The sequence below is a fragment of the Rhododendron vialii genome, chromosome 13a (assembly GCF_030253575.1).
Source record: "Rhododendron vialii isolate Sample 1 chromosome 13a, ASM3025357v1".
Taxonomy (NCBI): Eukaryota; Viridiplantae; Streptophyta; class Magnoliopsida; order Ericales; family Ericaceae; genus Rhododendron; species Rhododendron vialii.
In genome coordinates, this window is record NC_080569.1 from 17610995 (window position 1) to 17683083 (window position 72089).

Consider the following 72089-nt stretch of genomic DNA (forward strand, 5'->3'; position numbering starts at 1 on the left):
TTGGCAATACTATACTTGATATTAGCCAAAAGACCGAGAATAGGTATTTTAGTTTTTTTTTTTTATCCCAAAATACTCCACTTGATCTTAGCCAAAAGATTAAACAAACACTACACTTTATCTCTTTTTTTTTTTAATATTCAATACTACACTTGATCGTAGGCAAAAGATCGAACACATTATTGATTTTTTTTTAAATCTTCGATACTACACTTGATCTTAGCCAAAAGCCGAGAACATATACTGCACTTGATCTTTTTTTGACATGCGTAACTACACTTGACAGTAGCCAAAAAGCCGAGATCAAATACTACACTTGTTCCTCTCTTTTTTTTTTGGTCGGTGGTACTATAATTGACATTAACCGAAAAGTTGAGAATAGATACTACACTAGATTTATTTTATTAGAGGTACTACACTTGATCTTTTTTTTATCGGTTATATTACACATGATGTTAGCCAAAAGGCTGAGAACAGATACTACACTTCATCTTTTTTTTATTAGCGATTTACACTTAATCTTATTCAAAAGATTGAGAACAGATACTATAGTTGATTTTTTTTTTTATCTTTGATACTATTCTTGAACTTAGCTAAAAGGCCAAGAACAGATACTGCAGTTGATTTTTTTTTCTTTATCAGCGATACTACTCTTAATCTTAGCAAAAAGGCCGAGAATAGATACGACACTTGATCTTTTTTTTATTGATTGGCGATACTACACTTGATCTTAACCAAGTGATCGAAAACAAATACTACACTTGATCGTTTTTATGATCAACAACACTACACTGGATCTTAGCCAAAAAGCCGATAATGGATGGGCTTTGTTCCAGGCCGGTCCTACCTGACTTCATTCTGCCCCGTCCAGTCCTGACGCACAAATACACACAAATAACTTTCCCACCAACTCCTCTCCCATGCGCACCTGACTTCTACGAACTCCTGCGAATACTCCAACAGTTGACAATGACTTCCCCACCCTCTCTCTCTCTCTCTCTCTCTCTCTCTCTCTCCATTTGTTTGAGAGTGCTGTTAATCAACCCCCCCCCCCCGTGTCAGGGGGGGTCTGACACCGGGCGTGGGGAATTCCCCATTTTACCCCATCCACTGGCACTCTCTTTTTCACCCATTTCTCTATCTCACTTATTTTATTTTTTATAAAATTGTAAATATTAATAACTTTTTTTTCACTTATTTTTTTAAAATAAATTTTATATTTTTGAAATATACTCAACGAAACCTATCAAACGAGCCTAATATTGATGGTGAAATAATGTAAAACGGAAAAAAATATTTTTATGATAGTTTAAACTGTCTAAAAAAGTTGAAAAATTAAGTGTTGTAAATTTCAATCCGTTTGAACCGGTGAAAAAATTTTAGTTTTCTGATCATTTTATATTAGATGGTCATAATTAAATTTTGACTATAGTGCTCTCGTTGATTAATTCTAAGAAAGTCGTAGAATTAAATATCTCTTAGGGTTAATCAACGAGAGTTCTAGAGTCAAAATTTAATTATGACTATTTAGGATAAAATGATCAGAAAAATAAAATCTTTCCACCAGTTCAAACGGATTGAAATTTGAAACACTTAATTTTTTAACTATACTTTTTAATATATAAACTGTTCGAAGATGTTGAAATCACGTATTTTTTTAAATAAATTTTATATATTTGAAATCTATTCAACGAAACCTATCAAACAAGTCTAATATTGAATATGAAATAATGTGTTTAAATTAAATGATTTTTTGGGCCCAGTATAATATCTCTTTATTTTTATTTTTTGTCTTTTGTTTTTTTTCGTCCCGGCGGTTCTATCCGAATTACTTCATACCACAATTGGAGGCGTGCTTCATAAGGATGAGTCCATCCGTGTGCTTCATTTGATGCATTTCGCCTCCATCATATGAAAATGGGTGGTACAGGAGGATAATAAGGATATAGGAAAACTTGCACGAAGTGATTTCCATTAACATGGCCAATAGCTATATGTTTGCGCGCTGCGAATGGAACTGGATGAGAGCTCAACGGCAAGTGAGTGAGACAACTCGAAGCCAATCATATTGAATGTATGTAGTACAACGTTGTACCTTGATGCGGACAAGTCCCAACGTTATAAAATCCATCCAATGATCCTCTGGTGCCGATGGTTAGAAGCAAATTTTTTATTTTATTTTAATGTCTTTATTCAAATTTTTTTCGCATTTGTTAGTTTTTGGTCAATTTTTTGGGGATTATTGCTTTTTCATAACAAGAAGAATCTAAAAAGTAAAAAACTACAATCAAAATCGATTTTTTTAAATAAAGACGAAAAAATTGGCTTATTGGCTTATTTTTGTCTTTATTCAAAAAAATTAGGTTTGGATCGTAATTTTTTACTTTTTAGATTCCTCTCATCATGATGAAGCAATAATTCTCAAAAAATTGACTATAAACTAACAAATGCAAAAAAAAATTGAATAAATACAAAAAAATAAGCCAAATGGCTTAATTAGCCGAACGCCCCCTTAATATTAAACTATCACAAAAATATACTCCCTCCGTCCCATTTTTATTGTCCATTTTCGTTTTTCGTGACGTTCTTTCAACGCTTATATCTTCCAATATGAATCTCAAAAAATATGCAATATGGATCTTGTTTGATCGTTCTTGATTAGATCTATAATACAAAGTTTTCAAAATTATAAAAAACATTATAGATTGGGAGATATAAGCGTTGAAAGAACGGCACGAAAAACGAAAATGGACAATAAAAATGGGACGGAGGGAGTAATTTTTTCGTTTTACATTATTACATTATCAATATTAGGCTCGTTTGATAGGTTTCGTTGAGTAGATTTCAAAAATATATAATTTATTAAAAAAATACGTGAAAAAAAATTATTAGTATTTAAAATTTTACAAAAAAAGAGAGAAAGAGAGAGAGGGGGTGCAGTGAGAGAGAGAGAGAAAGGGGTAGGGGTAAAATGGGAAAAGGGGAGCCGTGTCAGGAGGGGGGCCTGACACGGAGGGGGGCGATTAGTAATCTCCTTTGATTGTCTCTCTCCTCTCTCTCTCTCTCTCTCTCTCTCTCTCTCTCCATTTGTTTGACTGTCTCTCTCCTCTCTCCTCTCTCCTCTATCTTCCATTACTCACTTCTCTCTCTTCTCCCTCTTTCAACCTTTTCCTCCCTCCGTCCCAAATTGAAGGTCAATTTTTGATATTCGTGTCGATTTCAATTCCTTATATCTTTTAATATGGATCTCATAAAATATGCAATATAGATCTTATTTGACAGTTCTCGATTAATTCTATTATATAAAGTTTTCGAACTCATGAAAAACATTATAGATTGAGAGATATAAGCAATGAAAAATGACACGAGTTTCAAAAATTGTCATCATTTTTGGGACGAAGGGAGTATTTATTAAATATTAGTATAATGTTTCTACTCTTGCTAAACACATTCGTTTTTTAATAAAAATTATTTTTCTGAATTATACTTGTAGAGATTTACTAAATGAGATCAATATTAAACATAAAATTAGATAAAACTAAAATCTTAAACTTTCAATTTGACGAGAGTAAAAAATTCAAGTCAAAAAAATTATATTTTTGGGTGTACATTTTTATGTACCAATTAATTATTATCATTCTACTCATAATTGTTTATATTCTTGAAATCGACTCATAAAGATCTATCTAATGAGACCAATATTTAATATAGAATAATCAAAAATAAATTTCTGTTAATTAATAGTATTGGTATTAATTAACAATATTAATTACTGTTAATTAACAATGTTAAATTCTATCTAAATTTTCATAGTAAAAATTATAAAATTACTAACTAACATTGTTAAAATTCACAATTAACAGTTTAAATTCATAATTAATAATACTAATTTTTTTCCAAATAAAAAGGTATAAAGTTTATTGTAGAGAATGAAAAAAATAGAAACCTACACCCCAATCCAAATAAAAAAAAGTATAAGGTTTATTGTGGAAAATAAAAAAAATAGGAGCCTACGCCCCAAAAATATCCTTTTTTGAAACATAATTTCACATTTAATATGGAGCTTGTTTTGTAGATCTCGTTGAGTAAATTTCAAAAAAAAATATTTTTTCAAAATTGAATGTGTAAAATAAAAGTTATACTCATTTAAAGAAATTTAGATGTGAGAGAGAGGGACTTTTACTCATTTAAAGAAATTTAGATGTGTGAGAGGGGGGGGGGGGGGGGGGGGGGGGGGTGCAGGGGGGCAGTGTACTTTTTTTTTTTGACAAAGAGCATTGTACTTTTTTGTGTCACTTTTACTTCTCTGCTAGGCGCTAGCAACAAGTGAGAGAGGGAAGTGCTAGCAGTGTAAAAGCGACAGGTGAGGGATAGGAACGTGTGTGCAATATACGTGCATGGATTAAATATGTGCATGGATAGACGCACGTGGGATTTTTGGAAGAGGATCTAGTGGGACATGAAAATTTCATGCGGAGGATCCCTGAAGCCACAAACTGAAAAAACAGGACTGGCTCATCATTATTCCATAATGGGATACTAGCCAAAAGGCTGATAATACTACACTGGATCTTTTTTAATCGACAATTAATTGGGCTACAGGTTCTTCAAATAGTACATACTAAAAATAGTTTTCTTTTGTTTTGGTGAAATACTGTGGGACAATTTTATTCCAGTAATTTCCGAACAATATCTATGACAAAATAACTCTTTAAAAGAGGTTAAATTTATGAATTAAGTTTCAAAGCTATCACACTAATGCAAATATTGGAAAATTTTATAGAATTAAGTGGCTCCACTTGAACCTAACTCCCTCCCTCCCCTCATTGTTACTCTTTTTTTTAACAACAAAGAAATTTCCATTAATCATAAAGATGCCAATAGGGAAATAGTACAATAGGAAAAGCAAAATGCATCGAGAGAGCTTGGAAGAATATTGTACCCTCCCAGTGTTGCAACTCGCATCGCTTAACCCCTCATTAGTCATTACGGGGCAGATGAGTTTCTGGGTTGTGTTTTGTTGCATTTTTTTCATTTAAAAGAGGCCCAAAACGAATCTATAAGTTCTCAGTCCGAAAACAGGTCAGGTAATCGAGTTGGGAATTTTTTTTTATAGCTAGTGGTCCAATTCAAATAGGTTTGGTCAATGGCTAATTGGGTTTGGGGTAAGAAGACAATTTCACTCCTTTAGAAGTTATACAATCATTCGACCTTTGTCGTTTCTCCTTTAAAGGGGGTTTCGAAAGCATGCGTAGAAAAGGGACTAGAATGTAGGTAGGGTAGCCAAGTTGAGCTTTAGGTTGCTCGAGCTCGGCTCGCTAGAAAAGAGGTTGGCTTGAGCTCGAAATGTGTCACACCCCAAATCTGGGAGCATTATAGTGGACTCTATGGCGTTGTCAAGATCATTAGGGCATTTGCATTTTATTTCTTTTATCGTGTTAAACTGCTTCCGCACCTTTATTTATTGGCAATTCATGGTGAAATTTGAAGTATGGAAAATACGAGATATTATGCCATGTTGTTACAAGAAAATATTGGTTTAAGTTGCAGATTTTGCTTTAATAAAATATCAAGTTTTCTTTTATTGGTTTCGAGTTGTTAAAATATTTTTAATGAGGCTTTGTGATCTATGATTGTTACATGGGTTCATGGCCGGTCATGTTCCCAAATTTGGGGTGTGACAAAATGAGCCACTACAAGATGGCTTGAGCTTGGCTTGAGATTTTATATCTCAGCTTGAACTCTCAGTGAAATGGCTTAAAAAAGCAGAGGCCTGGTGCTGAACTTACAGAGGATTCTCTGTGTACCAGGTTAAAACTTCCGATGTATTACTAATTCGATTGAGGAACTTTCCATTTGCTTGTCCTACATCAAAAACCCATACCCACTAGCCACCAGACATTTTTTGTGCTATAAATACTCTCACTTCCCTTTCTTGTGCGTTGATTTGGCTTTCACCCGTATCTAACTTATGCTAGTTGCACTTGGCACATTAAATTAAATATAGTAGTCTGGCTTGGCTCACGAGCTCATTAGAGCCGAGCTCTTAGTGACTCGAGCTCGGCTCGTTTTCCAAACGAGCTGAGATATCTGGCCGAAGGTTGCTCATTTATAGTTTGAGACTCAAGTTTGCTCATTTATAGTTTGAGTCGAGTTTGAACGAGCCGAGATATCGTATTATACTCTCTACTAGGTGAGCGGCTCGTGCTAGCACGTGGTGTCTCATGCCTATTATTGGTAGGAGGTGTCTCATGCCTGCACAAATAGGAGCTAGTAAATATTCAGTGATTTGCGTATAAAATTCATACAATAGAATTCTATGTTACATCCAAAATTTTGGATACAAGTAGAATGATAGAGCTTGGTTAAGAAGTTGAACCCAATCCCAATCTGATAAGCAACAAGCCAACAAATGCCTAGAGAAAACATCATTTTGTTTCAGGATGGGAGAGAAGCTAGTAATAACGCAATAATTTTAAGGACTGACAACCAACCAATATTAACTAACCTAGCAATTAAATAATTCAGTGGTTACAAAGTTGAGCCAAATTGGATGAAGCAGCAAAATAACAACAATGCAGAATCGCAAAGGAACATTAATCCCCCGAAAACATAAACATATTGTGTGGACGTTTCTGAAGTCAATACCTCCCACTACTCCAAATTCAGAGTCCATCTTTTTCCTGGCATGCTTTCTCGATCTTTTCCTCTCTACACGGTTCTTTCCATCAGTTTGTCCCTTCTCCTTTAATTGGCTGTCATCTGCTGCTATCAAATAGTCAAAAAGGCCGGCATTGAATTCCTGACATAAGGAACAAAAGAATTAGCACAAAAGTACCTGACTTCCAGTGTAGAATCAGAATGTAAACCAAGAGTTGATAACACATCTTAATTATTTTGATCAAGATTCTGAAGGAATGGAAATTATTGCACCTTAAATGGCAAATCTCGAGGATAAGTAAACGAGAATTCTGTGGTAGCTCAGAATTTAAATAGCCAACTTGATTCCAAACTGCAATAAATAATAGTCCACACATGAAATGAAAATGGATAAGAAATCGTCATCAAATGAAAACGGATAAGAAATTGCCAACAAATGAAAATGGATAAGAAATTGCCAAAATTGTGTTACAGTTGCATAAATATTAGATTTATGAGGACAAAGGTTTACGCCAATATATATACATTATATATGTGTGCGTGCGTGCGCATACGTACGTAGAAAGAGAAGCATGGAAACAGAAGTTTATATAAACACTGTACTCACTCCGCAATGTAGAGAGAAACAAAAACTGAGAGAGAAAGGTGCAGGATTACCCCACTTCTGGAAAATAGCTTCAATCCAAGACTGCAAAACCCCAGTAAAAAAGACACAATCTACCAAATTAGCCTGAATAAAACCACACATGCACAAATACTAACCAAAAACACGCAAATCAAGAGTGACATAATGAACGGTTCTAATAATCAGGACGGGATCAATGGTTGATAAGGTGAATAATTTTCACCCACTTTTTAGGTGCATGGCCGAAGAAAATAACACTCGACTACGACTTGCCAAGGCTATTCATTGTCATCTTGGTCTAGTATTTGATTGGGCTTAGTCCTCTTAAATATACTACTCAATACAGGGGGATATGCTTTTCAATTATCTAATTGATCTTCAAGTTCTCATTATAACCATATATCTATTGCTTCAGTGAAATTCAAAAAAACTGCAAAAATTATATCTGCATTAGTCATCCCCCATTAAAATAGGTCTCTCCAAATTTGGCAATAATATATTCTTGAGGCCACCTCGATCACCCCAACTCATAAATCTTGAGGCTACCTCACCCTAATGCTTAAACGTGTGAAACGTAGAATGGGCTATATGGATTGGTCCAAGTTGCGCACAAACTTACCCGAAACACCCTGAATATATTACAAAAAACAAGAAATATTGCATCTCCAGCGATTATGTTATATATACGGAAGTTGAATACATAACGTATATAAGAACCAAACTGTTTTAGATTCAAACTTGGTGTGTGTGTGTGTGTCTATATATATATATTTTTAAGTGAGGGATCCCTCATTTTGTTAAAATGAGGGACTTTCATTTCCCGATCAAATTTTGAAAATCCGAACCGTTCAATGTGTGCAGAACGTAATTTTAAGGGTCCCCATGAGAAATCAACAAAAAAAATGACCGGGAAGGGCATCATCCGAGCAGTTTTTTTTGAACTGTTCAATGAAAACTGCTCGGATGAAGCCCTTCCCGGTCATTTTTTTTGCTGATTTCTCACGAGGACACTTAAAATCACGTTCTGATCACTTTGAGCGGCTCGGATCATCGAAATTCAATCGGGAAGGAAAGTCCCGCATTTTAATAAAATGAGAGATCCCTCATCGGAACCTAACTCTATATATATAGAGTAAGCTTCTAATGCGGACCTCCGCACTTTGCTTGGATGCGGAGGTCCGCATTAGAAGCTTACTCTATATATATATATATATATGGAGTTTAATATATACATAATGTATAGAAGAATAGTACGTTATTAGGTTATAAAACTATATGATGAAATCTCAAGCCAATATTTAGGTTTATAAAAATTTGATTGTTCATCGCCCAACCACACGAAGCACGATTTCACAAGCGCGTAGGTAGATCACAACACCACCCAAACCACAATGGACAACGCAAAGTTTTAAAAGCTTAAAAATCAAAACCAAACCTCGCGAATCGAAGAAGAAACCGGTAATACGAGCGCTGAATGCAGGAAGAAACTAAACCGATCAGCAGGCCAAAGATCTCAGGTCGAAGAAGCCAACATCTCCTACAATCGGAAAATCCACGGCGAAGAACCGAATGTATGGCAACTGATCGAAAAATCCACGGGAAGAACCCTTAATATCTCCTGACAATCGCCTGACTGGTCTTGGTCTGGAAACTTCCTCGCTCTCTCACCGTCTAGAAACATTCGTCCAAGATATAAAGGAAGAGAGAAAGACGACGACATCAGCAACCAATGAATGGGAAAAGATGAAATTACCCTCAACAACAAAAACACGTAGCTGTCCAATGGAGGGGCACAATTGGAAAAATCGGCCAAATTGTGGCAAGCGTTCCAATTACTTTTAGGCCCCGTTCTAGAAACCTTCTTAAAAAATAAGTAGCTTATTTCACATTTTCAAACTCAAAAATAATGTAAATGAAAAATAATTTTTAATTTTTTTTGCACCGTATAAAAGATCTTGATGGGATCTATCAAATAAGATCCATATTGGTAAAAAAATTATTTGCGTAAACACATTATTTTTTAGCTTGAAATTACCTTCTTAAAAAATAAGTATTTATTTTGAGTTGCGGAACGAAACTTTACTCCCTTAATTTTAAAGCTTTAGATATCATTTCACTTAAATCTAAAATCAACTTTGTACGGAGCCGATAAAAAAAAAAAAAAAACTTTTACAGACTCTACAGAGAGTTCCTCGTGCGTTATAACAGAAAGTACAAGGAGTGAAGTGCAAATTTCAAATTGCTCTTTAAATACAAACAGAATCGCCTCTGGATCCATCAAAAACCCACAACGGTCGGAAACCGCCCCCCCCCCGCGCCCTTTCTCCCTTTTCTTCTCTCTCAAGTCTCGACAGTCTCCTCAAACCCCTCAGGCGCCGCCAACGGAGCCTGTCTGTGAATCCGTCGACTCTAGACGGCATTGTTGTTTCCCAAGCACCGCACGCCACCACCGCCGAACCTAACGAGGAGTATTCGCTTCTACTACCGACGACGCCACCACCGCCGAACCTAACGAGGAGTATTCGCTTCTACTACCGACGACGAGTTCGGGTCAGACCAAGGTCCCCGAGGTTGAGGTGATCCTCCACCGGCGAGGAAAAGGCCCGATCGACATGTTCAAGTCGGGCCTCGGCGGGTGGTATCAGAACCAGATCGAAAAAGGAGGTATCCTCAGCAAGTACGGCTTTAATTTCGTCTTTGCCTCTGCTCTCTTACCTCATAATATGATCCGTTCATACCTTTATCGTCATCGTGCATCGAGTGGTGCGTTTAGATTCAAGTTCGTACAACTCATTATGTACCTACACAGATGTTCCATATTTAGATTTAGACCAAGAAGATTTCGATCTTAGTTATGGGCAAGAAGATTTTGATTCTGTTTTTTTTTACTCTAATCTAAATTTTTATTTTATTTTATTTTATTTTATACTATGAACTCCAATTTTAGCCTTTCCTCTCCTCCCTTTGAAAACCATAATCGATGCACGATGTCAATAGTTTATTTGAAATACTAATTCTAATTTTGATTTTGAACCCTAGTTGATAGTATTGGTCCGTATGATGCTAATTTTGCTTCATAATAGTAGAAAATTTCGTAGAACCTTGCTGACTGCTGTTAGGTCATAGTTAGAAGTTTGTTTTTGCTGGTTCTGTTTGTGTTGTTCATATCTTGACTCAATTTGGGGCTTATGTTGATAGTCTCTCCGGTCTTGAAGTTATTGCAAAGTTTGTCACTATGAAAATGGGTGGTTCATATCTACATTTGGCAGATCATGCAACCTTTAGGACTCTGAAATTATTGTTACAAAGTATCCATATCTCAACAAACTCCTTTACCTTCCCAAAAACTGATGCTAAGGTACAAAAGTCACGTTAGTAACTTAGTATACCAAGAAATATATATTCATCTCATCCAATTGGCTTTTGCTGCCTAACTGTTGGCTTGTCCAATGCTTCAATTTTTAGTTGTCTTCCTTGAGTATTATGTAAGTCATGCCTTTGTCCTTTCCATATTCTCCATATTGGTCTTTTTCTCTGTCGAAGGTGAAAGAAAAAAGACCGATTAAGTTAGCATGTACGAGTGAAGAGTAGTTGTAGATTTCAGGGAATCATGTATCTCTCTTGGAATAAAATATCAGGGAGCTGCTACATTTTGTGAGATCTTTCCTTCATTTGGCATTGAATTGAAGTTATACCACCAATTTGTGTGTATACATGCAGCTGAAGATTTGAGAAGAAAAAGAAGAATCAAGTGGGAGCTAAAGGTTCTTCACATTATTGGACTTCAGAAAATGTCGAATATGACGAGGTAATCCTTTGCCTTGCAATGTTTTTATTTTTCCCTTGAGATCAAGGGTTGCATAATTAGTTTAGTTTTTGAGGATGGTGGATTACCAAATGGAACTGAAGTAGTGTATTATTCTCGTGGGAAGGTCGTTCATATCAATGGTATGATGAGTGTATCTATTAGGAGTAATTTTGATCATGTGAATTAATTCTCTCTTTTGTAAAACAATAAAAATCGCGTGAGGGTTATTAAGAGGACCTGCAATATTTTTTCATTGTTGCAACTCCAATGTTTTTTTGTTATTGCACTCTAGGCTCTGAAAGTTCTTTTTTTGTTATCTACTATTTGTCCAATTCTTTTTTGGGTAGTTCTTCAAAAATTCATTGAGGCAGCCTTCTTTCTGCTAACAATTTTACGGGACCAATTCCAGAAGAATTCAGCAAACTGACAAACTTGACAGATTTGTAAGTGGTGGTTATGCTGAAATTTCTTGGTCTCGAACCTCAGTAATTCTGAAAATTCCATTCTCTAACTGCAGTAGGATAGATGAGAGTACTCTCTAACTGCAGTAGGATAGATGGGAGTACACTGTCTGGCAAAATACCAGATGATAGGGAGCTAGACAAAAATTAACCAGACTGTGAGTATCACCTCTTCTTTCTTATTCATAATCAATCTTTTCTCACCTGGGGAATTTTCAGAAATGAATGAAATTTAAACTTCAAATTTTGTGCAAGAAAATCTCAAATGAATAGTTGATTTAACTATGTTTCAGGGACATGCAAGGCACATCCATGAGTGGCCCTATTCCTTCTACCATATCCGCGCTGATAAATTTGGAAGAACTGTGAGGACTTATTTACATTTCCAGACTACATTATCCTATTTAGAAGGATATTTGAAGCAGTCTGATCTGATCCATCTTAATTTTTCAGGAGGATATCTGATTTGAATGGGTCAGCTATGACATTCCCTGATCTGCAGAACATGACAAAGTTGGAAACTTTGTACGTTGAATATGGATATACTCCATGGGACAATGAAACCTTATGTTGTCAATTTGCTGTTTAATTACCTTAATGGAGTACATTTTACTTCATTGTATAGGGTACTGAGAAATTGCTTAATTACTGGTCCAATCCCAGATTACATCAGTGACCTGCCTAAACTCAAATATTTGTAAGTTCATTTTGTTGATAGTCTTATCAAGCTACTTGTTTCGTGATTTATTAATTCCTTCTGATTTGATATCTCTACAAAAGCAAAATGCCATCTTCGTTATGCTCGTATTCTGGACTGAAGTGGTTTCATATGTTACTTCACTTGGCATGTTACACTATACAAGACCGTTGCTGTTAAGCTAGTCACAATGGCAAATAATCTGGTTAATGACTTGACATGTTGTAATTATATGTAACAAATTAAATTTGTTTGGTACAGTTGTTTTGTGCTATTTAATTTTCCTTCTAGAGTTGTTGTTTAGGGTACGTCCAGAGTTTTAGAACTACTTGGTGAACGACAAGCAGGAACATCATATGAGATTGAATTGATTGAAGGAATCTTTTTATATTTCCTCCTTTCTGCAGTGTAATTGTATATGATTTTGATATGCCATAGTTCTTGCTTGCAGAGATCTGAGCTTTAACAACTTGAGTGGTCAAATTCCGGGTTCACTTTAGAGTTCTGATCTAGATATCATGTAAGCCACTAGATTTAGATAGTTGTATATACAAAATTTTACATAGTGTGTATATTGTTCGCTTACTAATGTTTGAAGCTGCTTGTTAGCATCATGCTTGATTACTATTCAGCGTGCGACCTAATATTGGTTGATGATGCAGGTTACTGACTAGCAACTCACTGACTGGAGCTCTACCCGGTTGGATTCTAAGCAACAAAAATGATATGTTAGTATCTTTCCCACCTCTTGATTCATGCGGCATAAATGTTTACCACGTCCTGATTTGGGAAGGACGTTGATGTTGAGCTTGATCACCAACAAATTTGTCACAAATGTCATTCCTATTCCTATTGCAGTGAGGTGTCATACAACAACTTTATTGAGTCATCTGCATCTGGTTGCTAGGCATCTAGGGTGTAAGCTTTTTGCATTATTAGTTCTATTTGACTTCCAATATTACATGTCATCGAGAAGTCACCCTTTGTATATTGGTCAACAGGAACTTAGTTTCCAGCCATTCATCCATAGAGAGCAACTTGTAAGTTCGTAACATCGAAAGAAATTAAATTATCTAATCTTACTGTAATAGGTGAAAGAAACTAAATTCGTTTTGCAGAATTGAATGGTGCTTGAAGAAGGATCTCCCTTGCTCCACATCTCCCCAATGTATGCAATAATATGATCCCCAGCTCTTCTATTATGACATTGATGCATCGACATTTTAAGTTTGTCGTCTCTGTTTTTTTGTTTTTTTGTTTTTTGGTAAATTGGCTTGAATTAAAAAGAGGTTAGCCGAATGTACAGCCTACATGAGCATACCCCAGGAGGAAAAGAAAAGGAAGAAAAAAAAGATTGAAAAAAGTGCGATAACCCATGCAAAACCCGCGTGGAGAGTAGGGTAGAGTAAAGATAACAAAAGTGCCATGTGTATAGAGATCATACCCCCGTTGCACTATCCATCTAAGCGGAAGGATAGTGCAACAGGGTATGATATGAAGTGATACAAGTAGAGATAACATGAAATTGAACTACTACTTGGCACATCCCGCCAGGATAGGAAATAAAATAAATAGTCACGGCCAGAGATGACCAAAAGATAACAAAAACTGAGGACTAGCAACAACATAGCAAACGGCATCAAGGGAAGCTGAACAACTTCTACAGAGGAACAAGGCACCAAGAAGAGGCTCGAACCAGAGATGTCGGCATCCGATAGTGGGCCTCACCCTGCACACCACGCCCATTCCATCCGGCCTAATACTCCCTCATCCAAGCCTAAGGCTTGCCAAAAACAACCCGTTCTTAGCCAACTACCAATCACCACAGACTCCAGAGAAGGGATAAGCAAACCAAGATACTAATACTCCAACCAAGCCCAGTAAACAAGCATAATACCCACTTCTAAAAGATCCGCTACTACAGAGGGACTGGGAACCGAGAGGAGGCTCGAACTGGAGATGTCGGCATCCGACAAGGCTACCCTCCCAAGTACCCAGCACACCACGCCCATTCCATCCAGACTACTACACCCTCAACCTAATCCCCTAGGCTCGCTATTATCTAAAAGAGGAACAGAAAGAGGAGCCACAAAATGTGGCCACTTGAACTGCAGGCGAACCAAGCTGCCCCTTTCAATCAGTGAACTACCACCAATCTAATCAATGACAGCCCACAAAGCTATCCTTTCAATTAGTGCATGACCACCAATCTAATCAAAGACAACCTCGGAAGCTACCCTTTTCAATCAGAGACCAACCACCGATCTAGTCAATGGCAGCCGCAAAGCTACCCCTTTCAATCAGCGCAAGATCCCAATCTAATTAATGATAGCCACGGTCACAACCATACTACGCACGACCACCGGGCTAATGAAGCAAAGAACCTAGGAATTTAAAGAAGCTCAACAAAGAGCTTGGAAACATCTAGCTAATACAAGGATTAATGAAATAGATCCAACACGATTAACCCAATCTCAGTCCAACAGATGACTGCCCATTCGAGTTTCTAATGTTGGATTTACATGTTTGAGGCATTCCAAACACCAGGTTTGAAATCAATTGTATGGGTTTGGCTGAGCTACTACCAGCGTTTGCAAACAATTGTACTGCAATCTAGAGCTACCAACCGTGGCTGTACTCTGGATCTGGATTGAAAAAAATAATTAAACGAGTAGGTACCTCTGATGACTGAAGATTTTCAGCTCTATAACCTTGCACAGTGCAAAACCCTCACAGAACTAGCACCCACACGGTAGGACTCCCTTTGCCATTACCGAGCACTGGATCGCATCCAGCACCCACACGGGTAGGACTCCTGTCGCCGCTACTGAACACCGGTTCTGAATCAAAGAACTTCACTGCCGAGTACGCTATAAGAGGATTTCGGAGCACTCCCCTGTTTGCACCTCACTCCCACCGGCAGCCAGATCGTACTCAAGCCACCGGCAGACCAGCTCAAAGCATTCGCAATCCAGAACCAACACTCGGGCAGATCGAAAACCCACGCTCGAGAGAAAGGAATCTGGTGATGATGAGGTTTGGCCAGAAAACCCACGGCCACACCAGTGCATACCCCATATTTCGCATCATCTTCCACTCCTAACTCATCCGGCTGGACGTCGGTGCTTGAAGATCGCGATGGTGAGGTGGTGTTGGCCGATTGACCATGGAAGTCGATTGAGATGATGGCTGATTGACCATGGAAGTCGAAGATCGAAAATTATCCCTTTCGTGACTTTGGACCAGATTCAAGAGTGAATCAGACTTTGAACCAGATGCAGAGCTTGAGACCTCTGACCCAGTTGTATGGTGTGGATTGTAGAGGTTTAACCACCAGCAATTCGGTGGATTGATGCAAAAATATGATTTTTGGTAAAGGGGGAGTGCATTCTCTCTCTATTCCTACAAAGAAAAGCTCTCAACCCCACCTTGGGAATTAAGTTGAGGGTGTAGTAGTCTTGGTCTCTTTGTTATGTGCAGACCATTCATTATACATCAATTGCGGAGGCAGCCAAATAACCGCCGAGGGGAATGAATATGAAGAGGACTTGGCGGTCCATCATACTTTTTGCCTCTTCACAAAGATGGGCTTATAGTAGCACAAGGTTTTTCATGAGCAATGGGGATGTTAATTATTTAGCAAACAACTCATTCTCTTTGAATATGACTGGTGCAGAGTACTACACAACAGCCCGCCTTGCCCCAAATTCACTCAAGTATTATGGACTTTGCTTGTGTAATGGCAGTTATAAAGTGCGTCTTCACTTCACTGAAATAATGTACTCTAACGATCAGACACATAGCAGCCTTGGAAGACGCATTTTTGATGTATCAATCCAAGTGAGTTGGGAGGCCAATGTTCTGGTAGATTTCATGCATGTCTCATTTACCATTTACCATATTTTTATAAACAAATTGCTTTATGGGCTCTTTCTTTTTTGGACTATGGTTGTGCTAATGACCTCCCTTAAGGCAGTTGTTAATGGGCAGAAAATGTATTAATAGTCGTGAGGCGGTTGTAGAAATCTCTGAATATGTATTGAAGTTCTAACTTCTAGTACTCATATGGGTAGCAAGACCGTTCATTTTTTAGCCTTAGAAAGATAAATATTGCTAGCTTTTGGCTAATGGGTTAATTTTTCTCCTAACTTTGGGGAAAGAAGTTTTGAAGGATTTTAACATAAAGGAGGTAGCTAAAGGTGTTGGCATAGGTATCACTAGGGAATTTGATGACATTCTTGTTATTGGTAGCACTTTGGAGATACACCTATACTGGAGAGGAAAAGGGACTACTGACCTCTAATATCTGCTATCACAGTAACTCCAAGTGGGTAATATCTTCTATTTTGGGTTAGTCTTTTTTTCTTTTATGCTCCTACCTTGTCAGAGGCTGATTTTCCTCTTTCCGTAGATTTTGAAGTTAGTATTGGCCTATCTGCGGGAGCTATTGTTGGCACCGTGGCTGCTTCCTTTGTACTCCTTGTGTTGATCCTGGTTGTACTCTGGATGAAAGGATGCCTTGGGGGGTAAAGATCTTGAAAATAAAGGTAAGATTTGACACTCAATGAATTCTGCATATGAAATTCTATTGCCGCTGCTTGTAAAATCTGCTTGATAGGATGGATGCTTGAGCTTTCGATGGGCCTGGATTTGGTGCAGTTTGTTGTGAATTATGCAAATGCTACTCACGTGAGTAGAAGGCCAGCTGAAAATTTCACATGAAAACAAGCCCAATTGTGAAATCTGAAATCTTAAGCATATCTCTTCATGCACTTCTCATACATTTTTTTTTTTTTGAACAAACTCAGAAGATTTTGATTACTCAAAATCCGCCCAAAGGGCTACAAACCCCAAACCGGAGCCCATCGATGGGAACAAACCCACGATAAGGATAATCCATATGGTTTGGATAGGAATACTCTGAGTACAGAAAACACTACCCAAAAGTGGTAGAGAAAGTTCCACGTAGGGAGTGGACGTAGATGCAAACGGAGAAGAAGACGGCAGCTGTAATTTGACGCGCCTCACCGTCCTCTTCTCCGACCAACTCTCAACGGAAACAGAAACACCCACAAAGGGTAGCAAAAGCTCCACGCAGGGAACAACCCTCTCCGAAACCGGAGAGTAAAAAACAGAACAAAAGCTAAAAACAAGGAAAAAAAACCTCCGGTAGCCGGAAATGAAGCTGGAGCTGCCGCCACGGAACCTGCAACTTATTCGCCGGAGGAGAAGCCAAGCCACCCTAGCAACACCACAACGCCCGATCTAAACCCAACCTGAGCCACGGAGGAGAAGAAGGAAGCGGGAAAGGGGGATTGAGAGGGGGAAACGGAGGACGGGTGAGAGAGGTAGAAGCGGAGGGCAGGAAAGCGGCTGAGGAGAGGGTTTTGAGGGGGCGGTATGGTGGAGGAGGGTGGGTGGCCGGAGGAGGGAGGAGGGGGTGGAGGTGGGAGGCGGCAGCCCCACCCCCCCAAGCACAAACCCTATCTTCTGAAAAGTTTAGAGAGAAAGTTTAGAGAGAAGAAAGAGCGAGAGAAAGTTTTATGCACTTCTCATACATGGTTTGTCTGAGTGTTACCTAACTAGGCTACAACCTACAGCTGATAAGATTGATTTTTTTTTTTTTGTGTGGGTAAATCAACTTGAAATAGAAAAAAGGGCTAACTGAATGTACAGCCTACAAGAGGCATACCCTAGGAGGACAAAGAAAAACATAAAAAAAAAAAGGAAAATAGCAAAAGAAAATTGGAGTAGTTGGCCAAGTGGTTACATGAATGTCCTAACCACTTGTTTCCAATCGATCAAAAGAGGGAGAAAAACACATGGACAAAACAGGCAAATCATTAGCGAGATGGTGGCTACGTAGAGCTGCTACCAAAATGTTAAATGATAAATGAGCATTGGATTGGCCAACCAAGCTCTCAAAATGAACACCTGCATTGATGGCCTTCTAATTAGGAGGCCGAGCAAACTTGTTCTGCAAAAGTTCATACTAGAGGATATTGAGCCGAACAATGCTCTCACATACTATAATCTAGCAATCCAAGGACACATCGACTTCCAAAGATGCACAAAGATACTGAATCACTAGAACCGCACGGACCTATTGAGTAGACCAAAATCAATGACTTTTAGATTGACTATTAATCATCGTACATGTGGTTTGATGACGATTAGGAGTAAGATAAATGCTGCCTTGAGCAGGAATGTATTGTTCATACAGCACAACTAATGGGAAGTAGCGTGGGATGTTTGTACTGTTCCAAAAATAGTTATGTCAAGGTTCATGTAGCACAACCACCTTAGGATTGGTTTTAAAATCTTAATCATTCTTCTTTAGCTGTGTTTGCACTGTGCTTTTCTAACTTCTTCCATTTTCTCTTTGTTACAGAACTTCGAGTACTTGAGCTGCAAACAGGTTATTTCACCTTGAGATAGATCAAAGCAACAACCAATAACTTTGACCTTGCAAACAATATTCATGCTTGTCTTTCACCTTTGGTTTCAACCATTAAACAATCTTAGTACTCGAACAGTCTTTTTGAAATTGTCGAGTTCTAAATAGTTAGTTACCAGGATTTGATTATAGGATATCAAACAGTAAAAAGCTGTTCTTTCTAAAGGGCACAATGAATTCCAAATGGGGATTAGTGCATTTATTTGAATTGATTCTTTTATCACGTTGGACGATTTGTATAGTTTATGGTCTCGTATCCTATGGCTGTTCACTTGATAATTCTATCATATTTACATTGTTTACCCATGGTCTTGTATCCTATGGCTGTTCACGAATTTGAGGGTATCAAGTTTTGCCGCCCAAACACACGAGATATGGGAACTGCCATGAACCACGTTCACACACCGATAACCTCGCATCTCTCCCATTAATTCCACGTTCACACACCATCGATAACTTCTTATCTCTCCCATTGTCTCTCTCTCTCTCTCTTTCAAGTAACTCCATCGAACAGTCACCCATAACCTCTCATTTCTCCCACTTTGACGTAACTGATTAACCCATATCCCCATCCCTATTGGCCGATTTCAACCAAACACGGTGGAGTTTTATTTACACACGGTGGAAGATTGCCTTCACCTTCTTTCAGCCGTGTTCGCCCCTGATTTGAGATGCGGCGAGCCACCGTCCTCGGCATCGTCCCTTCAGGCGTCGGCAACACTCCTCCAAACTGAAGTGAAAGGATTTTGAAGGCACGTAGTTTGGGTTTTGTGTCGAGGGATCGACTCAGTCCTTGGGGCTTAGGGTTACATATTTGTTTTGGATTTGTCTGAGCTTTAATTTGGCATTTAAATTTTGATTTTTCAGGTCACACATTTGGTCAATTGAAAGACATGCATTTCCATTTTGCTTCAGCTCTCAAGGACGAAAGGACATTGGCACCCATTGAATTTTGTAGCAGGAGTTCTCAAGTAAGAAATCGGTTTCTGTCTCCTCTTCGTTGTTCTTGAGTTTTCAATTGAACAGTTCTTTAAATTTGCAAAAAGTTTAATCCTTTGCTTTTGAATTTCCTCTTCGTTGTTCTCGAGTTTTCAATTGAACGGTTCTTTAAATTTGCAAAAAAGTTTAATTCTTTGTTTTTTAATTGCTATGGGAAATCATACAGTAACAATATTTATATTCTGGATTGGGGAATTTTTCCTTTCTCACTATTTGCTTAGAATTTGAATGAAATACTGATGATTGAGTACTTGCCACCTATTTGTAAAAAGGCCACATTGAGACAATTGATGGAAAAAAAAAAGGGAGCAACAAACTCTGATCTCAAACTTTTCTCACTTTTATGATTGAACATGTGACTTTGATTGGTTTGAGGGTCCATGGTTAGTTGTTCACGAACTGTTTGATGTATTGTTTTTTTTTAAGGTGAAACCATATTTGGTGTTTGGTATGTTCGTTCCCATGTATTATACTCTCTCCGTGCCTTTTGTCGTCCCTTTTAGGTAACAACGTGTTGATGAACATAATGTGTACGATGGTTGGAATGGTAATGATTCTAATGAAAAATACTTCTCAACGAAAGATAGATTTTGATTGGGATGGGATAGATTTTGATCGGGGAGAGGAAGAACACTTAGCAATCTTCAATTTAAAATTCCTATAAGCACGGGGATTTTGTTGCCTAAATCCCACCACAATATAGTGGAACTAATGTGGTAACGACAAAAGTGGCTAGGATTTTGATTAGTTTTTGTGAGTTCACGACCTTTCTCTATTTACAATTGCGTTTTTAACTCTCTCTCTCTCCCTCCCCCCCCCCCCCCCCCCCGCTCTCTCTCTCTCTCTCTCACACACACACACACAAACAGACGCAATCACTGACTTCTTGAATGGCTCAATTTTCATGGCAAAAGGTTTGCAATCCCTTAGTTCAACCATTTGATTTTGTATCGTAATCCCTATTTATTTTATGCTTCTTTGTAATATCGTTTTTCTCCTATGATTCTTTACAGTAAGTTTGGCTTTTTATTGTATTCTTCATGTATTTGATTGCAGTTGAGGTGTACGCGGGGTGTAAGTGACTCTTTTTCCAAAGAAGTTGAGATTCATCAGGTTGCTCTCTTGGATGCTCAATTTATTATGTGAGCCAACAAAGCGGTATATTTCCCTAATTTTATTGCATTTTATTTCACAAGACTTATCGCTTAAGCTAAACAAGTGTAGCATGCCTTCCAATCTTTGGAACATGTTCTATTTGAAGTGGTGCCTTTTCATGATAACCGCTTTCTCGAATTTGTTTATGGTTGTAATCAACATTTATGAGAAAATTATTTTAAACATGGTTGTCTGCAAACTATGTTTTCCAACATTTATGCGAAAATTATGGTTGTAATCAACATTTATGAGAAAATTATTGAACAGCTTGGATCATCCATGCGGGACTTGGAGTGGGCCCCGCATGCTGGTCTGTGCACCGTCGATGCCCTTTGCATTTTCAAATAATTATTTGATTTTGTAACCTAGTTATTTTTGTCGAACAATTCTAGTCTATTGATTATTCAAGAAAGGCACGTGGAGCATGTGCTGGGATTTTCTATTTTGCTTTCTATAGTATAAGTTTATAATTTGCACAGGTTCGGTTACTTGGCCTGCTTCGCTTCAAATATTGAGGTGTTTTTTGAAGTTCTACCTCGTGATAAAGAGACATTCCTTTTGAAGAAGTTATTGGAAACCTTTGAACCCCCTGCAACAATGCTGACAAAAGCGCTTGGGTAGTTGTTAACCCTTTTGAAAATTCAAGATTCTGTTGCAACTTCTTCACTCTCTCAGCAAGTGGTATGCCTTTAGTTAATTGTGTGTACAATTTATGATATTCTTCACATCAATAATGGATTATGCATCAACTTCTTGTCCTATGGTAAAGTTATCATGCCCTTGATTTAGTGCTAATCCAATTAATCCTTAAGCCCAGGTGCTAGATTTAAGCAAGTTTGTTGCAACTTATTTTCTGCCCCCTCATTAACTTCTTGTCCTATTGCTTAGCCTTTGTTTGGTTTTGAGTGTCACGCCCTCAATTTTCAACATAAATATTGATAATTTTTCATATAAGATATCCTCACTTGATACACATAAATATTTCCCAAAAGGAGTTCTTACCAACCTTCTCGAATTGTAATTTCAAAATATTACAACTTGAGGCGCTATGGCCCAATACTCCATAGGCCCAATACTCCATAGATACATGAGTTAAAAAGATGATAAGAGTTTACATTACACCTTCAAAATGTGAATTTGAAGTAGACAAAATATCTTCACTTTCTCAGCTTTCAAAAGTATGCACTCGAATGCATGCATGTCACTCCATGCTACGGCTCCGGGCTCATACCCACGCACCAAGTAGGGAAATCTCTACAAACTTTATATGCTAATGGGGTGAGACATGCTAAGAAAACAATTTAATGAGAGCAAAAACGTTTTGACTAAAGGGAGAACTTATTATGTTATCCTTCCTTTAGAAAACATTGACTCTCTTTCACTCACATCAACACTCTCACCTGTTTACATACACACATGTGCGCATCTTCTTCTTAAAATTTCGGCTTGCCCTTACCCATATCAATTCATGTTACTACATTTTTTTTTTACTACTTAGAAACATTACGGGTTAACTCCCTAGCCCCCCTCATCCAAATTATACTCCACACATAAGAAGGAGAAAACATATACATCGAACAATACCACATTACAACATCAAAGGACTCACACTCATTCCCAAAACAACCTTTCAAAACTCATATTAGCATCCATCGTATCCTCTATCGTATCCCCTTTATCAAGTTCCCATTTTATCACCAACACATCATGATTCAACCCACTTGCATTCACACATGCCTTTAATTCCAGTCTCAAGTTCTCATTCCCTCAAAATTCGTTTTATTTGTTTTCCTTCATAAATCTAAGGCGCAAAGACCACTTTAAACCTCCCATCATGGATCACCACAAAGTATCCAACATGTCTCCATACCAAACAAATTACCACACCAATCGCAATACATCAAGTCACTATAATTGGAAGTCTATAAGAAAAGAAGAAAGCAAGTATCGACACTTCAAACCATCCAAGGCACCAACTCAAGTTAAAAGTTCATAGTTCCTCACATGAGTGCTCTGTTCTTTCTAAATTTCACTTCCCAAGTTCTCAATTACATCCATTTAATATCATTAATCAATCAGCCTCATCATCAAAACCCACACATTCTCATTTTAACATGATACTAAACAATAACAAGATTCTCCGTTTTCACTATGTCACATGTTTCGATTTCTTTTCCGGGCATTAAGGACCCCGTGCGTCCTATGTTTATTTCGGCATCACACCTTTTGGTAGATCCGTGGCATTTATTTTCTTTTTTTGGGTAAATCAGCTTGAAATTGAAAAAGAGACTAACCGAATATACAGCCTACAAGAGGCATATCCCAAGAGGAAAAGAAAAAAGAAGACAAAACAAAGTAAAAAAAAAATTGCTTATGCCAAATGGCTACATGGGGTAAAAGATATGCATTGTTTCCAATCCATCTAGAAGAGGGAAGGAAAACAACGATTACAAGTCACCAACCAAAAGGATAACTAAATAACAAGAGGCTTAATCTACTGAATGCCTTATCAGCAGTAAGTAAACTATCCAACAGCAGGAAGCAAACAACAACCAGTACAATTCAGTTGCAGTAAAACCCTTCAGGATGCAGAAGCAACAGAATAGAACAGTAGCTGCAGAACGGTTTTATAGCAAAAATCAAGTGCAATAAAACTCTACAGTGAAGTAACCACAGATTGCTGGTTAGAGGCAATAAAATTCTTCAGTTGCTGGTATGCAGAGAACAAACCAACCCAACATAAGCAGCAGAATGCAAACTATTTTCTGGTATGTACAGCAGCAGCTCGATACACTCATGTGGATTCAACCCCATCCACAACATGGTATAACTGGACAACAGCAACAACCTATCAATTAGCAGCAACAGCTAAAGGATGCAAAAGAAAGCTAGGGACAGCCCCCTAGAAAAGCTTAAAACTCCAAGGGACAGCCCCCTAGGATAGGCCAAACTAAATCAAAGCTGCTAAAAAGTAACAGCAAGCTCGACAACAACTGGGCAATGATACTACAGCTAACCACTGCTGGACAGAAATAATAGCTAATCAAATGAAAGCTATAGCCCAACAGCCCATTCAAAGCCAGACAGCATGAGAAAAGCTGAACATAACTGAACATAACAGATCGAACAGCAACGAAAATAGAATGCATCATCCTAGCTTGTAAATCTGGCCATAACAGACAGAACACAACTGAACCAAGGATTCATCAAACCATATCAGCTAACACATAATAAAAGCATACAAAGGACTGAATAATTGCAGTATTGTAAGTGCAACACACAGGTGAACTATAGTGTCAGAACGGGGTTTCCCAAGCTCAGTATGAGGTCTCACTGACTTATATCACCCTTGAAAACTGGCCTCCCACTCATCTTTTTTCACACAAGCATAGGGAAAGGGCTCCACCAACTCCTTCCACTAGATCTCACATGATTTTCCCACTAGATATTACCTCCACTCTCAAACTAAAAGGATGAGGCACAAGCACACAACTCACTAGGGTAACACACAATATGGTAGGACACACTTCAAAATTGTAACTCAGAGTCAGTCACCAAAGATTAAGGTATCTACCTGCTATGATAGAAGTAATAGCAGTAGCTAACACTTGAACAAACCTTTTATAGTAGTCAAGAATCGTTCCACCTTGCCAAGCTAGAGGACAACCTGCCCAATTGAATCACACAGCCAATTAGAACCAGCAACTAGCAAAGTAATTTAGCTCACAATATTGTTCCACTCATTTACAATCAATTCTGCTTGTGAATGAGGAAAATTAGAAAGTGATAAAAGCCTTGCTCTCACCATGTTGCAAATTTTTTGAACAACTATCTCCCAAGTACAGGATTGATTTTGGAATTTCCTCAAATTTCTCTCAATCCAAATATGATAAATAGTTAATGTAAGCCCAATCTATCTATTGATTACACTTTTGAGAGATTTGCCCTTAAAATTTGATAACAAAGTTACCAGAGTCTGCCCAAGGTCTAGCAGGCCATGTAACATGGAGTTTGGTCTGAATGGTATCCCACACCTGCTTGGTGAATGGGCAATTAAATAAGAGATGGTCGTAAACCACATTGTGGAGGAATATTCAGACCAAATGAAACGAGTCTATCAGCAGTGGCTAGCCTATTATGAATGGCAAGCCATGTGACAAAGCTGCATTTAGGTATGTGTGCATAGAACCACACTACCTTATGCCACAAGACCCTAGGAAAGAGAGTTCTCAATTCGTCCCTTAGGGAGGCAATTGTGAACTGCCCATTGGAAGTAAGAATCCACCTTGTTTGATTTGCCCCATTCAACCTAGACTGAACAAGAGAGGGCATAGTGTTTCTCACCTCATTTAGTTCAAATGTTTGGGTAATGGGGAACACCCAATTTGAACCATCAATGATGTGAGAGACAAAGGCATCTTGTGGGATACCAGAGTCATACGCAATTCTCGGACCAAATCTGTCCATTAAAGGGCCGAAAGGATGCCAATTGTCATGCCACAAGGATGTTGAATTTCCATTACCTAGTATACAAAGAACATATGATTTAACCAAAGGCCTGAGATTCAAAAGCTTCCTCCAAACCCATGTACAATCACCAGGTATTTTCAGGTTCCAGAAACTCCTACCTCGTATTAAGTACGATTTGACCCATTAACACCACATGGACTATTCTACCCTAGAGATTAGGAACCAAATATGCTTTGCAATGGTTGCCTTGTTCCAAATTTGCAAAGATTTAAAACCAAGACCCCCCCTCCTCTTTAGGGGAGCACAGGTGCTACCAGGAAACTATAGCACCCGTTTTCTTTAAATCAGGGCCAGACCAAAGAAAAGCCCTAAGTATTGACTCAATTTCCTTGATTACTTTTTTGGGAAGGATAAACAAGGCCGTGGCTTTCTTGTGCACTTCTGGGCATTAAGGACTCTGTGTGTCCTATGTCATTCCGGCATCACACCTTTCGGTGGATCCGTGGCTTTCTTGTGCACTTCCGGGCATTAGGGACCCCGTGCATCCTATGTTCATTCCAGCATCACACATTTCGGTGGATCCATGGCTTTCATTATCGTTAAATCATTCTATTAGTGTCACATATTCTCACTAAGCGTGCAATCTTTTTATCCACCTTTTCTCTAATCCCCACACATAGCAAAATATGTCTCTCATACCAATACTTAGATTCACTTACACGTAAATAATCTCATCTTTTAACCAATTCATCATTAGGTATATTCTATAATCTTAATACATAACAAAACACGCCAACCAACTAGATTCTTGGATCAAACACACGTAAAGAAACTTCCTTCACAATTTCAATGAGAAAGACACAAAATTCCACATCTTTAACATAGTAGATCAACCATTTGTTTCACATCAATCAATAACATACCCCGGTAAGTCAATTAATCCTTTCCAAACTCAAACCCATGGAAATATGTCAAATAATCTAATTCTAAGTGAAATATCCATATTACAACTCGTAGTCTCATTTCATCATTAACCTCATCATCAATCTAGTGATTGTACTACAAGTGTCAACTAATCCCTCAAGAGCTCAATACCATACAGATAGATATAAACGGACTCACATTCCAATTCCTTTTAAACATCATTCATTATACTATATGCATTCATAATTCATTCCTAAACTTACCCTTAAATCAACGTAACCATTCATCGGGTGTCAAAGATGTACTATGAGAACTCCACCACAGAATAACGGTATTAACATAACTTTGGATTTTGAAGACTTAAACTATCCCCATTGTTTTAATATATCGAGTAACCATTTCACATCACATCCCCTATAATTGTCATTACTTCATAATTAGGGTTCAAGTGTCCTATTTCGATTCTCAACGGCTTTTGACAAGTCTTTAAATTTCATTTCAACGATAATTAATTCCTTCATAACCCAAAACGCGTCCAACATCTAATAATGTTCATAAACTCTTAAATAAGCATAAACCAACCCCATAGAAGGAACCACAGCCTTGGAATATGAAAAATCAAAATTTTACGAAAAACTGTCTTGAGTTCCGGAACGAGCAAAAATAGGGGTTTTGGAACTCAACTCGAGAAACTTGAAGATTTACAACTAGACAAAGGGTTCCGAAACTAGGCAAAAGGGGAGTTCCGGAAATCTGAAATTTCAGCGCGAAGAACACAACCATGACAGATTTTACCCACGCCCAAAACAACGATCAACAACATAAACTACTCATAAACACATAATGTAAGTTAGAAATCCCTACCTCATGGATTTTGAGCAAAACCCAAAAAATCTAAGCAAACCCTATGTTGTTCCAACTTAATTTCAGCCAAACTCACCAAGAACAATCTCCTCCAACCTAGAACGCGCGATCTCCACCATGAATAACTCCCTCTAAGCTTGATCATACGATTTCTCAAGTTCTTGGTCGCTCAATCAAGCAACCCGAAAAAGTAAGGAGCTCCAAAATGATCCGATGATGATTTTTCTTGGACTGATAGGAAGCTCTTGCTCCGTAGAACAACTTTAATACTTGGAATTTTTCCAACATCTCACTCTAAGGAGATGAAATCGAAGAGAGAAGTAGAGAGGGGGAGAGAGATGAGAGAGAGTTCTAAGGCACCATTTCGTGGTTATGAAGTGTGAAATGAGTAAAGGTAGTGCTTATATAGTGGTCCAACACATAGTGGTCCAACACGCGACCCAATTTTTAGAAAATTCGAGGTGGGTTCCGGGACTAGGCAAAATGGGGGTTTCGGAACCAATCTGGAAATTTTCCAAACTCGTCCAAAGTTCAACGAATCAATCTCCGATCACCACCCACACACTCATAACACCCCCAAACACCCTCACAACAACGAAACACATCTTTCAACGACCAACTGAACTTCCGTTGCATAACGATGCACGTTAATTTGTAACACCACGTTAAGAAAACTGATATTCCATCTGAAATATGATTGTTCGCATTCAAATTAATTTTAGAAATGAAATTTAAAATTGCGGGTCCTTACATTGTGTCTCTAAGAATTCTAGATTTATCATTGTTCGTCACTCAACGGATGCACGGAAGGAGAACACAATTCTTATATGGTCTGATTTTTTTTTGAACAGCATTATATGTTCTGAATTTTCCTGAGGTTTTTCTCAATATGGTTTCTATTTTTGTAATAACTAAATTTAACTAAAAGTAAAGAGACAGGTGTACAGGATGTTTACCTTTTTCATTCCTTCGCGGCAAAAAAAGTGAAAACAGTGTATGGAAAGTAAGTGCCCATAAACTATAAACAGACTTAATGTACCAGAGGCTCTGGGCCCAATGGAAATTAACACATGCTTACTTCGACAACTGGAAATTTCTTTGCCCCTTTCAACATCCAGCCAAGAAAGGAGAAATTATCACTTAATGAATTTTATTGGATTGCCTTTTTTTTTTCTTTTTTTTTTGTCTCCCCTTCTGTTTTGTCTCCCATAATTTTGAATATACCTTTTCAAAAGAGGATTCCGAACTACTTCAGTCTACCTCCTGTCAAACTTCTTCAGTCGTTATATGGTGAATGGGATAAATCCTTTCCAATATCACACCCCTTCTGGCCTTGACATTGTTTTGCTTTTACATCCATCCTCAGAATTTTAGTGGATATTCCCAGTAGATCTGAAGTTTCAGATCACCTATTCCATGAAGTTGTGTTATGGAGTTTACTTCTTACCAGTTGCTCTGCTGCCTTATTTGCTTGTTATCATCTTCGAATTTTAGCTTCACTGTTGGTACAAAGGGGACAATTGCAATATCAAGGTTTTTTGCCCTTGTGTGCTTTGCCCGTAGAATATTGACTTCAGATCTTCTTCAGAAATGGCGGAAATGCACTGTAAGAACCTTCAACTTTCAAAGGACTTGGATGTGCAAGAGAGTATGCATGGTGAAGAACTTCTGCCTATGGTGGCTAACATTTTGGTTCAGGTATGCATCTTATGTCTGCCAATATTTGGAACTTATTTTGTTGCAATTTCCTGTTATCTTTTCTTTGTTATATAGGATTGCTAAAGTCCTATGGTCAGGTTGCTTGGAGTATTCCTTTACATCTAGTGTAATTATGTTCTCAGATTTCAGGCTAATATTAACATCTTTAAATCTGTTTTTTGGCCTTAGTTGTTCTAGCGAACTAAGGACCTTGGCTATTTGGTGGAGTTAGTTATGGTTATGGAGTTCGGGTTAACTATACGAAGGTCAGAAGTTATTTTCTTATTTCCCGGCTTTGCTGTCATTTTAACCATTAAAATCGGAGTATTGGGATGTGTTTTTTTATTTAATTTTGTAATCGTGATCTAGATTCCATTGAAAACTTTGAGTTTTCAAGACCCATTAACTTATATGTTTGCTATAGTTCTGGTAAAGATGAGTCCATTGGCAAATAGATATAATGGTATAATGATTTAGCAGATTGCACACATTGTATGTATAATATACATTAACTCATATACGAGCTTAGATACCACCATAACTACTGTGTTTGTTTCATGACCATGGAGAAAATATCCATTATCCTATCTATTTGCATGATGTTGTGCGGGCTCCTTGAAAGCAATTTGTTGATAGGTGAATGATGCATTAGAACTTATCATCACTTGGTTGGAGAGGACATAACTGCACTAGGACATATTATGAGACTTAAGTGACCAGAGCTTGAGCAGTTTGTCTACAGTGCGGTTCATTTGCAGCCCTACTCTTGCGTAGTCGTCTAGGGAAGACTGGTTGATACGATGCCTGGTTGAGGAGTGTCTTGTAGGCTGATGTCGACTGTGGAAGTGTCCTATTTTGCCAAATTAGCTTTTTGTGGGATATTATGTTGTGTGCACTGCAAACTAGCAGCACTATCATGTATTTTGAAGTGCGTCAGTGTGAGTCGCTTTTCTTAAAGGTGTTTTGGTTTCTTTCAGTATCCAGGAAATTTTTGCAAAAATCTTACTGAAATAGACTCAGAGTTTAAGTTTTTGGCGTTTGTGCTAAGGCTTAAGCCTTAGTACAAGCGTTAAGCGATAATAATATCTTTTGCTTCTTCTTGCGCATTTTCTTTGATATATACTGGTTCTCTACGTCTGCTTGATTTGCATGATTTGGAGCATCTGAACATTGCATTCTGACTGACATAAGCACTTCGAAACATACTCCCATCATGATTGTCTATACACAGTGTTCCTATTATTAACTGTTGAGATCTTCATTGTCCAATACATTTTTTTTAGAGGAAATAAATGATGCTTAAATTTGTTTACCAATCTACCATTTAGGTGGCTTGCCACGATAGCCTGTTCAAGAGATTATCTTGATGAATTTATCTCCAAATTGCATATCATATCAGCAATGTTGTATTGTGGCGAATAAAACAGGGTTGATGTTGGACCCATAGATTGACATTTCTCTTTTGTTTGTGCTATAGTATATGAATACTAGATGATTTATAAGCCAGGAGTTATACCTTCACTAATTTCATCATTTATAATGTTGCAAATTTGTTTGTGGAACAACTTTTATAATGATCATTTTTGCAGATATGTATGGCAGTACAAGATTTTATTGATTCTTGAATATGTCTAAGAAGGGAGCTCATGTTTTTGAAATTTTATCTCTCTATAAATCCTAATCATTGATTTGCCCTTTAAATCCTACGGCTCTCCATCTCTCTCTCAAACCAAAATAATTAGTGCCCCAAAATCCTACGTCGTGCCCTTCTCTCTCCCCCTCTCTTTCTCTCTCTCTGAGCTTAATTCAAATTTCAAACGTCTCTCTCAGACCTCTCAGTCTCCTCTCCAGGGTCTGGCCGCTAGCAATTTCTCTCTCTCTCTCCCTTGCGTCGGATGTTAGAAAGGCATTTGGAGGTTGAGCCACAATCGCCGACACCGACGCCGACCACATACTGCAGCAGATCCTCCGAAAACGACACCACATCTCCAAGTTCACCGACGCATTCTCACTCTCGAGGATTACCACCAGTGCTCAACCTCCAATCGGCTCTCAGGTATACAAATAGGTTTTCCTTAATTTTCATAATGGGAGAAAGTAGTTTAGATTTGTTTTTGCCTAGGAAACCCTAACCTATGCTTTTCCTCCATTTGCCTGATATTTTTGCAGATCTGTTTTCTGAAACAAAAGTACAAAACCCTAACCTAAAGGTGAGAAACTTTCTTTAAAGTCTATTTTGGATCTTTTATTTTTTTGGCTTGGATTTTGTATACGAAATCCAAACCTATTTCGTAATTAAAACTGAATGAGTCGATGGGCTCATTTTCATGTTTCTTGATAGGCATTAATTGAGAGGCCAGCAACCATGACCATCTTTACATAATTTCTGCTTTAGGGATAAAAGTGTTGAACCGGCTGTTTGACTCCTTAAAAGAGTAATGCAAAATTGATTCTTGCTTAGAAGTTTAATCTGCTTGGGTAAAGTCAGTGTTATTGTGCAGGGAGTTGGTGTTGGACTAAAGACGAAAACAATTTTGGGTTAAAGCAAAGGTATTGTGGTTACTACAATCATCATATGTTCTGCGAAATACAACAACTATTTTGATTTCAATATTGAGTTAGGAGCAAGTAACATGTTGCGTACTCTCAATATTTATCAGTATCTTCTCTAGGTAATGTTTTCCTTTTCCTTTCCCTTTCTCCTTGTGATTTTTAAGTCACTTTTTGAACATTGAAAACATGATTTGAGCCATTGAGGTGGGTGGCATTTTGGGATTTTCTCCTTGACCATTGCTGATATTAAGTGTAGAAGGAAGAAACCTTTATTATGTTTCAGTTTCTTCTAAGAGTTGAATGGCTAATCAGTTATATTTGTTTTCACCTTAATGGTGGTGGCTACTCTGCTATCCTCCTACTCTCTTTTTTGGGCTTTTGAATTAACATGTTTCCTTCTTTGAATTCTTTTGAATTAACATAGCTTTTATCCTATGGTTGTGATTAAAATTGAAGAGGTGAGTCTATTCTCGCCTTTGCACCTTTCTTGCCTAGGCGCGCCATGGCTGCGCTTCATTGAAGGCGCCTTGCCTGGCTCAGTCAAGGCGAATATGTTTATTTATTTTTACTAATTCTATCTTTCTTGGAACTTCCTATAAGTAGCAAAAGCAAATACAAGGGAAATGAATGGCTATGGCTCTTCGGACATTTTCAATGTTTGACTATGAATAATGACTATTGCCAAAAAGGTTAAAGGCTTTGGGTGTATTAGTTTTATTTGTTCTTTTGAACCATCCTTAAATTGCATTATGTAGGACATTTACCAAATTTGGTACCATTTTGTGCTTCGTTAGTCATTCCCATTTGATTAGAGCTTTGATTATTTTTTGATTGCTAATTTACTTTTATGCTAGCCTTCCATTGTGACACATTTGGAGATCACTCTATCACTACGAGAACACTTGGACACGCCCAGTGGCATGCACTTAGGTTACATCTATTAGAATGTTTCGAAACACACTAGATTCCCCTTTTGCTAATTTTTTAATGATTTGAGGCTACATCTAGGAGTATGATTGATCAGACTGACAGTAGGAATGATAAAATGAAAATTTTCATTTGTTTGTGATTTTGCAGTTGTAATTTCCCTGGTTCGGTGAGTTGAAGATGAGAGCCTCGTTGGAGCTATTTATATGGTCAGTTAATTGGATTTTTATTTTGGATTCAGGTTGTTGTAAGGAAAATAGTTATTTCGGCTTTAGTGTTTGGTTCTAATTTGAAACTAAGATACTATGAACTAAGAAGTTGTGTAAAACATTGAAGTTTTATCACATTTTAGTGTTTGGTTGTGTAAAATAGTTATTTCGGCTTTAGTGTTTGGTTCCATCATCTTCATTGAAGACTCTGGGTATCCTTTTCTTTGTGGTTGTCATGAACCAAGCAAAACTATAGGATTGCTGGCCGAAGGGTTGCTTGGGTAAGCAAATTCAAATGGAATATGTTTTACTTTTTTCTATATAACAATGCAGCTCAGCCTTTTCATAATTTTGATGGACTGAGAGCAAATCCAATGGTAGCCATTGCATCAACTATCCCTTTCTCACTCCTTTCCTTTTGCCATTTCGCCTCTCTTCTCCCAACGTCGTCCTTCAGATCTTCTTTCAAATTTCAAACCCTCTTAACATCTCTCTCTTTCTCTCTCTCTCTCAACCCACTGCCCAACACAATAGAGTACCCATGAAGGTAAAAATCAAATTTGTTTTTCCCTGGGTGTCGCTTATATTTTAGTGTTCTACAAATCCGTATGGTTCTTCTTTCTCATGGTTTATTTTCTGTCAAAATATGTGTTGATTTTCCCTTGGTCATAGCTTCGCTATTTTGCGATTTGACAGCATATGGATATCAATGATTTTAGTTGAAATGGTGTGTTTCTTTCCTGTTTTTACCTCTTTATTGGCAACAAAGTTACAAAGCTAGCTACGAATGTGTTTCTACTAGTTAAGGTTTGATTTCTATGGTTCTAGGCGTCCAAAAACCATGGCTCTGGTGATTTTCTACCTTTTTAGTTGTAACAATCTCTCTCTTTCTCTCTTTCCTTTTTTTCTCTTTTCCATTATGTTGTTTTAGATTTCTATTGACCATATTCCCTTTTTCACTAGGTAATCTTTCTGCCATCAAATAAAGTTGTGGTCATCCAAGAACAAGTTATAATAGGTAACTAAATTATCTTGGTGTCAACCATCTTTGATTGGTTAATTGGAATCAATTAGGTTCATTTATTTATTATTGAAAGGGGTATGCTAATTTTAGTGGTGGTGTTCTTGATTTGGAATGGGTATCCTAATCTATCTTCTACATTGATTTTCTAGAGGTTTTCAAATCTTTAAAACGCTGCTTTAACAATTGAACTGGGTTTGGAATTGGTATCCTCTGGCTCTCTGTTTCCATGGACTATAAGTATCTTTTTCCATTAAGTGGGTGTGCGCGCTTTTTGAAGTTCGAACAAAACCTTTTGTCTGTTTGGCAGCTCCTCTCTCTAATGAGGAATGACGGGAAAAGAGATAAACTAGATCTTGGGTTTTCCATGGATTCTACCTTAGCTTTGATGGGTCCAATCTCGAGTAATGATCAATTCCATAGTGTTGTTTACCTAGGCCTAATTGCAACTGGGTATTGATTTCAATATTCCAGCTCATATCACATGTGCTGGAATACAAATGCCTTCAATTTATTCTTACTTAAGGTTATGAATACGTCTACAGATACCGACATCACATGTGCTGGAATACAGATGCCTTCAATTTATTCTTAAGGTTATGAATACGTCTACAGATACCGACACATATGGATACCGACATGCACCTAGCAGTTTTTATTGATGAGGACCGAGACCTTGCCAACAAATGTATAATACTGGTTCTTGTTATTTATTCATTCCAAAGCTGTATATGGGTCAAAGATTAGTGCAAGGAAAATGAAATGGGAACACAAAAGGTTAAAGGGTCTAACCGTGTCCATTGGCTAGATCCTTCAACTTTTCTATTTTCTTTTCCTCACGTAGATCCTTGATCCAAATACAGTCCTAACTATGTCCAGATTTTGGGAAAGCCTCATTTTAGATTCTGAGGGATGAATCTACCTGTTTCCAAAGCCCAATTGCTTTTGTGCTCATTTTGCCGCCAAGGTGTTTATTTGTGAGTTTGTAGTGTGATCTATCTCAAAATGTGCTCCCATTCCTACTTGCATTCTACGTGTTCGACACAATATGCGACAGGCACACTCATGGATAACACACTACAGTCTTAATAGACACACTCATGGCTAACACACTACCTGTCTTAATAAATAATTTTGTACAATCTACCAATGTTTTAAAAATTGCAAGGCGATAGTCGGGCAGAAAAGGGGCGCCTAGGGCCTAGGCAGGGACTAGGTGCTTGACTAGTCGGCTGTCTAATCTAGGCGTCAGACCATCGCCTAGCACCTAGGCGGGGACTAATCTGCCTAGGCGGCCACCTTTTAGAACACTGCAATCTGCATAGCCTTGCCTGCTACTAGTTATTCAACTATCCTCATTGTGATTTCTTATTTGTTTGATTATTGATTTGGTTCTTTTTTTTCTCTCTTTCTATTAGTGTTCTTAATTGGTCATTGGTCTCAATATATTTGATTTTCCCCTTCCTCTTCTCAGGTATCATTTGGTGACTGTGGGGAGCCCTAATAGCGTGCGGGTTACTGGACCTATTTGGAGCCCAAGCAAGGTAGAATGTTAACAATTTCTCTTTAGGTGTCCTATCTTTGCCCTGGTTTTCAGCATTTTAATTAGGTAAACTTATAATTTCAAGATTTGATAAACTCTTCTGATGCTCAAATGACGTTTGCATATTGAAAAAGATTATTAAATGATCCAGTGAAGTCTCAAAAACCTAGGAAAAAGAATTTCATTGTAAAAACCTTAAATGGGCACAGTAAATCTGTTGTAAAAGTCTTAGAAGGGAAAGAAAAAGAGCAAAAAGAAAAGAAAAGAAGTTGAATGGACCCTGGACAAATTGATCCTAAGGAGTTACTTTTCTAGTATTTTTCATAGTTTTTGATGGATATGTAACTGTACGATCAATTGTATGATCAACATAGAAGATTCACACCACAGATTACATTTTATTAATCATGTAAAAGGTAATGCCACAGATTACCAATCTTTAGAAGAAAATGAAGTATCAAATAGAATTAAATTAGATATTTGTCTCTGCTTTGTAGGCCTAATGATGCTGATTGAAAAGTTAGAATGAAGGTTAGTGAATTTTGCCTTCACAGTCCCTCTAATGTGAATTCCACTTTTTTGAGTAAAGGGTTGCAAATTTGCAATTAGTTTTAATGGATTTCAACTCAAATTTGGCATCGCAATTACAAATAAGTAAGAGGACAAAGGGTCCCCTTGTCTAAGTCCTTTTTTCCCTATAATGTAGCCAGTGATTTCACCATTGATGTTGAGGGAATAAGTGGCAGTAGTAACACAGGCCCTTAGCCAATTAATCATTATGGGTTGGAAGTTCATGGAAGAGAGGACATCCCAAAGGAATTCTCATCTAACATTATCATATGCCTTCATATATATTGTCTACTTTCATGGCACACCTGGGAGAGGATGATGATTTATGGTACCCTCTCATGAGCTCCTGAGTAAGGAAAATATTGCCAACAATCCTCATTCCTTTAACAAAGCCTGATTGCACATGATCAATTAACATAGGGAGGGCACTATGCAATCTACTAGCAAGTATCCTAGAGATGCATTTGTAGACAGTTTTACAACAAGAGATGGGCCTAAAGTCTCCAACTTTGGAAGGATTAGGGACCTTAAGAACAAGTACAACAAGGGTAGAATTTGCTTTTCTAAGCAACTGGCCAGACATAAAGAAGGCTTTGACAGCTGCAGTGACCTCAAAGCCAATAATAGGCCAAGCTTTCCTGAAAAATGGCATTACAGCCATCAGGACCAGGGGCTTTGCTAGGATTAAGGGACCAAAAGGTGTCCTTAATTTCAAGGTCAGAAACCTCAGCAATCATGGCAACCTTTTGGCCATCAGTTAGCTTGTTACTGACTAACTGATGAATCCTAGAATGCTCTTGGTAGGGAGTAGGATAAGTTGATCCTAGAAAATTAGTGTAGTAATTGACAAAACTGGTTTTAATATCCGCAATAGCATGAGTGAGAGATCCATCATCTAATACCAAACTGGTAATCTTACTTCTATTTCCTTCGTTGCTCGCAGCCTTAAATAAATAAGTACATTGGTCACCAAGTTTAAGCCACTAGATTCTGGATTTTTGTTTAGCCAGACTTTCCTCAGCCCTTAATGATTTGAGGAATTGCCTATGTACCACTCTTTCTTGGCTTATGATGGAAGGATTAGAAGTATGAGATCCCAATTCTTTCTACAGGGTCTCAAGCATTTGTCTAGATTCAACTACCCTATTAGAGATGTCAGAAAACTCTCTAATGTTGAGTTGTTTAAGCTCCTTTTGCAGAAACTTAAGTTTCTCACAGACACAAAACATAGGATTCCCTATGATCACTCCCCTCCAAACTTTCTGTAAGAACTGAGGATGATCAACAAGAAAATCAAAAAATTTAAAGGGTTTATTAGAATTCTTAGGACTAGGGATATGATACACATAATAGCTAGAGAGTGATCAGATACTCCAGGAGAGGGAAAATGAGTAGAAGAATAGCTGAAAGTCTTCATCCAGTGCTCATTGATTAAGACCCTATCCAGCTTGGTACTGACAAAGTGGGTAGGGTCTTGCTTGTTAGCCCAAGTTAAAAGACAACCTGTATACCTCAGATCATCAAGCTCTAAGGCATACAGGCATTCATTGAACTCATCCATATGAGATGTCCAGCTAGCATTATCCCCATACTTCCTTAATGGCATTAAAGTCCCCAAGCACTATCCAAGGGGATGCAGTGCTACATTGATGTAGGCTAGACCATAGGGCTTGCTTATCCAAATGGCTGCTAGCCCCATATACAAAAGTTGCAAAAAAGGGTGTCCCTCCACACTTAGGCTTTATCTCACAATGGATGTATTGGTCAAATTGATCCAATACTTGAACATGCATCACAATGGGATTCCAACACAAAAATCCTGCCATTGGGAGCTTGGAGATAGTTGTTCACAAAATTCCATTGAGGACAAACAAATTTAATTATTCTATTAGCCCAAACCTCCTTTATTTTAAGCTCTAGCAACCCCCAAAAGTGAGAGTTTGTTGTTATTAACAAAATATTTAGCCTCTTTTTGCTTGATTGGGTCATTAAGACCCTTGATATTCCAAAAATCAATGTTAAGAGGTTGTATAGACATAAAACAAAACTCTAAACAGAGAAAGATATGTAAATGGCAGAAAATGGAAGAATAAGAATACTTCCCTGACAAAAGGATATGGTTGAGCTATTTCCCTCCACTGTTCAGGGAACTTGTTAATTGTTCCTTAGCTTGTTTCCTCATTCTTTTCCTAGCAGACTTGGAAAGTAGTTGATAGGGATCAATGATTTCATTGGAAACCAATTCTGCAACTTTCTCCCTGTGTCCTAAACCTTGAGAGTCAGGTGGTTCAGGAGTTGAGGGCTTCTTCAGTTCAGATAGAGTGTTAACCTTTTCCACTTCCACAGAATTAGGACGATTCACATCACTACAAGAACCACTTCTTGGTGCATCTGTGAGAGTTGAATCTTGACTGATAACTGGATTGGTAGAAGTGAGTGAGGTACTCCTCCTAGAATTTCCTGTAGCTCATCTTCAGATTCACTAAATTCTTCTACTTAAGTCACTGTGGGATCAATTGACATGTTGAATTGATGAGGACTTGAAGGGGCAACCAAGGAGTTACAGGGGACAGCCTTTTGTTTTCCATTCCCTACATGGATCCAATCATGACTTGCAGGTTTGAGAGGGATTGTAAAGATGGAGGCTTGTTTGGCACAAAGGGCTGTAGAGTGCCCAAATACATGGCACAGATTACACATGGGAGGGAGAACTTGGTATTCAATAGGGACTACCATAGATTTCCCTTCCACAATTACTATAACCTCATCTGGAAGATCTAGCTCAGCACTTACCTCAATGCAAATCCTAGCTTTAGTAGATTTTGTTTGGAGAAGACCTGGCTATCTAGCAATCTTTTCTGTGGCTTGGTCTACGTGCAAAGGCCTCCCAATTGTGCTAGCTACTCTACTTAAACACTCCTGGTTCTAAAGTTCAAATGGTAAATCATGAAGTTTTCCTAAGATGGAATCTTAGTAGGCTGATCCTAGGCAGGTTTCATCATTCTATGCCAGTCCTTAAGTACAAGATATTTTTCGGAGAAGAAATAGGGTCCCCTTCAAGAACTTGCATTTTTGCCTGTTCATCCTTAAATTCAAATAGATAAAACCCAGCTACATCAGGCTTGACAGCCACAAAAAGGTCTTTCCATTGTTTCAGAGCAATGGATACAATGAGGGGGTAGGCCATTTTCCCATCTAGAAAGTGGCCTATCAAATATTTGTTCCATTTGCCCATTTCAATCATCTCAATATCAATCTCAACCTGGGCTTCTTTGCTTTTTTGTTGATCTGGAAAATAATGAAGCTTCATATCCAAAGATGGACTCTACGCCTGGAGGAAGGAGGCCCAATTTTTAGGTTTGGGTTTAGGTTGATTCTGACCTGAATTGCTTCTAGAATTAGGGTTTCGAGTATTCAGCTGATTGGGGTGGTTTGTATTGGCACTTCGATGTTACTGAGGAAGTGATTGGGGGTTATCCGGGGTCGATTGGGGTGGGGTCACCGATTTGGTGTCAAGCTCTATACGATTGGTAGAGCCTGAAGTTAGGTGAAGAGGAGCATTCCGTGGTTTAAGATAATTTGAGCTATACCTTAGATTAGGGTCTCCCTCCACATAGGGATCCCCCTTAGCATTGAACAGAATTTTTGGATTAGGGTTTGAGAGTTGTACCTCTTGTTGTTGATGCTGGAACTGGTATGCGTTGTCATGAGCGTGAGTCGCTCGCTCTTCTGCTTCCAGTTTCAAGCTCTCCTCAAAGAACACTTGTTGGAATTTCCAAGAGGGACTAGGGTTCTTGTTTGATTTAGGACTGTGAGCCCCAAACCCAATTGAAGATGGGATGGGAATAGATGTTCTGATGGTGAATCCTAGCTTGGACTCACTTGAGTTGCGTGAGTGTGGAGATCCTAGCTCTATAGGGATTGCGCTCTTAGGGTTTTCAGAATGCGGTATCTGGAGTTGAAGAGAGCTTGTACGATTATAGGTGTTCTTCTGCTTCCTTCGAACTTCATTGGAATCAAGGGCTTTATAACCCAGCCCTTCCACCATGGAGATCGTACCGTCAGCCATAGAGAATCACTGCTTCTCCATGACCTTGTCAGATTTTGCCTAAATCGCCTCACATGTCAGACAGTTGTTAGTTTGACAATTCACTGTATCCCCTTGTTTTTAGTGGAAATTTGTTATCATGTGGAGATGTTTCTAGCCATGGGAATATCCACGATTTCAATAGTTGGTGAAGAAACAGCCATAGAGGATATCTATATGGCGATGCCCCTTTTGGGAAGTGGACTACATTTACCAAGCTAGATTTGAAGAGTGGTTACCATCAGCTTTGTATCAGGCCGAGGGATGAGAGGAAATTGGCGTTCAAAACCAGATAAGGTCTTTACAAGTGGCTGGTCATGCCAATTTGTCCTAGCCTATTTTGATGATATCTTGATACATAGTGCCATTCCTAACTTACACTTGCAGCATCTATGGAAGGTTCTTATTGTCTTGCGTGCAGAAAAATAATTTGGGGCAATTAAGAAGTGTGTTCATGATAGATTCAATGCTTTTTCTTGGATATGTTGTATCCAAGGATGGGATTTCAGTACATGAGTCTACGGTTGAGGCTATTAGAAACTGGCCACAATCATAAACTTTATTCAATGTTTGCAATTTTTATGGGCTTGCATCTTTTTATTGTTGTTTCATTCCTCACTATAGTACTATCATGGCTTCTATCACAGATTGTATGAAGGTTGATAAATTTTCGTGGAATGAAGCAACAACCAAAGCATTCGAGTTGATGAAACATAAATTAACTTCGGCCCCTATTCTTGTCTTATCAGATTTTTCGCAACCTTTCGAGTTGCATTGTGATGCATCTAAGGTTGGAATTGGGGCTGTCCTTAACCAAAGTTCCAAGCCCCGTGGCTTATTTTAGTGAGAAGCTGAATGGGGGAAAGTTAAATATGATGTGGAGTTCTATGCTTTGGTTCAAGCGTTGAAGCACTGGTATCATTATCTCATTCGTAGCGACTTCATATTATATTCTAATCACGAGACATTGAAGCATCTCAATTTGCAAGATAAGCTTTCCAGTAGGCATGCTAAATGGGCCACATAAGCGCAACAGTTCTCTTTCACTATCAAGCACAAGTCTGGTGCTTTTAATAGAGTAGTTGATGCCCTCAATCGCTGCGCCAACTTTCTCACAGTTATGTGGAGTAAGATAATGGGTTTTGATACTTTTCGTGAGTTATTATTGGTTGAGTCGTATTTCTCTACGGTGCTCAAGAAGATTGCAGGTGACGATCAATCTGAATTCCGTGAGCAATGGGGAGTTTGTTTAAAGGGAATGCATTGTGCGTTCCGGATTCCAGTCTTCATTTGAAGATTATTAAGGGGCTACATGATGAAGGGCATGTGGGTCGTGACAAGACTTATGCGTTGGTGTCAGCTTCTTATTTTTGGCCAACTTTACGGAAAGATGTGTACAAGTTTGTGGGAAGCTGTCATACACGCCAAGTTTCCAAAGGTACAGTGACAAATGCGGGGTTATAACTGTAACTGCCCATTCCATCTCAGCCATGGGCCGATGTCAGTATGGACTTCGTGTTGGGATTGCCGCGTAGCCAGCATGGCAACGATTCTGTTTTTGTGGTGGTGAATCGGTTCTCCAAGATGGCCCACTTTATTGCTTGCATGAAGACAACAGATGCAATCAAGGTAGCGTAGTTATATTTCTCAGAGTTTATCGTTTGCACAGGTTGTTTGTGGTGGTTGGCGGACACCAACTGAAAAATCAGGGTTCCCTAACAATCCTTAAAAACCCTAACATTATGAATGTGAATCACAAGTTATACTACCAGTAAAAACTATGCAAACAATTAATCCCACAACACAGAGATATACGTAGAAAACCCCAGAATGGGTAAAAACCACAGGAATGAATCAAATTACTATAAACATTGTGTAGTTAAAGATATACCTATCCAAACGATGTAAATCCTCACAACGTTCTAAGTACCACTTGCCGAGTCACACGTACACCGCACCCAGTGATCTTGATTGCCAACAGCCTTGAATCCACATGCCTTCCAATCAACTTAACGGAAATCCTCTTTCGAAAAATGGCTCTTGTAAGAACAACTTGTTGCTTCACCTTTTATTTCCTATTGCCACTGCCCTTTTCTTCTTCTCTGAATAATAGTATATGTATATGGCTTGCCCACCTTTCTTTTGACGTTCTTTTCTTTCTATATAAGGCTGTGCTTTTTAATCTAGGCATAGGAACTAACAAGTCCATATATGGATATCTTTGTCACAATTCTTTTCATTTAAAAAATCGAATTCATCCGTCCATTGATCCGTCTTTGCCAAAATTCATCTCGCTGAAGCCGACCTCCTCTTTTATCCAGAACACTCACTCTCAATTACAAATAAATGATTCCTTCCACTCTAATCCTATACAGACTCGCTAGCTTATAAAAAATAATAAAATTACAACTCGATATAAATATGTGTTTTGTCATATAGAATTGCCAATACACAGACTCCGGAATTTAGTCCTTAAAACAACCTTGCTATTAGCACGGCTTACCACCCCCAAACGGATGGCCAGACTGTGGTGGTAAACTATTCTTTGGGCAATCTTCTTCTTAGCTTGTTTGAGGACCATCGTGGGAATTGGGATCAAAAGTTTTGCCAAGCTGAATTTGCCTTCAATCATTCTGTTAACCGTAGCACTGGTCCGTCCCCATTCCAGATTGTCTATGGTTTCAATCCACGTGCTCCGGTTGATTTGGTTCCTATTCCTGATCTGAAGCGAGCCAATGGTAAAGCTGACGAGTTTATAAGCGGTTTGCAGCAAATTCGCAAGGACACTCAATAGCGCTTGCAACGTACTACTGCAAAGTATAAAGAGGCGGCGGACAAGAAGTGCAGGTTTGTGGAGTTTTGTGGTTGGTGATTTGGTTTATGCCATTCTTACCAAAGACCGATTTCCAAAGGGGGAGTATAACAAGCTCAAGGCTCGTAAGATTGGTCCTTTGGAGATTCACGAGAAGATCAATCCGAATGCCTACCGTTTGAAACTTTCCAGCCATATTCTTATAACCGATGTGTTCAATGTCAAGCATCTGGTTCCATTCCAGGGTGATAGTTCATCTTATGACGATGCAAATTTAGAGGCGAATTTCTTTCTAGATTGGGAGGATGATGTAGTTGCCATGGAAGAGGAGTACCACTTCAGGCATTTTAAAGCCTAGAGTGGCAAAAATGTAAATCTGCGACGATGGAATTACGAGTCGGGCCCACCTATGTTCGATCTGAAACAGGCCAACAGTCAGGACACATCGCCTTTTGGCCATGTGCCGGGTGTTTTTTAGCTGTCCGAGGCCGTTTAAGACTCCGAAAGGGCAATTTTGTCGTTTTAGGAAATAATTGTTTTGTTTATAACTTTTAGTAGGAATTTTCATTTCAATTCGTTCTTTTTGGAGAAGTCTTAGTTTTTCCTCTGTTTTCTGAATTTGTAATAATTTTGGTTTTTTCCGAAATTGGTATTTCTTTCGCTTTTCAAGGGTTAGGGTTTGTTACCTATATAATAGTAAGTTGTAAGCCTTAAGGCTAAACAGTTTTTGATTATTATTGAATGAAAAAGAGCTTTTTTTTTGTGGTAAATTAGATTGAAATTAAAAGGGATAATCGAATGTACAGCCTACAAGGGGCATACGAGGAAAAGATCGAAAAAAGTGCGATATCCCATGCACAACCTGCATGGAGAGTAGGTTAAATTATAAATTAAGAGAGAGAGTTTCTCTAAATCTATTTCATTTGTAATTGTCCTTGTTGCACGTCTATTCTTTGATTCATTATTTTGTCCCTCATCAGTATAGCAATCAATAATCAAAACATGTCGTGGCATTAACAGTAAGCATAGTAGCATTATTATCGTTCTTTTCTATTCTCCTATGGGATTTCACGGAGAATTTTTGTAAAGCAAGTGGTGTAGTAGAGAGTAATTAAATCATACAATGTAAGGTACACCTTGAGTTTTGACAGAAACAAAAAGAATTTTGACAGGAACAAAAGGGGTTTTGGCACTATCAGCTCGGACGCAGGGGCTCTGCTGTGCCTCATGGCACAGTACCCCCCTACCCACACACAAAAAGGGTACCGTTTTGGAGGGAAAAAATTTTTGCCTTCATATTTACAACCCTACGGAGCAGAAACGTGATTATATGAGCCTTAGAGATAAAATTTAATTATGTTTCTTTAGAATAATATGATTAGAATAATAAGATCTTTACACTGGTTCAAACGGATTGAAAATTGGAGCAGATAATTTTTTAACTGTATTTTTAATATATAAACCGTCTAAAAAATTAAGTGCTCCAATTTTTAATCCGTTTGAACAAGTGCGAATATCCTATTATTTTGAACATATTATTTTAAAAAGACATAATTAACTTTTATCTTTAAGGCTCTAATAATCATGTTTCTGCTCCACAGGATCCTAAATGAAGAGCAAATACTTAATTATGAGAGTTCTAGAAACAAAAGTTAATGATGATCCTTTCAAATAATATGTTCAGAATAATAAGATATTCACACTTGTTCAAATGGATTAAAAATTGGAGCACTTAATTTTTTGTAGACTGTTTTTATATATTAAAAATACAGTTAAAAAATTATCTGCTCCAATTTTCAATCCGTTTGAACCAGTGTGAAGATCTTATTATTCTGATCATATTATTCTAAAGAGACATAATTAAATTTTATCTCTAAGGCTCTTATAATCACGTTTCTGCTCCGTAGGGTTGCAAATAGGAAGGCAAAATTTTTTTCCCTCCAAAACGGTACCGTTTTTGGGTATGGGTAGGGGGTACTGTGCCATGAGGCACAACACAGCCCCCGCGTCCTATCAGCACCCTTTATGGGGAGGAAAACTTCCATAATTTATCGAGGTTACTTTAAAAGGATGTCAAATAAATGTTGCTTTCTAGGTTTTCACGCTTTCATAATTAAGGCACTCTATTTTGAGATTTTCCCTTTCCTGGAAAGAAAAAAAAATTCAATTTCTTCAACTATGGCTCGTGTTTAGCTTGGCAAAACTTAAGTACCAAAAAAAGCTTGGCAAAACACATTCGAAAAAGTTTGAAGGATACTCCCTCCGTCCCTATTCAAATGTCCACCACAGTTTTACCGCTTTTGCTTTTGCGTGCATTTTCAAAAGGCTTATATCTCTCGATGTATATATTGCTAAAAATAAGCAATATGGTTCTTGGTTGATAGATCTCCAATTTTTCTATAAGATGAGGATTTCAAAAACATAATACACATCGAGAGAGATATAAGGCGTTAAAAATGCACGCAAAATCGTAGTGGACATTAAAATAGGAACGGAATGAGTATCAAATTTAAGAGCTTGATTCAAATTCAATTCTATATTTTAGTGAGTACAATAAAACTAGATACAGAACCAATATACTTGAGCTCCATCGTTATGGTCCCGTTTGCTACCACTTATAAGTTAGCTTTTTAAATTTATAGTTTTTTAGATTATTCACTTAAACGAATTAAGTTAATAACTTATAAAAACAGTATAACATGTTTGCTTGAATAATTTGTTAAATAACTTTTTATAAATAAAATGTTTAGATTATCCTTAAATCTTGAGTAAGAATAACTTATTTATTTTATGATTCTTTTGTCCATTCATGTTCTAACAACTTAAAATAAGAAAAAAAATTCTTCAATTTGGAGCTTAAAATAATAATCTTTTTTGGGTCAAATAATCTAGAGTAAATAAGTTAGATTATAAGAGCATCTCCGAGCAGTTTTTTTTGAACCGTTCAATGAAAACTGCTTGAATGAAGCCCTTCCCAGTCTCTTTTATTTTTTTTACTAATATCTCGCAGGGACGCTTAAAATCACGCTTAAAAGGGGAGGTCCGCACTTTGTTGAGTACGGACGCCCTTATAGGAAGAGGACACACACACACCCCAAACTTCTACTAAGGACGCCATTAACTAGTTAAGTTAAGGACTTTCCCTTTTCCGATCAAATTTTGATGATCCGAACCGTTCAGTGTGTGCAAAACAGAATTTTAAGGGTACAATCGGAAAATCAGCAAAAAATATGACCAGAAATGGCTTGATTTGAACAGTTTTTATAGCATTTTAATGAAAAATTGCTCGAATCAAGCCCTTTCCGGTCATATTTTTTGTCGATTTCTCGCATGTACATCAAATTTTAAACACATTGAATGATTCATATCATCAAATTTTGATTGGGAACAATGTCAAACTCATGAGATCATTAACTCAATAAATTGAGGGTGTCCTTAGTAGAAGGGAACAATATTGCCGGTTCTGCTCACACCTATTTTGACACACATTTTGACACCCAATCTTAGTCATTCAATTCAATGGTTGAATTTCGACTTGTCAAAAAAAAAAATTCAATGGCTGAAATTAAAACACACACTCTCTCCTCATTACCCCTTCCTTCTGTAAACCGATGTCCCTCACACCACTTTGTAAACACGGACACCCCCTCCCCTGGCCCCTCCATCTCAACCACCTCCATCTCTAGCGAGTCTCCTCTCTGGCAAGGGTCTTCTTCTCCGGCATCTCTCTCTCTATCTCCCTCCATCTTCGCTCGGCCATCCCATCTCTTCCATTTGCGAACCCGCAGAAGCAGTGGTAAAAATTTAGGTGCTCCGGACTGGGTTTCCTTCTCCCTTAAAACAGGTGGTACTCTATTTCTCACTCTGTCTCTGTTAGATGAATTAGGGCTTCTTCGTTTTTTTAATTTTTTCCTTCTCCCTTTTGTACAATAATTGCAAATAGAAGACTTGAAGAACACAGTTGCTTAACAATTGCCCAAAATAAGTTTGGGTGCTAAAAAATGGAAGACTTGAAGGAATTCCCTTTTGGGTTGCCGGAAAACAAAGTGCCGGAAAATGGGTGCTAGAAAATAGTTGCTGGAAAATGGGTGCCGAAAAACGGGTCTGGCGCCGGAAATGAGTTACCAAAAAATTGGTCGCCGAAAAGCGAGGTGCGGGCGTGGGTTCTGAGATGGTGGGGTGTGTTGTGGGAAAAAGGGGCGAGGGAGGAGGGAGAAGGTGAGGAGGAGAGAGGGAGAGGGAGGAGAGAGTGTGTTTTAATCTTAGCCATTGAATTCAGTGGCTGAGATTGAGTGTCAAAATGTGTGTTAAAATAGGTGTGAGCGGAACCAGCCCAAATATATACATATATTTATATTCCGGGGATCCTCTAAAAAAACCCCACAAATCTTAATCTCATAGTTCCCGATCAAATTTTGATGATCCGAGCCGCTCAATGTGTTCAGAACGTGATTTTAAAGATGCTTGCGGAAAATTGACAAAAAAAAACTGGGAAGGGCTTGATTTGAGCAGTTTTTTATTGAACCGTTCAATAATGTTCAATAAAAAAACTGTTCGAGATGAAGCCCTTCCCGGTCATTTTTTCTGCTAATTTTTTATAGGTACTCTTAAAATCACGTTTTGATTATATTGAGCGACTCGGATCATCAAAATTCGATCGAGAACTTAGGAGGGGGGGGGGGGGGGTTTAGAGGTTTTTTTAAGGGTCCTCGGAAAAGGGAGGTCCGCATTTTATTACAATGAGGTGGTCCTTATGGGAGACAGACTGTCAGTCAGTCTCCCGTGAAGGGGTCCTCATTTTAGGACCTCCTCATTTCTCCTATTTTTTGATCGAATTTTGATGATCGGAGCCACTCAATGTGTTCAGAACGTGATTTTAAGGGTACCTGCGAGAAATCAAGAAAAAATTGACCGGGAAGGGCTTGATTTGAGCAGTTTCTATTTGAACCATTCGATAAAAAATAAACAAAAACTGCTCGGATGATGCCTTTCCCAGTCTTTTTTTTTGTTAATTTCTCGCGAGTATCTTTAAAATCACGTTCTGAACACATTAAGCGGCTCGGATCATCGAAATTCGATCGGAAATGGAGGTCCGCATTTTATTAAAATGAGGTGGTACTTATGGGAGACGGACACACACACACACACACACACACACACACACACAATATATAGTCCCCTTCCAATGAAAGATTCCTTATTGAGTTAAGTTAGAGACCTCCCCTTTTCCGATCGAATTTTGATGATCCGAACGACTCAATGTGATCAGAATGTGATTTTAAGAGTCTCCATGAGAAACCAACAAAAAATATGATCAAGAATGGCTTGATCCGAATAGTTTTTCATAAAAATGCATATATAAAAATCGTGTGTGTATATATTTTTGGTAATGGAGCGGCTCTTGAATATTTTCCGCTTTAGGGAAGGTGTAAAGCACGGTGGACTAAATTTTAAGTATCATTTGTATCATTCAAGCGATAATGAAGAACATATATAGAAGTAAAGAAATGACAGTTTTTCAAGGTGCATGTGAGATTTAACAACAAAACGTGGATTTGTTTTGACTATTTTTATTATCGCTAAGCATTTGTTTTGACAATTTAAACGCTGTTGTTCTTCTTCACCTTTTATTTAATCCATTAAAGTACTAATGTAACGCCCCGAATTTTGGGAACATTAAATGGACAATTTTATTGAAAAACTAAATAGAGTCTGGCTCAATATTACATCATAATTCTCACAAGAGTACTTTATTAAACAAAAGGAGGGAAACTAGGGTTCCTATCTACAGCTCCACCTGCTCCTCCATCCTAGCCAGCTCCTTAGCTCCAAAAGCCTTCAAGGTGTACGGTTCATCTTGATCATCTACAAGGTCTGACACATTATACCAGCGTCGCCACCGATATAATATGTCAGGGTCACCAAAGGTAACACCGTGAGCCACAAGAGCTCAGCAGAATAATCCTATACCCACCAACCCTTAACTTACAAATAACAGGTCATAGATATAGCACAAAAACTCATGATTGTCACATAACTCATGCATAAATGAATAACAATGACACATCCACATTCGCTATCTTCCTAGCGTTGGTGTCCATGACTTTCTGAGTTTCTCCTACGCGACACATTGTAAACTGTGTCTCATTTTCATATACCGTTCAACATTTCCAAAATCATTTTTACACACCCAACCTCGGTTCCGCCGTTCCGGGTTCCCGAGTATCCTCACAATGGTTCCACTGCACCGGGTTCCCATTGGCACATAATTTGCATTGGCTCCTCTCCGCGGATAACCAAGCCATATCTCACCATGGTTCCGCCGCTCCGGGTTCCCATGGGAGCGCACACAACCTCACAATGGTTCCGCTATTCCGGATTCCCATTGGAACACACACAAAACTCACACTACACAATGGGCTACCACGTCCGGCCACATTGCAGTTTCCAAAACATTTCACCATTTTCAAACACGCCTTTTCATTAACCACACCCTAGGTGCCATGTTTCTACTTTCTCGATTTTCGTGTCTCATTTTCATGCATAGACTCCGCGGTAGGACTTTCCACATACGTAATCTTAAATCATTCATTGTAATCTTGAAACTAAACTAGCAAGATCACCCAACTCAATATTACTAATCATGCTCAAGCATAACGCCACATGTACGTTCGCCCTTGGAGTGAAAATCACTTATGTTTTACCACAAGTAATACAAGCAATTCATGTATGCATGCTCATAACCATCTTAAATATCAAAATACGAATACTTCTAATCAAATGGTGAAGTCTTAACTTTTGAAAACCGTTCTCTCTTCCTTTTTGGGAAGTTCTAAACAACTTATGTTATTCCGAAAAATAAAGTCGAGATGTTCAACATACTCTCCTTCCTTTTCATCTTTAAGGAAAAACACCTTTCAAGTTCTCATGTATTTCTAATGTACAAGCATCATACGAAATTCTTAGAGATAGAGGATAAGAATATTCTACTTATACTTAGGGAAGTGAGTAGAGAAAATCTACCGTTTTCTTGGCGGTAGAGACGACTACGAAATGTAAGTTGATAATCGGGCAGAGTGACTTCCTACGGTAGGCTTCCGGTAGCTCTGAAAGAGAAAGGTTTCTCTCAAAACTAAATCTTGGACTAACTACTAAACTTTTTTTTTTTTGGATCGAAAGGGTGGTCGAGTGGCGGTTTGGTGGCGGCCTATGATGAGTTTTTTGAAGAACACAAGAACAACTCAAGAACAACTTAAAAACAAGAAGAACAAAGAACAATTGCAAGAATTCTAGAGAGAGAAGTTGAAAGGTTGGAAGGTATGAGTTAAATGGCAAGGATGAGGTGCTATTAATAGCCAAACTAACTTCTATAACCCAATGAATAAAATTTTCCGGAGCAAATATTGTCAATTGGTTAAAAGGGTAATTATGAAAGGTATGGTCTTGTCTAATCAAGCTTTTCATGCATGCCAAGACTTGTCAATCCAACTTAGGTGTAAGAATAGGTAATTATGAAGATTTTCTGAGACTTAAAGGCAATCCTAGGTAATTATAACCTAGGTTGGTAAGTCTTGCAAGTAAGAAGGAAATGATGGCTAGACTAATGTGTAGTCTTTCCATGTTTAGTCAATCCTAGGCTAGGTTGTAGTCAATTTCTAGGATGATTAAAGGCTAGGATTCTATGCTAAAAATTAACTAGAAATGGGTTGGCAAGTCATAAATAGGCTTAAGGCTAAAGGGGTAGCTTGTGGGAGTGAACAAAGCACAGCACACACTCCATCTCTCTCCCTCTTTCCCTCTCGGCTTCTCTCTCTCTCTCTCTCTCTCTCTCTCTCTCTCTCTCTCTCTCTCTCTCTCTCTCTCTCTCGTGTACTATGAACATATATATATACATATATGTACATCTAGGAAAGTTAGTCTAAGAAGGGAATTAGGTTCAAGGCTATTCTTCCTAGGCTTGCATGCATGGCAAGGCTAAGTGTGCTTCTTTTGGAAGCAAAATGATGACTTATTTTGGTAGTAAAATGATGGCATGAGTCGTCTTGTCAAATATATAAACACATTGGCAAATCTAGCTTCCATTATCCAAGGGACAAAAATTCCCCTAACATTTATTATCCAATGGGTAAAGGAATAATGATGATGACTAAGGTTGAAATGACTAGACATGGAGTATAATGATGACCTCTCTAGGTCTAAAAGGTTCAATTAGGGTTGGAGGGGTTCATAAGGCTCAAAGACGGTTAAAAAGGTCCATCTAGGGTTAGAGAAGTGTAACTAGGTGGATTGGTAGTTCGGTTTCTCCAACTAATCGGTTAGAAACTAACCATATTTGCCATGTAGGATTTCTAGCCAAGAAATATAAATTTTAAAGACTAAAATCTAATTATGACGGATTATTAGAAATTAAAAGGAATTTTTAAAATAAAAAACAAGTAATTAAAACAGAATTTAAATATTTCACGAAGTTTTTATTTACCGAAAATCAGGGTCGTTACAAACTATCCCCCTTAAAATAATTTCGTCCTCGAAATGGGTGCGTGACTGCGGATCAGACCTCGTCGCTAAACTGGTATTGAAATGCCCAAAAATGCTTTGGCATCACACGGCCACTGTCTAAGGTTCTGGCAGGTCCTAGAAGTATCTTGAAATAACACGACTGTGTTTCAGGCATCCATCACAAATCTTTGCATGTTTTGTTAATTAAGACTCATCAACTGCTTAACAAAACGGGGTTGAAGTTTCTTCAGCCGTTGAACAACTTGCCTCGTTGTACGCCTTTGATGAAGTTTTCATTGTAAATGCCAACGTCAAATGCAAAACGTCTACCAAATCATCATGCGGTCCCGTATCCCACAATGTTTCCTTAGGATGACCCTGTCGAATCAGCATGCCTCCCCACTTAACGATATTAAACCCATTTTCAAAACTAGGAAACAATGAATTCACTTGAGCATAATAGCCCTATAATCGTAAGGCATAAGTATTCTCTTTTCGGGGAAAAAATCTAACATCAGCAGGCAAACCCTACGATACTCTACAAACTCAGATTTCATTAGCAAAGGCACTGAAAGAACCTATGCAGTCATGGGAAAATAAGCCTTTGGCTACGCCGACTTCTGGCGGTAATTTCAAAGGTACGACTGCTTCCAATTCAGTACTGCTTCGACCTTACTTCCGTTCATCGCGATTCTGTCCTTGGTCACTATAGGCCCTAAGAACTTAACCACTTCTAGCCAGAACTTGCATTGCCTTGGCATGAAGTTGGCTATCTCAAAGTACTATCCGAAGGTGTCCTTCGTGCTCCTCCTCATTGGTAGAGTATATCCAGATGTCATCAATGATCACCACTACAATTTGTCTAAGTAGGGTTGAAAGAATCTTGTTCATGAGACACATCAATACTACAGAAGCGTTTGTCAGCCCGAATGGCATCACTATCAACTCGTAGTGTCTGTATCTCGTACAAAAGGCTGTTTTAGTGATATCCTTTTCTCGGATCCTTATTTGATGATAGCTCGATCAAAGATCGATCTTGGAGAAACAGGTCACTCCTCTCAATTGATCAAGGAGATCATCGATCCTAGGCAATGGATATTGGTTGCTTGTGACTTGGTTTTCCCTCTATAGTCGATACATAGTCGAAGGGTTCTTTCTTTCTTCTTCTAGAACAATGCCGGCGCTCCCTATGGTGATGTATTCGGCCTAATGAAACAGCTCATTCAATTGGGTCTTGAGCTCCTTTAGTTTTGCAGGGGCTATTCGGTACGGTGCTATAGAGATTAGTGCCGTTCCCGATTGGAATTCTATGGAGAAGTCTATCTCTCTTTGGGGTGGTAAGCCAGGAAGTCCTACAGGGAAAAACATCGGCATACTCGCACACGATGTGTGGCAATCTCACTTCCATTCTATTGGCTTCTTCCAATTGGAGGTTAGCTAGCCATCCAAACAGTTGGTTCTGCTACCTAGATCTTTTCGGTGTTGAACTCGCCGTCTGTCTATCCCCCTTAAATAGGAAACGAGTCCCTTCGGAGGTACATGCGGTCACCATTTCTGATGGCAGTCTATGACCGCTTGGTATCCAGTCCATCCCCAAGATTATGCCGAGATTCGTCATGTCGATCACTCTAAGATCACAGGTCAGACGCAAGTTAACTACTTCTAGTTCGCACTCTCTACACACTAGACTAACAGCTATACTCCCCCAAATGGTGATGTTATTTTCATACTCGTACTTAGGGGTTCTGTTTCTAGTGCTAGTGCAGTTTTGCAGGCAGTAGATATAAGCGAGTGAGATGCTCTAGAGTTGAACAAAGCTTGTACGCAGGTATTACAGTAGCGTACCTTGGATCACAGAGGGATCCTGCTTTTGTTCCTCCGTCTGTAGTGCAAAGATACGCCCTCCAGTGCTTTGTTGGGTCCCTATGAGCTGCTTCCCCCTATCCTGCCCATTCTACTGCTACGATGGCCCGCGGAGGTTTTGCTTCACAAAATCGGCCTGTCTAGGTTGTTGAGCTTTCTGATCCCAAAGGTTCCCATCCCTCTTCCTTTGAGGCTGCGGGCAGTTGCGCCTAATGTGGCCCATAGCCTGACAGTTATAACACCAAATTGTTGCTATGTCTTGACCACCTCTCTGTGGTCCGCCAGACCCGGGGGTAGTAGTCTCCCAGGGTTGGTTGTTTTGAGATGGGTTAAAGGGTTTGGTGGGGTGGGGTCCACGATTGTCGTTGGAGGGTTGAGTTCGGATTGGTCCGCCGGTGTTGCCTGTCGCCTTCCTCCATCGGTTTTTGAAGTCATTCTCCTCACTCTCTAGCCGGAGAGCACATTTCACTACTTCAGCATAGGTGGTAAAAGCTTGAGCTACCACAGCCCTGCGAGCAGTAGTCAACCCCCACTCAAACCTTCTGGCCTTCTTGTCTTCGGTAGGTATGGAGGTAAGGGCATAGCGGGACAGTTCTTCGAATTTGGCCGCGTACTGGGTGACGGTCAGTGTTCCCTGCTTCAGATTCAGGAACTCCTGTTCCTTGGCTAGGCAAAGAGGTGTGGGAAAGTACTTGTCGAGAAACAGGGTTTCGAACTCGGCAAAGGTCATGGTGGCTATGGCATGGGTTGCTTCCATCAGATCCCACCAATAACGGGCTTCTCCCTTCAGTTGATATGTGGCTAAAGCTACACGATCTCCATCCCGGGTGATCTCCAAGGTGTCCAAGATCATTTTGACCTCCTTCAGCCATGTTTCAGCCACGGTGGGGTTGGTATCTCCGTTGAAGGTCGGGGGTCGGCGTTTGTAGAACTCGTTCATTGTTTGAGTTCAGTTTATGGGTCCGTCATTGTGGTTTTGGTTTTGGCGGTTGGCGTTCAAGGCGGTTATGAACGCTTGCATGATCTGGGCTAGGTCGGGGTTTGCGTTTGAGGACTCTCTGTTATCGTATCCTAATCCGTGGCACGTATTCACCATCTACAAGGGGAAAATCGAAAAGGGGGGTTTTAGTCTACTTAAACAATTTTCCTTTTGCAAATGGTATTTCCCCTCTAAAAGTCAAAAGCAATTTATCATATAGTATGCAACGGTACTCTCTTAATAAAAGCAAACTTTTCATTGATAAGCAAAGAATTACAATTATAAGCATAGAATTCTACTACAATGGCAAGTTGGCAGGCACGGGGATGAATAGTGATCAAGTAATATATAAGAATAAGTAGTAACCGAAATAAGCCTTTTATTAATAACACAGGAAGAGTACAGCTTAGGAAATTCTTAAACAGACAGAAGTGATCCTAGTTTCCGACATCCTACATCCCGAAGGATTACAATTGCTCCTAGGTCGGCCTAAGGTATGCCTAATTGGTGCTTTCGGCTTTTGGGTCTCGTCTTCTTCGAGATTCCCTTCACCTAACCAGTTTTCCTCCTCGGTCACCACATTGATGTCCTTGTCGCCATCGACTTCTTCTTCCTTAACTCCAACCTCAAGGTTCTCCATCGGGGCTAAGGTACCAAAGAACTCATAGAAGGCATACAGGATTGGGAACATTCCAGGAAACCAAGGGTCTTCCTCCACGGGAATAGAGGTATTCTGTTGCACCCTCACGAAATCTCGTTTCTCTGCTAGTACAACAGCAATGAAGCCGGGATTCTCCACTAGTTGAGTTGTCATAGCTTCTATGGCGTCCTTGAGTTGGCAAGCTCCAACCAATAGGTCAACTAGGTGGTTCATCTATAAAGAAGAGTTTTAACCTCAATCAGTAACGTCTTAGGACAAAGGTTTACTAACTTCTAGAGAAAACTTTCGATTTTCTAGTTCCACATTCGATTTTTGATTTAAGTCATCATCCAATTGTTCGGGAATTCCCAGCTCGATGGTACTGCCAATTCCACACCTTGCTTCAATCCGAAGATTGTGCTGTCAGAATTTCACCCAATTTGGGATGGTAAACTTAAACTCAATTCTCGTTTATGCAACGGTCAAACTATCTTATGGTCTACCCATTCTACCCATGGCCGAGGTTTTGAACCTAAAGCTTTGATACCAAATTGTAACACCCTGAATTTTGGGAACGTTAAATGGACAATTTCATTGAAAAACTAAATAGAGTCTGGCTCAATATTACATCATAATTCTCACAATAGTACTTTATTAAACAAAAGGAGGGAAACTAGGGTTCCTATCTACAGCTCCACCTGCTCTTCCATCCTAGCCAGCTCCTTAGCTCCAAAAGCCTTCAAGGTGTACTGTTCATCTTGATCATCTACAAGGTCTGACACATTATACCAGCATCGCCACCGATATAATATGTCAGGGTCACCAAAGGTAACACCGTGAGCCACAAGAGCTCAGCAGAATAATCCTATACCCACCAACCCTTAACGTATAAATAGCAGGTCATAGATATAGCACACAAACTCATGATTGTCACATAACTCATGCATAAATGAACAACAATGACACATCCACATTCGCTATCTTCCTAGCGTTGGTGTCCATGACTTTCTGAGTTTCTCCTACGCGACTCATCGTAAACTGTGTCTCATTTTCATATACCGTTCAACATTTCCAAAATCATTTTTACACACCCAACCTCGGTTCTGCCGTTTCGGGTTCCCGAGTATCCTCACAATGGTTCCACTGCACCGGGTTCCCATTGGCACACAATTTGCATTGGCTCCTCTCCGCGGATAACCAAGCCATACCTCACAATGGTTCCGCTATTCCGGATTCCCATTGGAACACACACAAAACTCACACCACACAATGGGCTACCACGTCCGGCCACATTGCAGTTTCCAAAACATTTCACCATTTTCAAACACGCCTTTTCATTAACCACACCCTAGGTGCCATGTTTCTACTTTCTCGATTTTCGTGTCTCATTTTCATGCATAGACTCCGCGGTAGGACTTTCCACATACGTAATCTTAAATCATTCATTGTAATCTTGAAACTAAACTAGCAAGATCACCCAACTCAATATTACTAATCATGCTCAAGCATAACGCCACATGTACGGACGCCCTTGGAGTGAAAATCACTTATGTTTTACCACAAGTAATACAAGCAATTCATGTATGCATGCTCATAACCATCTTAAATATCAAAATAAGAATACTTCTAATCAAATGGTAAAGTCTTAACTTTTGAAAACCGTTCTCTCTTCCTTTTTGGGAAGTTCTAAACAACATATGTTATTCCGAAAAATAAAGTCGAGATGTTCAACATACTCCCCTTCCTTTTTCATCTTTAAGGAAAAACACCTTTCAAGTTCTCATGTATTTCTAATGTACAAGCATCATACGAAATTCTTAGAGATAGAGGATAAGAATATTCTACTTATACTTAGGGAAGTGAGTAGAGAAAATCTACTGTTCTTCTTGGCGGTAGAGACGACTACGAAATGTAAGTTGATAATCGGGCGGAGTGACTTCCTACGGTAGGCTTCCGGTAGCTCTGAAAGAGAAAGGTTTCTCTCAAAACTAAATCTTGGACTAACTACTAAACTTTTTTTTTTGGATCGAAAGGGTGGTCAAGTGGCGGTTTGGTGGCGGCCTAGGATGAGTTTCTTGAAGAACACTAGAACAACTCAAGAACAACTTAAAAACAAGAAGAACAAAGAACAATTGCAAGGATTCTGGAGAGAGAAGTTGATGGCTAGACTAATGTGTAGTCTTCCCATGTTTAGTCAATCCTAGGCTAGGATGTAGTCAATTTCTAGGATGATTAAAGGCTAGGATTCTATGCTAGAAATTGACTAGAAATGGGTTGGCAAGTCATAAATAGGCTTAAGGCTAAAGGGGTAGCTTGAGGGAGTGAACAAAGCACACCACACACTCCATCTCCCTCCCTCCCTCCCTCTCGGCCTCTCTCTCTCTCTCTCTCTCTCTCTCTCTCTCTCTCTCTCTCTCTCTCTCTCTCTCTCTCTCTCTCTCGTGTACTATGAACTTATATATACACATATATGTACATCTAGGAAAGTAAGTCTAAGAAGGGAATTAGGTTCAAGGCTATTCTTCCTAGGCTTGCATGCATGGCAAGGCTAAGTTTGCTTCTTTTGGAAGCAAAATGATGACTTCTTTTGGTAGTAAAATGATGGCATGAGTTGTCTTGTCAAATATATAAACACATTGGCAAATCTAGCTTCCATTATCCAAGGGACAAAAATTCCCCTAACATTTATTATCCAAGACCAAGGTTGAAATGACTAAGGAATAATGATGATGACTAAGGTTGAAACGACTAGACATGGAGTATAATGATGACCTCTCTAGGTCTAAAAGGTTCAATTAGGGTTGGAGGGGTTCATAAGGCTCAAAGACGGTTAAAAAGGTCCATCTAGGGTTAGGGAATTGTAACTAGGTGGATTGGTAGTTCGGTTTCTCCAACTAATCGGTTAGAAACTAACCCTACTTGCCATGTAGGATTTCTAGCCAAGAAATATAAATTTTAAGGACTAAAATCTAATTATGACGGATTATTAGAAATTAAAAGAAATTTTTAAAAGTAAAAACAAGTAATTAAAACAAAATTTAAATATTTCACGAAATTTTTATTTACTGAAAATCAGGGTCGTTACAACTAATTTCTGTCTGGATTTAGTCTGGTCTCTGTCCGTATGTAATATGGTGGGTTGTTGATTTCCATCAGTTTTTGATGCTATCTTTGATATGGAGCTCCGCCATTCTGAGGCATCTAGTGTCTGGGTATTATAGCTCCACGTAAGCCAATCCTTGTTGATAACGGTGTGGAATGAGCGATGGCTCTTGCTTAGGCGTTAGACATTAGCTTCGTCTCTTTGTTTTTCTTGTATATCGTTAACTTTAGGGCTTGATTGTATCTTTATATCTCTATATTTGGATGGAAATCTGTAAATATAGTATGGTTGTATTCCGATGATAATCTGTAGATACTGTATGACTTTTTTAAATGAGTATGCTTCTTTCGCTGAAAAAAAAAGTACTAATAAATGTAAATTAATTGGTCAATGTTCTCTCTCTCCCTCAACCAATGTAAACTTGCAGTTTGAGGGAGTAGAGAAAGGGGTACTATGTGGGTATGAAAACGGTATATGCAGTAGATATATTTACATGACCCGATTACGTTTTGTTTGGCAAAAAATAAAAGCAGTATTCCCAAACTTATAATGGTCTTTCATTTTTTTTGTAAACAAAATTATACAATTATGTGACTATCGACATCCACAATCTAGTTCCGCAAATGGGATGGTGCAGATTTGGAAGAAGTTGTGGGGCTTGCCTATCCACCCAAAGATCAAATTTTTTGCCTGTAAATGTTTCAATGAAGCTCTAGCAACCAAATCAGCCCTCACCGCAAGGAAGGTATGTTCTAACCCAATCTATTCACTATGTGGAATTATTGCAGAGGAAACTATTTGTCATTTGTTGTTTCGATGTAATTTTGTTTCAAAAGTGTGGATTCTTTCGCCTTTTCGCCTTAGACCTGAGGAGCTTCAAGATTGTAGGCATATGTCTGATTGGTGGCATTGTATTTGCGATCGTATCTTCTTGGCTCATCTTCCCTCTTCAACACTGGGGCTCGACCTTTCGTATTTCTGGTGGATTTGAAAAACCTTAAACGAATTGGTATTTAATGGTACAAGTTGGCCTGCGGAGGTAGTTAATGAAAAGGCACAAGCAGAACTTTTTGAGTTTTCTAGAGGGTAATGTTAAGCTTTCCCCTTCCCAAATGGCTTCTTCGAATCATGAAATTTTGGCTTGGAGGAGACCTGAAATTTTGGCTTGGAGGAGACCGAATGCAGGTGTGATAAAAATTAATGTCGATGCAACGGTATCAAAGGAAATGAGCACTATTGGAACAGGAGCAATTGCTCGGGATGTGACCGGCTCAATTCTTGGAATTTTTCTTAAGTCGTATGATGGGCTTACCGCACCATAGCTTGCAGAGGCTATGGCAATTAGAAATGGTATGACTTTGGGTATTGCTCTGAATGTAGGACGTGTTCTCATTGAATCGGATGCGGAGTCGATTGTCTGAAGCTGCTCCATGTCAAAAGATCCGCCCTCTAATATTGCAGTTTTGGTACATGATTGTTTAGCTTTGAAAGATTCATTGCAGTTGTGTAAATTTAATTTTGTCAAACGTGATTATAATAGGATTGCACGTGCTTGTGCAAAGAAAGCCCTTTCTTATAGTTTGTCCAATTTGTGGACAACTACCTGGCCCCCATGGGACTCTTCTCTTTCTCATGTTTAGGCGTTTTTCTGCTCTCAGATCAATAAAAACTTCTCCCTTTTGTCAAAAAAAAAAAAAAAAGATACCCGCAATCTGATTATTATGCTTTTCAAGGTTTACAATACACAATTTCAAAATAAAATAGATACGTAGTGAACCGAAAAAAAATAGGGAAAGGCCCATCCTATAAAAGCCTGAGACAACCTCCGCCCAAAATTAATGAAAAGTTGCGGTTAGGAGAGGGAGTAGAGAAAGGACTACAAGCTCTACCTATGAAAATGATAGGGAGAAACTTACCTCTAAGGATAAAAAAATGCATGTTAATTTTCATTAAGGATGAACTCAGTTTTTATTTACCTATAAGGACGATTACATTATGAAGATTATCCTTTTACCCTTCAATATATACAATTTCAAACTTTTTTTTCCTATTAATTATAGGGTATGGTACCCCAGGATTTAGGCACTTTCATAAGATTTTATGGCGAACTTTCCTATTATAAAGTTTTAGTGGTTGAGACACTTTTAAAGGGTTTAGGATTTTAGGCACTTTCATAAGGTACTCCAGGATTTAGGTTTAGGCATTTTCATAGGGTACCATAGAGTTTTAGGTTGAGGCACATTTTAGTGGTTTAGACACTTTTATAGGAGCAATTTTAAAAAAAAAATATTTCAAAAATATTTAACAGTGTATTTACGCTTTTTTCTAAACCTACACGTAAAAACCCCAATGATATATGGAGTCCGTCCCCCCTCTACTTTTTTATTATTATTTAGGAAACACAAACTTATCATATATATATATATATATATATATATATATATATTATCCAATAAAAATGGTACATATATCATTATACCATCCATAGACAGGATCCAAAAAAAACACAAGGCGCCAAAACAAGAAGAAAGACCCAACATAACCAAACAAACAAACAAGCCCTCAACATAATTAAAACACCCCACAAATCTCAAAAGAACACCTCAAGCAAGCCCTCAATGCCGACCACGCAACTAATGATACCTGCAAAACAAAGGTGAAGGACAAGAGGCAAAGGAAAATCAATAGGAAGCACGACGTTGAGGGGCATGAAAAATATGAGGGTCACTGCAGTTGTCCCCTATGACCCCTCTACTTTAAAAGGGAAGAATTGGACACCCTCATCTATGAACGTTAACCAATTGCAACCCTTCTATAAAAAGACCGTAAAGTTATGTTTGATATCTAGGCAAATGTTATGATTTGGACGAAAATATCCTTGTTGTTATACATCCAAACATCGCCCCCATTCCTCATTTTTATCCAATTCTAATCCAAAATTGGTCGATGGAAATATTGTTTGATGTGCAGTTCAGTTGGATTGCGTAGCCAAAAGATAATCCAAATGGGATGGGACAAGTTTGGGTAAAGGAGTAAGGGGACGGGTAGGTTTTTGAAAGAGTAAGAGTGGATGTGGGTGTTGTGGAGGAGGATTTGGGATTGGTGGTTGGAGTGGGATTAGGAAAGAGTGGTGTGGGGGTTGGGTAGATGATGAAAGAGAAAGAGATAAGGAAGAGAGCGGTCAAAGAAGGGTAACACAAACAATGGTAGAAACGTCAATGTGTTCATTTCTAATAAAGTTACACAGATCTTCATTGCGAATAGATGAGGCCAGGGGGTCTATTTGTCCTCTTTTAAAGTTGAAGGGGCGCGCGGAAAAATTCAATAGATGAGGGGTCTCCGTGTGGAATTTATAGCCTATATATAATTTAATAATTACGTAGGTGATGAGACTTTGTATTGCAAAAAACAGAAGGACTGTTCTCAAACTTATATTGGTCGTTCATTTTTTTTTTTAAATATACGACCACACAATTATCAATATCCGATATCTGACTATTAAGCTTCACAATGTCTACAATATACAACGTGAATCATTAAAATAGACCCGTAGTGAACCGAAAATTAAAAAAAGGTAGACCCATTAAAAACTAGAGACAAACTTGACCATCTAATGTTTCCAGGCTAAATACACAATGCGTGCGTGTTAATTTATTATCATAGCCAAAAATTCGGGGCAAAACAATGTGGAAATGCAACTGTGTGGTGGCTGAGTTATTTTTACCTGTTTAAGAGCAAGTTTACCAATTTGTTTAAACTAGCTTTATAGCTATTTTAGCTCACAAAAAGGAGAAAAGTACCCATACAGCAGAGTAGGTAAACAAGGAGGTAATTTGGCTCCTTCTACGGTTGTAAAGTAAAAATAGCTTACAACTATTCATAAGCTATCCATTTTTTTATTGTTTCCTCTCTCCCCCCTCTCTCTATCTCTCTCATATTATAATAATAGGATAAAGGAAAATGTTGAAAAAATGTGTATTTTAATAGAGAGTAGGTTAAATAGATAGTGTTGGTGTAGTGTTGAAAGAAATTGGAGTAGCTAAAATGAAAAATGTGCACTGTTCACAAGTTTTTTTAACTAAGTACTGGTAAACTTGCTCTAAGACCCACAAACTCTCCCAACGGCTTAGACTAAAAATTCAGAGCTAAAAAACAAAATCTAGACGTCCTTACTTAAACAATAGTGATGTACAGTAACTGCACGCAGTAAGTTTGGAGAGGGGCTTTAGGCTCAGAAATTTATCATCATAGCCAAGATGCAAGCCCCAAATTGACACTAGGGTTCCGAAAATCACAGATGCAAGCCCCAAATCAAAACTAGGGTTTCGAAAATCACACATGCAAACCCCAAATTGAAAATCAGTAGAAATCAACAATCCCTATTTCGAAACTTTTAGGGTTTCGAAAATCATAGAAAAAACAAGTCCAAAAAAGCCCCAAATCAAAACTTTTGGGTTCCAAATAAAAGCCCTAATTTCTGGTGAGAAGGAGAGAGAGACCGAGACCGAGACCTTGGTGATCATCGCGTTCGTCGTTCATCCCTGAGTCATCTTTGTCGTTAACAATCCCTATTTTGGAACTTTTAGGGTTTCAAAAATCACAGAAAAAACCAATCCAAATAAGCCCTAAATCGAAACTTTAGGGTTCCAAAAAAAAGCCTTAATTTCTGGTTTGAACAAGAGAGAGAGAGAGAGACCTTGGTGATCGTCGCATTCGTCGTTCGTCTTTGAGTCGTCTCCGTCGTTCGTCGTCTGGTCTAGTCTTTGTGGAAGCATGAATGAAAAGAACGAAAAGGGGGTTGGTTTTTCTGACCTGCGTGGCTTGTTTACCTGGATTCCATGACCCGGGTCTATTTTTACCGGACTTATACCCACGAAAATCCCCTTTCATTTCCCAGCCGTTGGAAATGAAAATATGGTCCAACGGTTCAGAGCAAGCATCCGGACCTAAATAAAATTCGGATGTCCTGACTTGAACCGGATTGTGTGTGTATGTGTGTGTGTATATATATATAAAATATCAATGAGCTTCTATTAAGGAATCCCTTAACTTGCTAAGTTAAGGACCTCATGAGTTTGACATTGTTTCCGATCATATTTTGATGATCTGAACTGTTCAATGTGTTTAAAACGTGATTTTAAGAGTACCCGCGAAATATCGGCAAAAAATATGACCGAAAAGGGCTTTATCTGAGCAACTTTTTGTAAAAACGTTATAAATGCATTTTTATAAAAAACTGTTCGGTTCCTTCCTGGTCATATTTTTTGCTGGTTTCTCCTTGAAATCCTTAAAATCACATTCTGATCACATTGAGCCATTCGAATCATTAAAATTCGATCAAGAAAGGGGAGGTCCTTAACTTAACTCAATAAGGGATCCCTCATTGGAAGGGGATTGTGTGTGTACACACAGTTGAGTTCTGGTCAGGAAGATCTGACCTAAGCTCCCATCCACACCTCCCTTATAAGCCGTTGGATTAGATCCAACGGCCCACGATTAAAAACACATCTCGTGGATCCTAAGCGACTGGGTCATGGGTAAGAGACGTTCGCGGGTCAAACGGGTTACTCACTTTCCCTTCTCACTCGATCGTTTGAAACCAAAAGACAGAAACGCAAAAGAGAGAGAAGAAGAAGAATCGAAGAAAGCAGAGAGAAGAAGAAGGCTCGTCCACTCACGAATAGGTATCTCTCTCTCTCTCTCTCTCTCTCTCTCTCTCTCTCTCTCTCTCTCTCTCTCGTACAGAAACTAGGGTTAGGGTTCGAAAAAATTTCCCAATAAACACCAAGGTCTCTCTCTCTCAATCTCTGTATCTCTCAATTATTAGGGTTTTTCCTGGTCCGATTTTTGGTACCTTGGTGGTGTGGAACCAGAAATCGTGATTTTCTCCCTCATTTACTTGGTATCTCTCTTAAATCCGAATCCGAACGATTTCTAGTTCCACACCACCAAGGTCTTGATTTTCTGCGATTTTCTGTGAGATTGATTTTGGGCTTCAAAAAATTTAGGTCTCGATTTCGTTTTGACAAACCAAAAATTTGGTCTCAATTTCATTTTTGACAAACCCAAAAATTAGGTCTTGATCCTTTTGGACTGTAATTTAGCACTATTCTTTAGCACTATAAAGTTGGAAATCATCTTCCAGTTTTTTGGACGGTAATTTAGAGGCCCGTACATGCGATAATATATGACAAGGTTTGTATTTACTGAGATACAAGTAACCAACTAGCTTCAATTTGGAATGATACTGTACAAATCTAAGATGCATTTTTTAATCTTCAACAGGCAGGTAGCAAACACAAGATTGATTTCCGCAAATCGGGCAATTGCCGCAACTGGTTTTCGGGTCCAATTCTACCTCAAATTGGGCAATTGCAGCAACTTCCCAAGATTGATTTCCGCAACAACTTCTCCAGCGCAATTGCGCTGCTCTAATTTTACTATCAATTGAATTTTTTTTTGCTTTGTTGTAAGGTGGTGAACATAGTATAGGTTGGCCAGTTTCGGTTATTTTTTTTGTCCGTTGTTTACTTTAATTGGCTCTCAAGGTTATACCCTTGGCCATTTTTTTGATGTGGTTCTTTATGAAAGAATGGATGGCTAATTTGTATCGAAATTTAGTTGGACCATGACCTTGTTTAATGACCTTCTGTTTTGTGGTTGTGTTTTAATTAATGACATGGAGCCATAGCAAGTACATGAGGGAGAAAATTGAACCAGGAAAAAATCACGATTTCTGGTTTAATAATATGTTCAGAATAATAAGATATTTGCACTTGTTCAAACGGATTAAAAATTAGAGCATTTAATTTTTGTAGACTGTTAATATATTAAAAATACAGTTAAAAAATTATCTGCTCCAATTTTCAATCCGTTTGAACCAATGTGATTTGTTACAGCTAAAGATAGTATCCTTTCCCTATTGGTTTTTTATATTATCATGAATCCTACACAGCCTTTTATTACAGCTAAAGATTGGATCCGCTTCCTAGTGAGGTAAACAGCCTGTTTATTACAGCTAAAGATTGGATCCGCTTCCTAGTGGTTTTATCTTATTATTTTGATCATATTATTCTAAAGAAACATAATTAAATTTTATCTCTGAGGCTCTTATAATCACGTTTCTGCTCCATAGGATTGCAAATAGGAAGGCTAAATTTTTTTTCCCTCCAAAAAAGTACCGTTTTTGGGTGTGGGTAGGGGGTACTGTGCCAAGAGGCACAGCAGAGCCCCCGCGTCCGTTTCAAATGATCGAGTGAAAAGGGAAAGTGAGTAACCCGTTTGTTATAACCCGTTTGACCCGCGAACGTCTCTTACCCATGACCTAGTCGCTAGGGGTGTCAAACGTGCCTGTCGTGCCGTGCCGTGCCGTGCCATTTTCTTCCGTGCCAACCCGTGCTTCGTGTCGTGCCGTACCGTGTCCATTTACTTCATCGTGCCATGGCGTGCCGTGCCGTGCCGTGGTGGGCCATTTTGCTTTGTCGGGTCGTGCCTTTATAAAATCGTGTCGTGTCGTGCCGTGCCCGATTAATTAATCGTGCCGCATCGTGTCGTGCCTTTTTTTGTCGGGTCGTGTCGTGCCATGCCTTTTTTGTCGGGTTGTGTCGTGCCGTGCCTTTTTTTGTCGTGTCGTGCCGTGCCTTTTTTGTCGGGTTGTGTCGTGCCGTGTTTTTCTTTGTCGGGTCGTGTCGTGTTGTGCCTTTTTTTGTCGGTTCGTGTCGTGCCGTGCCGGCCCTTAATCGTGTGTCGTGCCGTAACTGATTTTCGTCTAAAAAAAAATCTTTCCAAAAAACACGCATTCCGGTGCCCGGTGCCTCTAATGTTCTTAAGTTTGCATATTGTGGTATTCAATATTTCAATCTTAATGAGTAACGATTATCCACTATCAAATATTCAAGTGTCCTACGTTCAACAATGCAAGGTGCATCCCCATAGAGAATACATGCTCTCACAAATGTTATATTCAAAATTAACATGATAACATTAGTAACTAACGTTGTTGGCAATGGACAGGATTCGAGCCCGGGATGGACGTTTGGTTCAGTAGAAAAGCTTGGTTCGGAATCTTCGGATGGATGAGACCGTGAGACTTAAGACCAGAAAGCAGATTTTTCACATTCAGAAGAAAAGCTTGGTTCGGAATCTTTGGATGGGTGAGACCGTGAGACTTGAGACCAGAAAGCAGATTTTTCACATTCAATAGAAAAGCTTAGTGCTCATTCTCGACCAAATCAAAAGCCATTTGAAATGCGAGCAGAGCATCATCCTTATTTTCAGATTGTAGAAGTATTTTCAAGATTAATTATATGATAAGATCACAGTTTTCAGAAAATCCGTTATTTCTCAAGAAAAAGATGACATTTTATTAGAAAAATCGTGGTTGAATGCTTTATCCATATTGCACAATATAATCATCCACATTCACCAATAAATTTATACCTGGATCATAAAAAAGAAATTCTCCCGGAAAATAATAAAAGCCAATGTCAAATTAAAAACAAATTCATTTATTAACCAACTCATATCAATCTCTGTACATATTACAATCAAAGCTATTCTGATAAAAAAATTTACAATCAAAGCCATTCTGAATCTCTGATTGAATCCAGATACCAAAGCAACAAGTGGTGTGAGGTCACCCTAGAAGGAAGAGAGACACTAGTATATACCACAAAGCATACATATATCAGGTTTGAATTAATCATGGAATTTAAGTGTTTATGCCTCATTAACATGTTCAAACAAAAAACGGGCCTCAATGAACCCAATAACCAAGCTGTCACAGAAACTTTGAATTCACGCACTCCTGATAACTGAAGCACAGCCTCTTCAAAACAAATAATGAAGTGCACTAGGATTTGTCGCGGAAATGATATTAATATATGGGAAGGTACAACAACTGATTTCTAGAACTGTAGAGCAATTTCTCTGAGCTCTCTGCACCTCTCTTTTCTTTCCTTCTCCTCTTTTAACCCAAACTTAATAGTGTACAACTCAACAGCGGTAATTTACAATGTCTATAGTGATGAGTCTAATGGCATGTACCATAACACACGCATTGGCACAAGACCAAACTTTTTACTTCAATTCACAATCTGCATACAGTATAGCTTAAAACATTCATATGCATTATGGATGCACCAGTTGCATATATAAAAAACTATAATAAAAGAAAGCAATCCATAACAGCTCAATCAACATCTTCTTTTTGACAAAAAAAATTGCATCATCGAGCATCTGTAATGTACCAAACAACAAAGAAAATACACATTGGCATCTGGAAAACGCTTGCATGACACATGACACATGTGTAAACATCAAAAATATATTGACAATAACATGATGAAGAACGAATCATGCAGAATTTGACAAATCAAGAGAGAGCTCAAGGCAACGAAAATTCAATCTCAAAACAAAGCAACTTAGGACTCCAGGGTTGTGAGGACTGTAACGACGGTTAGTGATGGAAAACCTAGGAATCCAAGCCTAAGGGTATGTTAGGATCTTGGATTTTTCAAGCAAAAGGAAAATGTAAGGGATATAGGATTCCTTAATCAATTTTGAGACTGTATAAATGGACTTCTTCGAAAGATCTTTTCTTTGTTTTGTTCTCATTTTCTAGCTCAACCAAGAAAAAAGAAGCTTTACTTCATTTATTTGCTTTCTTTTTTCTTCTCCCGCAACCAATCCAAAACCCTAAAACCGCGGCCACCGCCTAAATGAACAAAAATAAAAAAGAGATGTAGATAAAACCAAAACAGTTCCTCTCTTGCTTCTATTTTTATGCATATTCTAGTGGAAATCATATAGCATATCGTCGGAATCTGCAATCTTAGTTATAGACGTAGCTTCTTTTAAGCACCCAATTATTCTAAGTAGAGTTTTGGAGATGATTAAAGATACCATAACAAAAAGACGTTCTTTATACTATCAAATTCTTTAACCAAACTAGAGGAAGGTAAGCCCCAATAGGGTTTAGACTTGTGAACAGTAGACTGCGTCAAACATGGATGATAGAAACTTACACAGCTCACTGCAGAACCGTAAAAAGAGATGCACAGTTCATGATTTGTCAAATTCTGAAAATACACTCTGGCATTCAGAAGAAGGTATCGATGTTTATGCCACCACCTAACAAACTAACAGACTGGAGGGGCTAGGCAGCCACCTCAACTCAGCAAACAGAATATGCGAGGGGTTATGCCACCACCTCGGCTAAGCAATGCAATCAAATAAAACTAACTATACTAACTAAAAACAAACTCAATATTTAGCCTGGCTTCGTTACACCTCAGGTTTGGCATAAAACCAAGTTAGAGATATCCACCAAGCTAAATACGAGCTAATAACACATCAAGATCAAGAACAAAAGTTGAAATCCCAACAAAGTTTTGAAGAAAACTGAAATAGAATTCTGCTCAGATATAATCATCATAGCAGAAAATTGAAATGGATGCAACATTAAGTTGCCAATAAGGCCTTCATAAGTTGCAACACCACTTCGTAGAATTATAGTTCATAACAATACCACTACGGCTCAGACATTACTTTTTTTTATTCATCATAGCCGGAAATTTAAATGGATGCAGCAACGTTAAGTTGCCGTTAAGGCCTTCATAAGTTGCAACACAATCACACTTCGCTTAGCCAAAAACTGGGGTTGTGTCTGTGGCTTATTCATTTCAGACTAAAGGAGACACACACACACACACCAGTACACCACACTACCCCACACACACACACCACACTGCCACACATACACACCACAACGCATGCAAGCAACATCCATTTCAGTTAAGTGAAGCTAAACAGACCACAAGGCATGCAGCAAAACTTAGGCTCAGCATATTAGTTAAGAAAATACATCATAGCCAAAAACTGAAGCGGGGGCAACATCATGTTGCCATTTAAGGCCTTCATAAATTGCCACAACATCCACTTCAGCCCACTTACTGAAATGAATAAGCCACAGAACACCACACTGCCACTCACACACACACACACACACACACACCCCACAACGCATGCAGGCAACATCCACTTCAGTTAAGTGAAGCTAAACAGACCACAAGGCATGCATCATAAAACTGAAGCGGGGGCAACATCATGTTGCCATTTAAGGCCTTCATAAGTTGCCACAACACAATACTGAAATGAATAAGCCACAGACACAACCCCAACATAATAAATGAATAATAGAATCAAACCAAATGCCAGCAGGTGAGCAGCAGAGCAGGTCCCCTAATCATTGTCTATATCAGAATTTGCAAAATAGCCTCTGAATTCATCTTTAGCTGAGCGTTTTTGAGTTCCAAGGCGTGCATCCTCCCAATCTTTCAAGCATATGAGACAATCCAAAATGTCTAGAGCTAGTCTGCTCCTCCTCTTATCCAACACTCTTTTACCTGCACTAAAAGCAGATTCGGATGCCACTGTAGACACAGGAGGGGTTAGTAGATCACGTGCCATGATTGAAAGAACGGGATATTTATCTTCATTTTTTCTCCACCAAGCTAAGACATCAAAATCACGCCTATCATTCACGTCAATAGATTCTAGGTCCAAATATTTCTCAAGTTCAATACGTGAAGTTATAGTGCTACTTCCTATTCCTAAATTTGAACTAACTGTTACCCAAATTATGCAACCTAGAGGGGGGGTGAATAGGATTGCTAGTAATAATTACCAATAAAAATTTATCTCTAACAATATATGCAAACAATAAGTATGCAATCAAAATAGAGAGATAGAGAGATAGAACCCGTTTATAGTGGTTCGGTCCGGATTTGTCCACGGTCCGGCCCTACTCCACTTCTCCTCAAGCAATTACTTGAAGGTTAGACTAATCTTTAAAAGATTACAACTTGTAAGTCTTGCGGGTGCTTACAAGAACCGAATGCCTCTAGCTTTCCCGAGGAGCTAGCACAACCGCAAGAATTTTCTCCGAAAACTTCTCAAAAACAATAACACCCAAATTCCAACCCGAATTTGGTCTTCTAAGCTTTCAAGTGTTTGACTCAAACACTCACTTAGGAAATACAAGTATGTGAAGAAGGTATGAAAATTATCGCTCACGACTTGTACAAATTTTCTCTCAAGAATAATATGAAAGTGGAAGAACAATGAGAATTTTTGGCTTGATCTTTTGAGAAATTGCTCTTGCAATAATATGGAATGTTGTAGCTTGTATGTGTTCTCATTAATGAGTTCTTGATGCCTTATATAGCCATCCATATGCTTCCTAGCCGTTGGAAACTAGCCGTTGGAACTAGCCGTTGGAAACTAGCCGTTGGAAACTAGCCGTTTGAAACTAGCCGTTGGAACTAGCCGTTGGAAACTAGCCGTTGGAAACTAGCCGTTTGAAACTAGCCGTTGGAAATAGTGGTCATCCGGGTGGTCGTCCGGTTGTCACAGCTTTCTGTTCAGACAGCCGGCTTGTCAGCCGGTTCGTCAACCTGTGGCTCACAATTTCATCTAAATAAACCGTTAAAGCATGTATTGAGCTCAATAAAGTCTTTGTAAATATAAATCATGAATCCAAGAGACTTTATGCTATATTTCAAGGTCACGAAAATATTTAATTCGGGAATCGACTTTTCGATAATTTTGTATTTGCCGAATAAAAATATCATTGAATTAATCATCAAAATAATTAATAGAGATGCATATAAATTTTCACAAATTATAATGCATACATTTTTCAACAATCTCCCCCTTTTTGATGATGACACAAAATGATAGTTTTTATTCAAGTAGGAGTTATGCCAATCTCCCCCTTAATACATGCACCAAAGCAGTTATCTATGATCAACGAGTAATAGCAATAATCATCAGATCATAGCAAGCAATTTTTTAAATTTGCCCAAAATGGCAAGATAGATCAATTAAAACTTGGCTTTTTCTCCCCCTGTGACATCATAAAAAAAAACTAAAAAGAGAAAAACAATAGGGCCATGGTTCCAGCACCATGCCGCTCTTGCCCTGTAGCACTCTATCTTCGTTCATTGAGAGCTTGGCGTCCTTGATTTTCGTATTCTCGAATAATGGCTGCTACAACGGCAGCTATAATGCCAATCCAATACCACAGAGTATCCACATTTACATTCCATCCGAACCATGGTGGTATTCTCATGGTAAGTAACGCACACAGCAGAATGAAGATAAAGAGTTGCATCCAAATGGTTTGGATAAACAACCTGAACTCTGCTCGTTCGGCATCTCTTTCGTAAAACTCAAACGGTAACCCTTGCGGTATGTTTGCCATTGCTTGATGAGAGATTTAGGCCGAGAGAGAAGGAAAGATAGATAGATGAGGAGATAGAGAGAGTGTTGTGGAATTTATAGAGTATGAGAGAAGTGTTTGGAATGCTGCGCCGAATTGTTTGAAATGCTGCGCCGAATTGTTTGAAATGCTGCGCCGAATTGTTTGAAATGCTGCGCCGAAAGAGAGATAGATGAAGAGATAGAGATAGGATAGGGGATGCGGTAGAGATGCGGCGCCGAAAGAGATAGAGATAGGGGTGGCGCCGAATAGAGATAGGATAGGGGTGGCGCCGAAAAGAACAAGAATAGGGGAAGAAAATTGTGTTCGGGTGTTTATTGTTGTGTCCCCTTAATACATGCTCCCCCTAAAAGAGAGCTTTTTAAAGAATGCGAGGGGTATTACCGAGAATGATTATCCCTGCAAGCTTAGAGACAAGAAATTCATATCGGCGAAGTATATAAGAGACAATTTAAGCACTAAGCCATGAAGTTCATACAAACTAAGTGTAAGAGACTTAATAAATCAGAGTTAGCAACGCAAAAGCTTGAATAAGTCTCAACCTCACGGTTGTCCGGTTGGACATCCGCTTGGACATCCGACTGACTGTCACGACCCTGACCCGCCCCTTGAGGTCTTAATCATGACAAATGCCAGTGATTTCTAGCAGAGGGCTCCCAAAAGACAGATTTCCAAAACCCACGAAATTATCAGCATATAACAGATTTGTTCAAGACTCAAAATAAATGATCAAACTTGATTCTTGTACATCTAACCAACACTTAAACATGTAAAGAAGGTAGGAGATCCCTACCTCGAGGGTTAGAAGCAAGCCCGAACATGGAGGAAACCTCAAAGTGCTCCGATCATGATTCTTCTTCGATCAATAGGAAGATCTCGTCGCGTAGAACAACTTTAGTACTTGGGATTTTTCCGAAATCTCATTCTAAGGCGATGAAATCGAAGAGAGAAGTTTGGAGGAGAGGTGAGAAAGAGAGAGAGTCGGTCGAGGGAGTAGAGAGAGAGAAACGTGTGTGTGTCTGCCCGGAAAAGAAAAGAAATATATGTGGGGGAGAATTATCCCCTACACACACCTTCACTTAAACACCCATGCATATTACACTTGCATCCCGAACTTCTAAATTCTAGCACATTCGACATCCGAACTCATTCTCCATTTTATATCACAACTCATGCCTTAATA

The 72089-nt window shown here is 38.7% G+C and overlaps 1 protein-coding gene, 1 long non-coding RNA gene and 1 pseudogene across 4 annotated transcripts; 2 read left to right on the forward strand and 1 right to left on the reverse strand.

Moving 5' to 3' along the window:
• The first annotated feature begins 11085 nt into the window (after positions 1-11085).
• Positions 11086-21737, forward strand: LOC131313932 (probable LRR receptor-like serine/threonine-protein kinase At1g53440; annotated as a pseudogene).
• A 6141-nt stretch (positions 21738-27878) lies between these two features.
• On the forward strand, positions 27879-43286 carry LOC131314484 (uncharacterized). Of its 3 annotated transcripts, none has more exons than XR_009196416.1 (10): positions 27879-28818; positions 29008-29084; positions 30721-30874; positions 30988-31028; positions 31160-31368; positions 32449-32507; positions 33471-33525; positions 35003-35072; positions 40478-41357; positions 42397-43286. It is a non-coding gene; the product is annotated as an uncharacterized LOC131314484 (long non-coding RNA). The 3 variants fall into 3 exon arrangements; XR_009196415.1 differs by having other exon boundaries at positions 31320-31368; XR_009196414.1 differs by lacking the exon at positions 32449-32507 and having other exon boundaries at positions 31320-31368.
• A 9713-nt stretch (positions 43287-52999) lies between these two features.
• LOC131313933 (uncharacterized) lies at positions 53000-53842 on the reverse strand. The gene is made up of 2 exons (XM_058342427.1): positions 53677-53842; positions 53000-53568 (listed from the first exon to the last, which is right to left on the reverse strand). The coding sequence occupies exons 1-2, from the start codon at positions 53840-53842 to the stop codon at positions 53000-53002; spliced, it is 735 nt and encodes a 244-aa protein (XP_058198410.1).
• Between the last annotated feature and the right edge of the window lie 18247 nt (positions 53843-72089).

Coding starts and splice junctions, on each gene's coding strand:
- LOC131313933 (XM_058342427.1), bottom strand. CDS start 53,842: ATGAACGAGTTCTACAAACGCCGACCCCCGACCTTCAACGGAGATACC. Junction 53,569..53,676: donor TCAACTGAAGGGAGAAGCCC/GTTATTGGTGGG, acceptor CTCTTTGCCTAG/CCAAGGAACAGGAGTTCCTG.